Source organism: Rhinoderma darwinii, chromosome 1, assembly GCF_050947455.1.
Source record: "Rhinoderma darwinii isolate aRhiDar2 chromosome 1, aRhiDar2.hap1, whole genome shotgun sequence".
NCBI lineage: Eukaryota > Metazoa > Chordata > Amphibia > Anura > Rhinodermatidae > Rhinoderma > Rhinoderma darwinii.
In genome coordinates, this window is record NC_134687.1 from 643666797 (window position 1) to 643738885 (window position 72089).

General features: G+C 43.9%; 1 protein-coding gene across 1 annotated transcript; it reads right to left on the bottom strand.

Moving 5' to 3' along the window:
* Positions 1 to 13249: 13249 nt before the first annotated feature.
* Positions 13250 to 57283, bottom strand: LOC142677093 (uncharacterized). The gene is made up of 7 exons (XM_075847243.1): positions 57174 to 57283; positions 43227 to 43390; positions 42589 to 42762; positions 42381 to 42504; positions 41177 to 41274; positions 40896 to 41010; positions 13250 to 14917 (listed from the first exon to the last, which is right to left on the bottom strand). The coding sequence occupies exons 2-7, from the start codon at positions 43302 to 43304 to the stop codon at positions 13725 to 13727; spliced, it is 1782 nt and encodes a 593-aa protein (XP_075703358.1). The 5' UTR covers positions 43305 to 43390; positions 57174 to 57283; the 3' UTR covers positions 13250 to 13724.
* Between the last annotated feature and the right edge of the window lie 14806 nt (positions 57284 to 72089).

The window sequence follows — 72089 nt, forward strand, 5'->3', positions numbered from 1 at the left end:
AGCACCCCAAAACTTGTAAAGCTACTTCTCCCGATTACGCCAATACCCCATATGTGGTACTAAACTGCTGTTTGGACCCACCGCAGAGCTCAGAAGGGAAGGAGCGCCATTTGGATTTTGAAGCGCAGATTTTGCTGGATTGTTTTTCAGTGCCATGTCGCGTTTGCAACGCCCTGGAGTAAGCAAAACAGTGGAATCCCCCCAAACCTGACCCCATTTTGAAGACTACACCCCTCAAGGAATTGTTCTAGAGGTATAGTTAGCATTTTGACCCCACAGTTTTTTTGCTGAATTTAGTGGAATTAGGCCGTGAAAATGAAAATCTACTTTTTTCTGAAAAAACATAGAAATGTTTAATTTTTACAATGAATAAAGTAGAAAAATCACCCCAAAATTTGTAAAGCATTTTGTCCTGATTACAGCAATACACCATATGTAGTAATAAACTGCTGTTCGGACCCACGGCAGGACTTAGGAGGGAAGGAACAATATTTGGCTTTTGGAGCTCAAATTTAGCTGGAATGGTTTTCGGGTGTCATGTCGCATATGCAAAGTCCCTGAGGTACCAAAACAGTGGAAACCTCCCAAAAGTCCCTTTAGGGGACTGGAACGAGCGATCATTAGGTCACTGGTACAATACACTGCAATACTAATGTATTGCAGTATAATGTCATTTTACAGGCTCCTGTAACAGCGCGATCGCTGTTCCTGTCCATTAGTCCCGGGTGTCAGCTGTAATACACAGCGGACAACTGCAGAATATGGAGCGGGCGCAGCGCGTGAGCCCGCACTATATATAACCCCTCGCGCCACGACATGCTATTAAGTCGTGGTGTGCGAAGGCGTTAATGCGCAGCGGATGGTGCAAAGTGAAAATTAACATTTTCCACTGATATGCCATTTTAACGCACAATATGTTGTGCCCAGTTTGTGCCACTGAAGACAAATACCTCATACAATGTTGAGCGGGTTCTCCCGGATATAAAATATCATATATGTGGACGTAAGCTGGTGCTTGGACACGCTATGGGGCTCAGAAGGGAGGGAACGTCATTTGGCTTTTGGAGCGCAGATTTTGCTTGGTAACTGTTCTGTTTGGGGTTTTGCTGGTATTTCAGTTTATGATGTGGGGGTATGTGTAAACTGGGCAGAGTACATCAGGGCATAATAAGAGGGTATAATAACGGGGTACATAAATAATAATTCGCAGATATGTGGCCTGTGTCGCACTGATAAATGGCGCCCGATCTTATCCGCTTTTGGAACACTCTGCACATTTTGCATCGCCATATTCTGAGAGCCAGAACTTTTTTATTTTTTTCTCCAACGGAGCTGTCTGAGGGCTTATTTGTTGCGGGACAATCTGTACTTTTCATTAGTACCATTTTAGGGTACATGTGATTTTTTTTTAATCACTTTTTATTAGATATTTTTGGAAGCAAAATGACAAAGAAACATAAATTCTGACAATGTTTTTTGTATTTTTTTTTTTACAGTCTTCACCGTGCGGTATAAATGACATTTTACTTAATTCTGCGGGTCGGTACGATTACGGCGATACCATATGTATATAGGTTTTTTATGTTTTGTGGCGATTGTGCAATAAAACCACTTTTCGATAAAATTATTTATTTTTTGTGTCACCATATTCTGAGAGCCATAATTTTTTATTTTTCCGTCCAAAAAGCGGTGTAAGGGCTTGTTTTTTGCGGGACGGGTTGTAGTTTTTATTGGTACTGTTTTGGGGTACATGCGACTTTTTGATCACTTTTTATTCTATATTTTGGGAGGGTTGATGACCAAAAAATAGTGATTCTGACATTGTTTTTTAATTATTTTTTTTGCGGTGTTCACTGTGCGGGAAAAATAATATTATAGTTTTATAGCTTGGGTCGTTATGAACGCGATGATACCAAATATGTGTACTTTTTTTTTAACATTTTCATTTTTTTCCTATAATAAAAGACTTATTATAGGAAAAAAAGCATTTTTTGTTTTTGTAACTTTTATAACTTGTTTTTACACTTTTTTATAAAACTTTTTTAGTACTTTATTTTTTACTTTTTACTTGAACACTGGCAGCACTGATGGCTGCTATAATACATTACACTACCTAGGTAGTGTAACGTATTATAAACAGTCACACTGACAGGAAGCTTATGAGGACCAGACTCCGGCTGGTTCTCATAGGCTGCCGTGCATGGCAGACCCGGGGGCCGTTGTGTGGACCCCGGTTCTGCCTTATAACCGACTGCAGCACCAGCAATCGGTCCCCGGGAAATTTTGTTGTAGCAACAAACTTTCCAGTTTGTTATAGCAACAAACTTTCCAGTTCGTTGCTACAACACACTTTCCCTGTGATCACATGACCGGGACCTGAACTAATCAGGTCCCGATCATATCTCCGGGACCAGAGGCAGGTGATAACAGCGCGATCCGGGTGTCAGCGCTACTCTGAGACACCCGGATCGCGCTTTTAACACCCACCGTGAATTCACGTCGGCACTGCACAGAGCCCAGCAAGTGTCAACGTGAATATACAGTGGGCGGTCGGGAAGCGGTTAACACAGAATTCCATAGTAGGGATAAAATGTTTTGTTTTTTTAAACTGGACATCCCCTTTAAATTTGCATTTGTCATATGTAAATACAATGTATTATTTGCCAACCCAGCCTATATTAAAATAGTTTTCCAAACTTAAAAATGTGTGCAAATGGATTGACTGCAGTAGTAATAGTCACTAATGTACTGTCTGTAGCTAAAATGTCCTGTGCGATGTCCTTTTCATTGAAGATGGTAATATCTCCTCTCCCCGTCCCTGTAGTTCGGGATATTGTACATCACATTCCTTTTCCTGCTCTGCCCCTCCCTAGTGGGATCTTCTTTTTACATGTGTGGCAACATGTGTTTGTGAGAGGAGAGAGGAATCATAGGAACTGTAGTCCTTTACATAGTAATCCTGCGGAGGGCAAGCTTTAGCAAAATGAAAACATCAGTGCTGCACAGAGCTGCACTACATAATGAAAAATAACCAATTCTGAGCTACGGTGGAATCATATGGTGACCATTCAGACACATATACTATATGAACATACGTTTTGGGACACCCGACACATCCCATTGTAAATCGATAAGGCATTAATATGGAGTTCGTCCCTATTTTGTAACTAAAACAGCTTCCACTCTCCTGGGATGGCTTTCTACAAAATTTTGGAATTTGTGTTTGGTAATTACTGCCTATTCATTCAGAAGAGAATTTGTGAGGTCTGATACTGATGCTGGAGGAGAGGACCTGGCTTGCAATCTCTAATTTCTAATACATCCCGAAGGTCTTCGATGGGGTTAATGTCAGTTCTCTGTGCGGGCCACTCAAATTCTTCTATATCAATGCCTTTATGGACCTTGCGCACTGGGGCACAGTCATGCTTAAACAGAAAAGGGCCTACCCCAAACCGTTCCAACAAAGTTAGAAACATACAGTTGTTCAAAATGTCTTGGTGTGCTAAAGTTTTAAGATTTCCCTTGACTGGAACTAAGGGTCCTAAGCGGATCCCTGAAAAAACAATTCCATAGCTTTATCGCTCATCCACCAAACTTTACAGTTGTCACAATGCATTAAGGCACCTGGCATTTGCCAAACAAAGACAGAGAAGTGTGATTCGTCATTCCACAAAGCACATTTCCACTGCTCCAGAGTCCAATGCAGGATGTTGTAAACCACTCCATCCGATGCTTGGTAGTGTACTTAGTAATGTACGGCTTGCATACAGCTATGGAAACCCATGCCAATAAACTCAGGGGGCATAGTTTTTGTGCAGATGTTAATGTCAGAGGAGATAAGGAGCTCTGCAGTTATTAGGTCAGCAGAGCGTTGGCGAACTTCATGCACTATGTGCCTTAGCACTCAACAACTCCAGTCTGTAACGTTACATTGGTCTGCCACTTTATGGCTGAGTTGCTGTCGTTTCTAAACGCTTCTACTTTGCAATAACACCACTCACTGTTAATCGAGGAATATCTAGAAGGGAAAACAAATTCAGGAACTGACTTGTGGCAACGGTAACATAATATTACAGTACAATGCTTGAAATCAGCAATACATTACAATTAAAGACAAAGAGAGCCATCAAGATCCAGAACTCATCTGGGAAACGTAAGGTAACAGTTAGGCCAGATCCCAACCCGAAGCCAGAAAATACCCAAAGAGAGCGACATACAGCATATTTGCGGGGCACTTAAGTAGGGATTGCTCTAAGAGCCATAGATAATGCAGTGCTAGAGTAAGAGGTAAGATCAGAGCTACACCAACGATCCCACACCCGATGAAATTTATCAGGGCATCTTCTATTAATGTAAACAATCCGCTCATAGGGTATCATAGAATTAATCAGTTCTATCCACATAGATTTAGTAGTAGATCGAGGATTCATCCATTTAATAGCTATTGCCTTCCTAGCCATAAATAACGTCTCCCAAAGGCACGTGCGAGTAGGAGCAGAATAGATCCCGTCCTCCATTAACCCAAATAAGCAAACACCTGGATCCAGTCTAACTGGGACCTCTAACACCCGGGATAGCAGATCAGTAACTTCGGTCCAAAAACCTTGAAGCACAGGACATTCCCATATCTTGTGATGAAAATCTGCGGTTTCATAGAGACACCTGTGACAACTGGGATTAGATCGTCTACCCATTTTATAAAGACGGACCGGGGTAAGATAGCTCTGGTGTATGATGTAAAGCTGTATAAGCTTGTTGTTAATAGCAGGAGATACGAATCTATGCGACTCCAAAAGGCTCGATCTGGAGTCCTCATCTAGGGATGGGATCAAGGACTGCCACCTGTCCATTGCTGGGAAAGCTGCTTTATTTGCCTTCGCGTGGAGAAGGTAAGAGTAGATGGATGAAATCAGCCCTCCAGGACCCTGCAATCTAATAATGCCAATCAAGGGATAGGTAGAAATAAAGACATCCCTTCCCCTAAACTGAGTCTGCAGTGAATGACACAATTGCAAATATTTATAGAAGGCTCGTCTTGGAACCTGTTAATTCTCTTCAACCTGGGCAAAGGACAGCAACACATTGTTCACAAATAGCTCTCCCACAGTATCCACCCCAAGGTTCGACCAGAATCAATCATCCTGTGAGGAAGTTAACTGATCAAGTACCGCATTCTGCCATAGGGGTGTTTCAGCTATAATCTGGTCATTCCATGAAATCCCAAGTGCCGCCAGCCAGACATTACGAGCAACTTTATGTATCGGTAAGGATCTCCTACCAAGGGAAAGTAAAGGATCTAGAACAGGCCATAATTTAGGAAGGCCCAAATAACCTGCCAAACATTGTTCCAATCCCACTGGCACGTCAGGTGACACCCAGGCAGCCATATATTTGAGCTGACCCGCCAGGTAGTATAAATATAAGTCAGAAAGGGCCAACCCCCCTAAATCTCTAGGTCGTTGCAATTTTGCCAGTTGTAATTTAGATCTAGAAGATCCCCATATAAATTTTGTAAGTTGTGATTCCATATCTTGGAAGAATGACTTAGGGATATATACAAAAATATGCTACAAAACATATAGACATTTAGGCTGAACCACCATCTTGATAAGGTTAATACGACCTGCTACAGAAAGAGGCAGCCCCGACCAAATCCTAAATTTATCCCGAAACAACGGAATCAGAGGAGAAACATTTGCCTGCACCATGTCAGCATCCAATCTAGTGATATGAATTCCTAAATATTTAAAACTAGAAACCACTCTCAAGCCAGACACCAAGGATCCCACCATAACATTTCTGGGCGGGGAAAAGTACATCAGACACGACTTGTCCCAATTAATAGACAGGCCAGAAAATTCTCCAAACATGTTAATTATGGTCATTGCTGCATCCAAGGAGTCATCAGGAGAAGACATGAACAGCAACAGGTCATCAGCATATAAGGCCACTCGGTGGTCCACAGAGCTTAGAGGTATACCTCTATAAACCACATCAGATCTAAGTAAAATAGCCAGGGTTTCCACAGCAATAGCAAATAATAAAGGGGAGAGTGGACAACCCTGTCTGGTACCTCATGCTAAATTAAAGTATGGAGAGAGCTGTCCATTTAAAAACACAGCCGCTCTGGGATGTAAATACAATAAGGAAATCCATTGACAATACACAGGACCAAATCCAAACCCACGCAAAATATGAAGTAAGTATGGCCACTCAATGGAGTCAAAAGCCTTGGCCGCATCCAAAGATGCCAAGACCCAGTCCGCACCCTGTCGCGATGCAATCTGGGAGACAATTTGTACTCTGCGTAGGTTGTCTAATGTACTTCTCACTTGTATAAACCCAGCCTGGTCAGGGTGGATAATAGAAGGCATAATACCATTAAGCCTATTTGCCAATACCTTTGTCAATATTTTATAGTCCACGTTAAGTAATGCTATGGGTCTATAGGAAGAACAATCCAAGGGATCCTTATCCGGCTTAAGTATCACCACTACTGTGGCCTCATAAAATGAGTCGGGCAAGGACCCCGCTAACAAAGATTCATGGTAAGTATGAAGGAGTTCTGGGAGTAACTGTTCTTGGTATCTCAAATAAACCTCCAATGGTACGACATCAGGCCCTGAGGCCTTCCCCTTAGACATATCCTTCACTGCCTCAGTTAGCTCTTCTATAGTGATCATGCCATCAAGTAGGAGTTTCTGTTCATCAGTTATAGAGGGTCAAGTGATAGATTCACAATATACCCGTAACTCTTCTGCTGTCTTTGTAAACCTAGAGACATATAAGTCTTTGTAGAAATCATAGAATGCAGAATGTATATCCGATGTAGCGGTGAGAATAACACCATTAGGGCTTCTGATTTTCAAAATAGCTGGGGAGGAAGTATTCTGATGGACTAAGTGTGCTAACAAGCTGCTAGATTGGTTTCCTTGTTCAAAATATTTCTGATTAGCAAAGAACATTCTACGGAACTATTATATTTAGGGATGTGTGTCACATTTACAGTGTGTGTCACCGTGAGAATTTTATCTTCGTTTATAGGTGCAGAAATGTTTGAATAGTGAGAAGCTGAAGACATCTGAGCGGCAAACTGCAGAATTGGGCCGTGGCCGGGAGAAGTCATCATAGCGGTCTGGACCGGATGGAGAAGAAAAGAGAAAAAGAACAACTAGAATCTGAGATAGTCACCGGTGAGTCACTTAATGTAAATGTTAATTCTGCCTCTAATCAGCACTGTAGTAACTGTTTGATTTGCAGTGAGATGATGGGTGGTATGAATTTTTTTTTGTGAAACCGCAATTCCCAGCATATCCTTTCCATTGATCGGTCCATGCTGGGAGCTATAGTTTTATGCCGTACAAACCTATAAGGCAGGGGTTGCACTAAATTGATCTGTATATGTACTGAGCTTGGTTCTGGAATTACATATATGTACTGAGCTTGGTTTTGGTGCTGTATATATGTATGAGCTTGGTTCTTGATTCTGCTGTAATTATATAGAATATATTTATAATAACAAAATTACAGGGCAGATGGAATTGTTTTCAATTCATTGTATATTTAATGGGAACCTGTCTGGTAGTTTTAACTCCTTAAACCGCCACCATGCGGTAATACATGACCTGACAATATTTCCAAACATTCAACTGTATGTAGTTTTCAGATGCAGAAAAATCTATAACATCAACTTTTAAACCGGCGCACGCTATATGCTAATTAAAGGGTCATAGGGCGGTGCTGCTATCCTGAAGAGTCAGAGTCCTGCCTCCAAACCCACCTTTCCATGCTTGATTGACATCCCCTAGCTGTTGTACATCACGACCAGTCTCCTCCAACTTTCTTGGATACACCATTGCCTTGTAATACTTGGGCACACACCGTGCAGTGAGGTGTACTCCGTCTGGCTGCACCACACATGCCAGTACAAGGCAACAGCGCATCCACAAGAGTTGGAGGAGGCTGCTAGTGATGTAGAACAGCCAGGGGGATGTCAATCAAAATCTGGGGGCCGCCATTTAAATTTTTTCCTGAGGCAGCAGAAAAGCTAGAATCGGCCCTGTGGTCAGTGGTGAACACAACCACCAACATTACAATAACTGCTGCCTCCTGGTGTTTAAAACCACATCTTTCCGAGATTTATTGCTGTTTACTCTGCAATGATGGGGAGCAGCACTGCAGAAATGGAGTATAGTGCTTGTTGACCGAGCCACAGCAAATCCCCTCTAGACTTGTTTTCTGCACTGATGCCTCACACATCTCTGGCGCCGAAGAGGAAAAGGAGAATCAGTACCTGCCCTGTCTGCATGTACAAATCAAACCTAATGCTGGTTGGCTGGGCATCAGCCAATCAGTTATGGGCTTGCTCTTTCTACTGCCCCCTGAGCACAAATATGCATTTGTGTGAGTTTTGTGCCTTATTCTAATGTATTAGTGGCATTTGTATGCGTGTTGTTTTCAGTGTGAGTGGTATGTGTGATATAGGTCTAGTGTGTAAGTGTTATGTGAGGTATGTGTTTAGCATTTGTGTGGTGTGTGCGGTATGTGTCCAGTGTAAGTAGTGTGTGCGGTATGTGTCTAGTGTCTGTATGTGTCTAGTATGTGAGTAGTATGTGCAGTATCTGTGCTGTGTGTGAGTAGTGCGTGTTCAACATGTGTCCTTGGTGTGGGTAGACCACGTGCGGCATATGTCTTAGGTGTGAGTGTCGAGAGTGGAGGATGTATCCTAGTGAGTGGTACATGTGTGGCATATATCCTAGGTGTGAGTGGGGGATATGTTCTAGGTGTAAGAGTTGTGCATGCGGATGTATCCTTAGGTGTGCGTGCGTATGTGTCCTAGGTGTGAGTGGTGTGTGTGCGCATGTGCCCTAGATGTTAGTGATGTGTGTGCGCATGTGTCCTAGGTGTGTTGCACTAATGCAGCATGTGTCCAGATTCTGGGTTGCATCTGTGCGTCATGTGCCCAGCATTTGAGTGTGTGTGTATATGGCTGAAAATAAAATATAAATCATACTATTTAGTTACAGTATGGTGATATTTTAGCATTGTGTAATGGTATAATTTGCAATCTTTATACGTCCGTATTAGGCCATGATCACGCAATCAGGATTTGATTAGGACTAAGTCCCTGATTCCACACCTAAATCCCTTTCAAATCCACTAACATTCTGCAACCATTACAAGTGAATGGGCTATTTTATACCCCATTCTCATGCAGCAGAAAGAAGTCTGCTTGATTTTTTTTCCGCTCTGCAAAAAAATTCCTCTAGAATAATGAGCATGTTCATTATTCTCGTGGAAGTGCAGTGGATTTGTTGGAGTTATCAGGAATATTCCTCTTTCATTTACACCTGTTTTAATAAATCTCCCCATGCCTTGTATAGCTGAAAGGTGGTCCCGTGTACTCCAGCCCAACTGTCGACTGAGTATGGCCTGCGGTGGGCCTGTGTGCTTAAAAACGCCAGGGCTGATTTTAAGTCCCAGTCCGGCCCTGTCACAAGTGTTGGTAAAAGCAACTGCATGGCTAGGTTTTTAATTTTTACACCTGTGGCAAAGGGACTGAAGGAATTGCCTGAATTCAATGATTTAGGCTGGGTTCCCACATTTTGGTAAAAAAACACAAATTTTTGTCCGCGTCATGTGAACCCAACCTAAGAAGTGTGTCCCAATACCTTTGTCCATATAATGTTAGTGCGACCTGGCATTGTAATCCTGCCTATGATGATACTAAGATGTAAGTTGAGAAGTCATCTCTACAGAACAGGAAGGGTCAGTCTACTATGAATGGTAGGTTGTAAGGTTATGCAAATCGAGGAAGTAGCAGGTATTGGTAAGATTTGCAAATTATCAAATTTTCACGCACCTCCAGTGTCCCAGAAGCTGTTTTGCAATAAGACAATGCCAGGCCGTATGCTTCTCGTGCTACTGTGAGCAGCCTGCATGGCCCAAATGTACTACCATGGCCTGCAGTTTTTTCAGACTTGTCTCCTATCGAACACATCTGGGATGTCATTGGTCGGCAAATGCAAATGTAGCAGCTGCCAGCAGCAAATCTTGATTATTTGCATGTCCAAGTGCATTCAGCATGGCATAACATTCCTCAGACAACCATTAATAACCTCATTGATAGCATGCCAAGACGTGTGTATTTCTGCACGTGGCGCTCATACTCGACGCTGAATAATACAAGATATTTGGAATATTTTGTTTCCATTTTTTTTTATAATTTGCATAGAATTAGCACGTCTATTGATCCTGTGATTTCCACAATTCCGAAACTTTTCCTTCTTGGTGTTGCAATTTCAATGTTGAGGAGTGTATATATATATATATATATATATATATATATATATGTTTTACCTGTCGGTGTAATCCTGCCTGCTGAGAAGTGATCTCTACAGAACAGAAAGGATCAGTCTATTATAAATGGTGGATCCTGTATTATCTACATATAGATGTTACCTGTCAGTGTAATCCTGCCTGTGATGATGAGACGAGTGCTGAGAAATTATCTCTACAGAACAGGAAGAGTCAGTCTATTATGAATGGTGGATTCTTTGTTATCTATATGTAGGTGTTACCTGTCAGTTTAATCCTGCCTGTGATGATACTGAGATGACTGCTGAGACGTGATTTCTACAGAACAGAGAGGGTAAATCTATTATACATTGTGGATCCTGTATTATCTAGATGTAGGTGTTACCTGTCAGTGTAATCTTGCCTGTGATGATAATGAGATGTATGCTGAGAAAATTCTAACAACACAATGTTACACATAAGGTTTAGTGTGAGATGATGGAAGATCATTGTGCGGCTGTGTCAGGATAGGAACAGTAGTTCATGTAAAAACCTGCTCTCTGGATGGTAACACAACTATAATGTTTTTTTCATGTGTAAGGTAAAACACTAATGTTGTTCTAGTCTTATTCACAATCATTATCATACCCTTCAAAACTACACGTGTATGGACCCTGCAGTGTCTAAGTCGCCGACTACAGTCACGTAGGGACACCCCATGTCATATTTTTTTTTACATATGTTGATATGTGTATCAATATTTAATCTTTATTCTTACAGTATAAAAAGAAAAAAGGTGATAGAAAAAAAAATATGTAAATGTAATTTGCAATAATTTCTGAAACAAACAAAACCATCACAGATATGCCACTTCCTTCTAGGGCTCAAATACCTGGTCCTGCCCCTTTGGCAAAAACAACCTCCAGCAGGCATATATATTTTTTTTATAAGGCCTCATTTACACTTCTGTATTTTGGTTAGTAGTTTGCATCAATATTTGTAAGCCGAAACTGTGAGTGGAACACAAACAGAATAATATAATGGAATATGCATGTCTTCCATGTTTTGGACCTAAAATTCTGTCCAAAATATGCAAATGTGAATGAGGCTTTTCGGTCTGCTACTATATATGGGAGATGGGTTTACTGGTATTGCCTTGAAACAAAGTCTACTTTAAGCTGAACTTAAAGCTTTCTGTTAGACAATTTCACATTATGAAACAGCCTTAGGCCGGATTCACAGGAGCGTGTGTGTTTTGCGCGCGCAAAAAATGTGGCGTTTTGCGCGCGCAAAAGGCACTTGACAGCTCCGTGTGTCAGCATCATATGGTGCGCGGCTGCGTGCTTTTCGCGCAGCCGCCATCATTATGACACTGTTTGTAAACAGAAAAGCACGTGGTGCTTTTCTGTTTACATTCATACTTTGACTGCTGTTGCGCGAATCACGCTCGTCCCACGGAGGTGCCTCTGTGTGGCATGCGTCATTTTCACGCACCCATTGACTTAAATGGGTGAGTGATCCGCGAAATACGCACATAGAACGGACATGGCGTGAGTTTTACGCAGCGGACACACGCTGCGTAAAAATCACCGACTGTCTGCACTGCCCCATAGACTAATATAGGTCCGTGCGAGGCGCGTGAAAATCATGCGTGTTGCACGGACGTATATCACATTTGTCTGAATAAGCCCTTAGTAGAATTCATAGTGGATTCTAGGGTGAGGAGCTGCCCAGGTCCTGATGCAGTTTAGTAGTCCCAAACCACAACCTTTCCTCCACTGTGCTCTCAAGTCATTTACAGTTTTTTTTCTGGTGAAATGCGGTCTATAATTTATGGCAAACATGTCCTCTGGTACTGGGGACACATAACTTTTTTATTTTGCTTTCCAAAGCAGACTGTTCCAGAAGTCATGTGTTTTGCCTAGGTGTTCACGGGCACACTTTAGTCTTTCCCTGATTTTCTTCCGGATAGCGAAGATATTCTTTTGGCTTGCCCCATATTTATTTTTGCAATGGTGGACATCAAGAGTGGCAAAATCTTCAGTAGACCTTTAAAAAATTCTGGGGTACTCAGAAACTTCTCAGCATCTTGTGTTCTGTCCTCAGGCTGATCTTACTGAGACAGACTGGCCTGGACCAATTGTCAGTTGTCTGAAATCTCCACATGTAGATGGTTTTCTGGACAGTGGAATGATTGACATCTAATAGTTTAGCCATCTTCTCTTTCCTGAATCATAGACATCCATAACCTTTCTGAAGGCATCAAAGCGCTCTGGATCTTGGCATGGTGATACCACATATTTCAATAACAAAGGGTAAACGAAACGTCTGAGGTTTAAATACGACACGTTCCTCTCTAAGTCTGGAATCACACATGCAACTTTTTTAGTTTATTTTTTAGCAAATTGAAAATTAGTGTATTGAAAATAAATAGGAAATACGAATGAAAGACTTCTACTTTTCTTTCCGTCTGGATACACTTCTCGCTTAGAGGTGCAGTTGATTCCAGTTCACAAATAGCCATTTTATTTCAGAAATGTCTGCGGCTGTCCCATTCATCTGAATGATTTCAGAATCCATACGCATTCTGCAGAAACAACACACTCAGATGTATGGAATGATTTTGGATCATTTTGATTTTCAGAAATTTCTGCTACATTTCGGCCACAAGTGAATAGACCTTAAAGATAAGAACACACGAAGTGGCAGCCGCAACCATACCCACTTAGGTGACGTGTGGACACACGATTTAGCCGGAAAATACAGTGGTATTAGCGGAAAAATCTTGTGGTCATTCACCAATGCATATAGGTGTGATTTTGGGTGCCACTCCTGATTCTAATTCTAGATCTTTAGGGTAGTGATAAATAAACTCATGACCTTTCCTTTTATGAAAAAAAAGATCTGTACATTTTTATTTAATTGAATTATTTTAATTTTTTTTGTTGTTCAATTCCATTACCATTATCTGTTTATGCGGTTTTGATGAAAGTCAAATATAAACATGTCCATATTTGTTAAAACAAAAAAAGTCTACATTGTCCTTACGGTCACTCTGGATTCTCCTGCAGTGTGGGTAAACTTATGAAAACAGTAATAAGAAACGAGGTTCCGGTGACAATTCAGCTTCTCTGCTTTGTAAACCAGGGGATTTTCTTCCTTATATCCACAATACTTTTTCTTCATAGATCCCGGTCACGGTTGAGGTATATATAATTTGGGTGTTTGTTCATTTTTCGAGTGGAATTAGCCTGGATCTGCCAACCACACTGTTTGGCTGTTTGATGTCTGTGTATAACCTGATGTGTTTAAATATTTTTTTGCTCTTATAGCATTTCCCACATTCTAAACGAGAATATGGTTACTGTTCTGTGAATTCTCTGAGGAGACCCAAAATTTATTTTAATACAGCTTCCACCTATAGAACATCAACATGGCTTCTCCCCTGTGTGGTTTCTCTGATGAGCCCGAAGTTTGCCTTTAGTAGTAAAACATTTCCCACATTCTGAACATGAATATGGGCTCTCCCCTGTGTGAATTCGCTCATGTACAGCAAGGCCTGATTTTTGTGTAAAATATTTCCCACATTCTAAACATGAATACGGCTTCTCTCCTGTGTGACTTCTTTTGTGTTTAACAAGACTTGAGCTTTCTGTAAAACACTTTCCACATTCAGAACATGAATATGGCTTCTCTCCTGTGTGACTTCTCTTATGTATAGCAAGACGTGATTTGTCTGTAAAACATTTCCCACATTCTGAACATGAATACGGCTTCTCTCCTGTGTGACTTCTCTCATGTGTAACAAGAGTTGATTTATATGTAAAACATTTCCCACATTCTGAACAGGAGTATGGCTTCTCCCCTGTATGACTTCTCTCATGTCTAACAAGAGTTGATTTATCTGTAAAACATTTTCCACATTCTGAACATGAATATAGTTTGACTCCTGTGTGACATTTCTCATGTCTAACAAGAGTTGATTTATATGTAAAACATTTCCCACATTCTGAACATGAATATGGCTTCTCCCCTATGTGACTTCTCCCATGTCTAACAAGATGTGATTGATCTGTAAAACATTTCCCACATTCTGAACATGAATATGGCTTCTCTCCTGTGTGTATTCTCTCATGTGTAACAAGACTTGATTTATATGTAAAACACTTCCCACATTCTGAACATGAATATGGCTTCTCTCCTGTGTGTATTCTCTCGTGTCTAACAAGATGTGCTTTATGTGTAAAACATTTCCCACATTCCGAACAGGAATACAGCTTCTCTCCTGTGTGTATTCTCTCATGTCTAACAAGATGTGATTTATATGTAAAAAATTTCCCACATTCGGAACATGAATACGGCTTCTCTCCTGTGTGAATTATTCTGTTTTTAAAAAGACCTGAGATTTTTGTGAACTGTTTACCACTTGTGGTTGCAATCTTTGATTGGTCAGGAGAAGGTTCCTCATGATTAGGGTATTTATATGATAGATCTGTACCGTGAAGTCCTGGAGTTACAGTGAATAGTTTTTTTCCTTTAGACTGCTGCATAATATCTTCATCTTTTACTTCATAATTTATCGATAACATGACGTTTCCCTCAGAGTTCTTACTGTGATTTTCTGCTAGGATTAAAAAAGTTATTCGTTTCTAAACAAAAGTTGACATATTTATAACATTCATATTAGGCTGAAAACACACATGCAGTGTTTTGAGCCAAAGCCAGAAGTCGATCAAGCAGGAAGGAGAAATTTAAGCCTTGTCTCTTGAATCCACTCCTGGCTTCAGCTCAAAAACCTGCCTCAGAAACTGTGTGTGTGATTCCAATCTTATAATGCTTTGTATATCATTTTAAAATACATCCATGACAATGACAAAGTCCATGATTCTGGTGTATACCCAGTACTTCACTTTTATCACTGTCGTGTGAATATAGCCTTATAGCCTCCTTCACTCTCCCGTCACAGCGATCTAGGCTTACGGAGAGAGAAGACAACTAAATGTTTCAGAGCTGCAAAGATATATATATATATATATCTATTACATATAGGTATTAAAAAAAAACAAACCCAAAAAGTTTGTTTTTTTTCTTATTTTTAAGTGATGTCTGCTCATAATAAAAATTTAAAACATGGAATATAGTTTTAATTTAGTATTAATCATAAGTTTTGTAGAAAACAAAGTAAAAATAGTTATGATATTCAGGGCAGTAGCAAAGATATTATCGTTTAACCAAGAAGTTTTACCCCCCCCCCCCTTCCTGACCAGGCCCATTTTTAAGTTTTAGCCATGTGCCAATGTAAAAGCAAATTGTTGTTCTATTATTTTTCCAACCTACATGTATTTGGTCTTGTTTTTCAAAGAACATATTGGGCTACCATATTGTGTAAAAAAAAATAACAGATGTATATATATTTTTTTAAATGTGGAAGGAAAAATGTACAGTTTAAAAAAAAAAAATAAAATAATGTGAATATGTGATTTATTTTTACATCTAGTGCATGGCAGTGGGTAAACACACCTGAACACATATTTTGGAACTTCTGACGACTTCAACAATACCAATTATGTATGCGAATTTCTTACACGCTGGGCGCAAGGCAGAGCTTACAATGAATGGTGCGCAAACTGGCTTTTAGTGAGCAATTTTCCAAAGCTGGTTTGCTGAGACCATCTGACCATTACAGATGTTGTGACGTTTCCAGTCCAGAAAAATTGATGGCCTATCCTCAGGATGGGCTATCAATATCTGATCGGTCAGGGTCCAACTTCTGGCACCCCTGCCGATCAGCTGTTTTGAAGGGGGCATAGAACTCGTACGAGCAGGGACGGCCTTAGGGGTGTGCGACCTGTGCCACAGGGTGCATCCCTCCAGCAGGTAGAAAGGGGCACTGCGCTTGCTCCCTTTCACTTGCGCACGGGCCCGGAGACTCAGCAGCCGCCTTTCTGCCCGGGTGCTTTTTCACTCTGTGGCGTCGCTACCGGTGTGGCAGCCATAGCAGCTGCTAGCGGCGACATCGGGCATGAGGGCGCTCCCTGCTCTGCTATCAACTAGCGCCACTGTAGCTCCCTGGAGGAGCGGAATCCCCATGTGGCCAGGATTCTACTCCTGGAGCGCTCCGCTTGATGTTTCTGTTTATATATGGACACATTTTTTTTTTTAAATATCTCTCATTATTACAAAGTTTCCAAAGATTTTTATTTTCAAATTATTTTTTTTAAGATGTGTATTATCTTGGTACAGTAGTAGTTACAGCAGGCAATGTATTTGACGTTTCGGCCTATCCCAGGCCTTTGTCACAATCGCTTAACTGATGTACAAAAGAAAAAAATAAAGTATAAATATACAGTATAAACAATACATAAATAATAAAAGTACACACACTATAATCAGTCAGTAACAAATGGACATTTCGTATAGTATATAGACAATATAAACTGGAAAAATCGATATACTATACGAACTGTCCATTTGTTACTGACTGATTATCGTGTGTGTACTTTTTTATTTATGTATTGTTTATACTGTATGTTTATACTTTATTTTTATCTTTTGTGCACCAGTTAAGCGATTGTGACAAAGGCCTGGGATAGGCCGAAACTTCAAATACATCGCCTGATATAACTACTACTGTACCAAGATAATACAGATCTTAAAAAAAAAAAATGTAAAATCTTTGGAAAGTTTTTAATAACGAGAGGTTTTTTTTAAAAAAAATATTTGCATATTTGATTGCTTGGGTTATTTTCTTCTGCATAAATTGTGGGTTGATCCGACCCAAACCCTCACAGCACCTACATATCTCAGCAAGGAGTGCAATCCATCATCTTGTCTATATATGGACACAGACAGGGGCTATTCCTGGAGTGGAATCCCCAGTCACAGTGTCGGCAACGCTGTGGACGGGGATTCCGCTTCAGGAGTTGCCCGTGAGGTCACTACACATATGATACCGCCACGATCATAACAACCCGAACAATGAACATGTTACTTAAACCGCATGAACGCAAAAAGCCACAGCCAAATATATTTTTTTTAACTCGTTAATTAAAATCAGATAGTTAAATATATAATTTTATTTTTTGATTGTAGTTTTTTTTATTCTTTATAGAGGTTATTGTGCAGGGAGGGGGAGGAGGGGAGCTGTGTCCATCACCTATTGTCAGTTGTTATATATATATATATATATATATATATATATATATATATGTGTAACCTGTCAGTGTAATCCTGCCTGTGATGATAATGATATGTATGATGAGAAGTGATCTCCTCAGAACAGGAACGAGAAATCTATTATGAATGGTGAATCCTGTTATATATATATATATATATATATACATACATACACACAGACACAGACACACACACACACACACACACACACACACACGCACACACGCACACGTCCTTCTCAATTAATTAGAATACCATGAAAAAGTTAATTTATTTCAGTAATTCAATTCAAAATGTGAAACTCATATTATATAGATTCATTACACACAGAGTGATCTATTTCCAGCATTTTTTTTTCTTTTAATGTTGATGATTATGGCAAACAGTTAATGAAAACCCAAAATTTAGTGTCTCAGAAAATTAGATTATTATATAATCCCAATTTAAAAAATGATTTTTATTACCTTAATGTTGGCCTACTGAAAAGTATGTACAGTATATGCCCTCAATACTTGGTCGGGGCTCCTTTTGCATGAATTACTGCATCAATGCGGCGTGGCGTCCAGAGTCAGCGCAGTCGTCTACTAGGAAATTTTCGAGCACTTCATGCTTCCCTCTGCTGACAAGCTTTATGGAGATGCGGATTTCATTTTCCAGCAGGACTTGGCATCTGTCCACACTGCCAAAGTACCAATACCTGGTTTAATAACCACAGTATCACTGCACTTGATTGGCCAGCAAACCCGACCTAAACCCTGTAGAGAATCTATGGGGTATTGTCAATAGGAAGATGAGAGACCAGACCCAACAATGCAGATGAGCTGAAGGCCGCTATCAAAGCAACCTGGGCTTCCGTAACACCTCAGCAGTGCCACAGGCTGATCACCTCCATGCCATGCCGCATTGATGCAGTAATTCATGCAAAAGAAGCCCCGACCAAGTATTGAGGGCATATACTGTACATACTTTTCGGTAGGCCAACATTTCGGTATTAAAAATCATTTTTGAAATTGGGCTTATATAATATTCTAATTTTCTGAGATACAAAATTTGGGGTTTTCATTAACTGTTACCATAATCATCAACATTAAAAGAAAAAAATGCTGGAAATAGATCACTCTGTGTGTAATGAATGTATATAATATATGAGAGAAACTTTTTAATTAAATTACTAAAATAAATTAACTTTTTGACGATATTCTAATTCACTGAGAAGGACTAGTATGTGTTACCTATCAGTGTAATCCTTCCTGTAATGATAATGAGATGTTTGATGAGAAGTAATCTCTACAGAACAGGAAGGATCAGTCTACTATGAGACACAATGGCCGGAGGGAAAAATATATAGATATTGACATAGAAAATAAAAAAAACACATTACCCAAAAAAATCTTATAAAACTGTTTAACCCGTTAATGACCAAGCTGGTTTGGACCTTAACCCTTTCAGGACCCAGCCTGCTTTGGCCTTCAGGACACAGCCGATTTTTTTCAAAGCTGACGTGTTACTTTATGTGGGAATAACTTCGGAATGCTTTTACCTATCCAAGCGATTCTGAGATGGTTTTCTCGTGACATGTTGTACTTTATGTTAATGAAAAAATTCGGTCGATAATTTCAGCATTTATTTCTGAAAAACCCCAAAATTTAGAAAAAAAATTGCAAAAATTTGCATTTTTCTAAATTTAAACGTATCTGCTTGTAAAACAGATAGTAATACTACACAAAATAGTTACTAGTTAACATTTCCCATATGTCTACTTTATGTTTGCATCGTTTTTTGAACGTCCTTTGATTTTTCTAGGACGTTACAAGGCTTAGAACTTTAGCAGCAATTTCTCATATTTGAAAGAAAATTTCAAAAGGCTATTTTTTCATGGACCAGTTCAGTTCTGAAGTGGCTTTGAGGGCCTTATATATTAGAAAATCTGCATAAGTCACCCCATTTTGAAAACTTCACCCCTCAAGCTATTCAAATCAGCATTCACAAAGTGTTTTAACCCTTCAGGCGTTTCACAGGAATTAAAGCAAAGTAGAGGTGAAATTTACAAATATTTTTGCCGAAATTCATTTCTAATAAAAAAAAATTGTAACATAGAAGGCAATATTTTATTGCCCAGGTCCTGCAGTTTTTAGAAATATCAGACATGTGGCCCTAGTGTACTAATGGACTGACACACAGGCCTCAGAAGCAAAGGAGCACCCAGTGGATTTTGGGCCTCCTTTTTTTTTTAAATATATTTTAAGCACCTTGTCAGGTTTTAAGAGGTCTTGTGGTGCCAAAACAGTGGAAACACCCCAAAAGTTACCCCATTTTGGAAACTACACCCCTCAAGGAATTTATCTAGGGGTATAGTGAGAATTTTGACCACACAGGTTTTTCGCTAAATAAATTGGAATTAGTCTGTAAAAATGAAAAAACTTAAATTTTTTATATTTACAAGAGGAAAATGCCCTCCAACATTTGTAAAGCAATGTCTCCCGATTACAGCAATATCCCATATGTGGTAATAAACTGCTGATTGGACCCAGAGCAGGGCTCAGAAGGGAAGGAGTGCCATTTGGATTTTGGAGCACAAAATTTGCTGGATTGGTTTTCGGTGCCATGTCGCGTTTGCAACACCCTTGAGGGACCAAAAACAGTAGAAACCCCCCAAAAGTTACCCGATTTTGGAAACTACACCCCTTATGGAATTTTTCTAGGGGTAGTGAGCATGTAGACCCCACAGGTCTTGAATTTTCTCATTTCCACAAGGGATAAAGGAGAAAAAAACAACCATTTTTTGGAAAGCAATTTCTCCAGAGTATGGAAATACCCCACATGTGGTCATACATTTTTTTCATTAGAAATTAATTAACCCTTTTCAGGGCTGATCCATTTTTTGCTCTCTTGTTTTTGTTTTCCACTTCCCGCCTTCCAAGAGCCATAACTTTTTTCTTTTTCTGTCAATAGAGTGGTGTGAGGGCTTATTTCTTGTGGGAGGAATTGTAGTTTCTATTGACACCATTTAAAGTACCATAAAATGTACTGGGAAATGGAAAAATAAATTCTTTGTGGGCTGATATAGGAAAAAAATAGAATTCCATTTTTTGGGGTTTTCGTTTTTACAGCGTTCACCGTCCGGTAAAAACGAAAACTTTACTTTATTCTGCGGCTCAATACAATTACGGTGATACCAAATTCATATAGTTTATGCGATTTTGGCGGTTTAAATTATTTACGTTTTTACGGTGTTCACCATGAGAGTTAAATAATAGTATATTGTAATAGTTCGGTCTTTTACGGATGTAGCGATACCAATTTTGTTTATTTTTTTTACATTACTTTAGAAGAAAAATGGGAAAAGGTTTGTTTTTTTAACTTTAAAACTTTTTTCTCTCTCACTACTAATAACTTTAACCCCTTAATGACCAGCCTATTTTAAACCTTAATGAACAAGCCATTTTTTACGTTTTTCCATCGTCGCATTCCAAGAGCTATAACTTTTTTATTTTTGCGTCGACATAGCTGTAAAAGGTCTTGTTTTTTGCGGGACAAGTTGTTTTTTTTAACAGCACCATTTTGAGGTACATATTATTTATTAACTTTTAACTTTTTTTGGGAGGGGGGAATAGAAAAAAACCTGACATTTCGCCACGGTTTCTCGCGTCTTAAATCTACGCCGTTTACCGTCTGGTATAAATAACACAATAACTTTATTCAGCAGGTTGTTGCGATTGCAACGATAACAAATTTGTATAGTTTTCGTATGTTTTACTAAAAATACACAGTAAAAACGCTTGTTTTTCAAAAAAATTATTTGTTTTTGTGTCTCCATATTTGAAGAGCCATGATTTTTTTATTGTTCCGCTGATGCAGTTGTATAAGGTCTTTTTTTTGGCGGGAAGACTTGTAGTTTTTATTGGTACCATTTTGGAGTAGTTGCGACTTTTTGATCACTTTTTATAAAAAAAAAATTTAAGTCAGAATTCACAGAAAACAGCAATTTTTCCATAGTTTTTAAATTTTTTTACGGCGTTCACCGTGCGAGCCTCATTAGGCCTACAGAAAAATTGCGGCCTAGATTACAACAGGTGCGGCGGCCGCGCATCAGATACCCTCTCCCAACGCATTCACCGGAGTTTTCCTTCACCCTTCCTTCACGTCCCTCCATCCTCGTCCTGGTGTCGGTGAACAGAGAGGGCTGATCCGACACCTTTGGACTTGCGGCCTAACGTGACAGGATGAGCCGCAGCCTCAAATTTAGAGCTACCCGCTCACGGACGTGGATGCGGCCTTCCCAGCTACCGGACACCACGCTGGAGTCCTCACAGGGGGGAACCTGTGCACCTGTGGCCTTGCTGATGCCCTAGCCTGGTGGCATGGAGGGGAGAGGGGGACAGTGTCCAGCAGGCCATCACTTTACTTGCCTGCTAGCACCCTGCGCCTGGTGGGTGGGTGCCATTTGCTGTGACCCACACAGATTGGGTCCCTGATCCTTGGGCATAGGTTAGATCTGGAAACACCGGTGGCCGCCCACACACCTGCACTTTACTCCACCTATATAGCACCGGAATATCCCTGCAGTTTATCATCACAGTGCCATCTTGAACCATATCGCTACCATCACCATACTACTATATGAACGAGCCTGCCTCTAATTTTTGAGGAGGACCTATTTCCCACAGATTTGCATCTCTTGTGGTGTGGGACAAACCTCAGTACCTATGTCACATTAACTTTGTCACTCCGCTCGGATCGACATCCAAAAGCTTTGTCTTCAGCAATGTACTCTCCATAACTTTACGCTTGGTCTAACTACCTGATTCTGCTAACCCGCAGACCTAGCTGTTTGTATGATGGTTAAAATTGGGCAACAAAAAACAAGAGACGTTACTGTACAGCCTAAAGTCAATAGCCTGGATAACTTTGTTAAAAAGTCCCAACCCTCATGCGTCAGGGATCCCCTTTCTACTACTACTAGACACGAGAAAGAAATGTCTGCTAAGGCCCAGGCTGCGCCTGTAGCGGATGCTGACAGTGACATGGATGATACCACGTCTACCAGGGACTTGCCCGTTTCCAGATCCTTTATTAGCAGGGTTTTAAACAAGGCACTAGAACCAGTCGTCAAAGAGCTAAGTGACATCAAACAAGAAGTCCGCCATATTGGCAACAGAGTTGAGCAGCTGGAGTCTACTCAAACCCATCTCCTCAATTACATGGAGGCTTCTACATCCTCTTTTCTCGCCTGTCAGGCCCACCTGAACTCGGTCATAGACTGGTTGGAGGACAAAGATAACAGAGGGCGACGTAATAACTTACTCTTGAAGGGCGTTTCCGAATCGATACCTGACGAAACCTTGTATACCTCGATCAAGCAAATTTTCACTCAAATACTTGGAGATAACTACCGGGACGAAATCTGCATGGATAGGGTTCACAGGGCTCTGAGAGCCAAACCTAAGCCCCAAGAACCTCCACGTGACGTTATTTGCCGTCTTTTCAGCTCAAAGGTCCGGGATGACATTTTGAAACATGCGAGACTTTGTGATCCCCTCTTGTGGTAGGGATCGAGAGTTTTTGTCTACCAAGATTTGTCGAGAGCCACGTTATCCAAACGCCAAATTCTAAAACCCTTTACTGAGGCTCTCCGGCGCAACAATATTGCATACAGGTGGCTATTCCCCTTCGGCATCTTCTTCATGACTGAAGGCAAAAGATACATGATTCGCAAGCATGTGGACCTGGAGGGTGCACTGGTGGCCTTAGGAATCCCTGACTTGGAACTTCCGGACTGGGCTGCGGTTCAAAATCTGGCCGATTTACCATCATTACCTCCTCACACACCCTGGGAAACTGCCAATCCACACAAGATGGCCAAGAATCGCAAAAGATCTGGAAAATTGACGCCTAGCAGAGTCTCCATGGACGCTACTTGAACCACTGGACTTCAGCGGGTACCAGCTGCTCCACATATCCTTTTTTCGTATTAAGACTCGTTTCCTTGTATAAGCAGTTATGCTTCGCCACTTTTTTTTATAACCCCGTTATATGCACTCTGCGGGTTCACACCCTCTCCAGATTGCTTTACAATGTTAGACCATTACATAATTACCTTTACTGTAATTTTATATGTTACCATTGCATCGAATTTTCTAAAAAACTACTATTTTGGTTTGTCGATCTGAGATGTACTGTTAGTATGGTACATACTTTGCCTATATCCAGGCTTTTGTTTTGTTTTATTATATCATTTTGTTTTGTGATACCAGTTTTAATCCTGTGTCTTTCATTTTTCTAGATGTTTTTTTGTACCCGTTGAGATACTGAAGCCTCCACATAATAGTGTGATGTCTCTGCTTGCTGTCCTCCAGCTGTTTTCTTCTCACCCCTCTTCCATTAGGCCACCTGGTGGTCCTATTCCTCTTTCTTCACCACTTATACTTATCTATGACTAGTTCAGATATTTGTGTAACCTCACGCAACACCAAAGGCCTGAATGAGCCCAGGAAAAGGAGTCAAATTTTAGTGCTCCTGAAAAAGGAGAGGGCTGATGTCATTCTTTTGCAGGAAACTCACTTTAAATCACTAAGGCTACCCACTCTCTCACATTACCATTACACAACATGGTTTCATAGCACTCATCCTTCCTCCTCCTCTAAAGGGGTTAGCATAGCCTTTAAAAAGAACATACCCTACATCCACTCAGTGTCTAAATCTGACCAATACGGTAGATTCCTTTTCATTAAGGGAACTCTTGCTGGCTCACCTATCTCCTTTGCTAATTTATATGCTCCAAATCAGGGACAGCCTCAGCCTCAGTGGATAATCAAAACATTAAACTTATTTAAAGAATTTGCAGAGGGACTTTTAGTGGTGGGGGGGGATTTTAATGTTTCACTAGATCCCCTGCTAGATACGTCCTCCGCTAGACCGACTATTGCACATTCCTCCCTCAAAAGAATTAGGAGCTGCCTCCAACACCTAAACCTGATAGATGTCTGGCGACTTCATTTCCCACAACTAAAGATTATTCCTTTTATTCCCATGCCCATGGGACCCACCATAGGATTGATTATCTTTTTATTTCCAGTAGACATCTGTCCATGGCAACTGTCCCTCGAATAGGTTTGACAACCCTATGTGACCACGCCCCCATTTCTCTTAACCTCAATATGGAAAACCTGCCCCCCAAGGCGTGGACTTGGTCTTTGAATGAAACCCTCTTAGATGATCCCCGCAATGTAACTTCCCTATCTGCCCATCTTGTCGACTTCTTTCAGAGAAACGAAACTCCTGATATCTCAACGCCAATTGTGTGGGAAACACACAAAGCCTTCATCAGAGGTGAACTTATTGCACTTGGTGCTTATTGCAAAAAACAAAAGGGAGAAAGAGCTCAACTCCATATTCTCACAGATTTCTGCTCTTGAGAGTTGGTAAAAGCTCACAAGCGCTTGAGATACAGGGGGATTTGAGTGACTTGCGGAAAAAGTTGAAGGATTTGCTTAATATTAAGGCAGCTAAAATTTATCAGCGTAGCTCTTTCAAATTTTTTGCACCGGGGATAGAGGTTCCAAAGTCATGTCCAAACTCCTTAAAAAACGTGTAGAACAATCCTTTATCAAGGAGATCAAGACTTCCTCAGGTTCTCTATCTTCTGATATTGGAGATATAACAAAGGAGTTCTTGCAATACTTTACATCGCTATACAACTTACCCGAACCTTCGGACTTGCACACTCTCACTGATCAATTTCTACAACATATAAACCTCCCCTCTCTCACAGACACAGATAGAGATACTCTCATTCAACCTTTTACATTAGATGAATTGTCCAGAGTTCTCTAATCAATACCTAATGGTAAAAGTCCTGGACCTGATGGCTTCCCCATTAGCTACTATAATAAATGTAAACAGATGATATTATTACCCAAATTCCTTGCTGTATGCAATAGTCTTTTGGAGGGCTCTACTCTACCACCGCAAGCTTTGGAAGCACATATTACCCTGTTACTTAAAGAGGGTAAGGATAGTGCAGAATGTGGAAGCTATCGGCCCATCTTACTCCTTAACACGGATCTCAAATGGTGGGCAAAACTTCTGGCCAACAGACTTAACCCTCTCCTCTCCCGATCCCGAAAAAGTGGGGTTTGTACCCTCGAGAGAAGGCAAGCATAATACCACCAGACTTCTTAATATAATTCGTTATGCCACACAGAAGGGGATCCCTTTAGTCTTACTAGGGACCGACGCCGAGAAGGCTTTTGATAGGGTCAGGTGGTCCTTTATGCTTGCCACTCTACATAACTTTGGTTTTCCTGACAAGTTTATATCTGCAGTTTTCTCTCTATACACCACACCCAAGGCTAGCTTACGCATAAACGGCACAATCTCTGCCACTTTTGCCATAAATAATGGTACACGACAAGGTTGCCCCCTCTCCCCAGCCTTATTCATCCTCACCTTAGAAACACTTATTCAGAAACTTATACAGACTACTGATATCTCAGGCAGACAATTGGGGAACCACAACCACAAAACAGCTTCTTTTGCAGATGACCTTCTGCTGTTGATCACTAACCCTAAGCAAGCATTTCCCTTGATACTACAAGCTTCTAATTCCTTTGGTTATGTGTCAAACGTCAAAATTAATTATTCCAAATCAGAAGTCCTTAATGTTTCTGCGCCACTGGCGGATAAGCGCGATATACAACAGCTGGCCCCGTTCCAATGGCCACAACATAACATCAAATATTTGGGCGTCAAGCTAACTAAAAAATCCTCACAACTTTATGCTGCCCATTTCGTCCCCTTACTAAACAAGATTAAAACACAATTAAACTCCTTGCGGATTCCCTTTCTCTCCTGGGTGGGGAGGAACAATTACCTGAAGACTTACATTCTCCCTCAAATCTTATACATGCTTCAAACTATACCCATTCATCTGCCCAATACTTTCTTTAACTCTATCAAATCGCTATTCTCCAAATTTCTCTGGAACTCTAAAAAGTCACGACTAGCACACAGACACTTGATTCTCAAATCCAACTCCGGCGGTATGGGCCTCCCGGGCATTTTAACTTACTATAAAGCTATACACCTTAGCAGATGGGTTTCCTTCAATAGAATCAGGGATGAATCCCCGACCCTGGATGCGGAGAGAGCTCGGTTTCCTCCAGGTTTACAAGCTCGACTCTGGTGCCCTTCTCTAAAAACTGGCAACTTGCAAACTCCATAAGCCCTACGAATAAAGGCACCATTTTAGTATCTCAGAAATTTTTCTGCGGTTGCACCCCAATGCCAAAAATACTACCGCTTACACCTCTCCATTTGCTCCCGATACTCACAAATTGCACGGCTAACCCTGATGCTTTCTGGTCTTTAAAATATAATACTGTAGTTGACACTTTTAGAGATGGACAAATTTCCGCTTTACAATCCCTTTTACCTACAGATACACACTCGCCCATCCCTTTCTTACACTCCCTGGGTTTCAGAGAAACAAGAAACCTCTTCCTGAAGAGGTTTCCGGATATCTCAGAACCCTCCTGGTTGGAGACATATTTGTTATTACCTGCTCTTTTCCGAAGGGCCTAGTCTCTAAAATATATTCTGCCTTGATTTTAGATGGCTCTCCTGCCAAGCCTAGTTTTCTACTAGCCTGGGAGAAGGAACTAGAAGTCACCTTCAGTAGAGAAGATACGTCTTTTATTCTAAAGCTCATATTCGGCTTCTCTAGATGTGTTAAAATTCAGGAGAACTCCTTTAAGACCAAAACCAGGTGGTACAGAACTCCAGATTTTCTGTACAAAATTAATTTGATCCCATCCAACCAGTGTTGGAGATGTAAAGCGGACGTCGGTAACATATCCCATATCTGGTGGGACTGCCCCTTGATCAAACCCTTTTGGGATAAAGTGGCTGACACAATTCAGAGACTTACAAAACAAATCCTCCCCCTCGGGGCTCCTCTTGTCCTCCTCTGGGCTCCATCACAAGACTTCTGCCCGAAACATAATGATCTGATCACTCAAATGATTACCGTGGCCAAACTACTGATTCCACTCCAATGGAAATCGACCGCACCCCCAACTTTCCGTGAGTGGTTAGATAAGATGGACTCTATTGGCAGGATGGAGGAGCTCTTGAGCTGGGAGCTAAGAAAGCATAATGGCTATCTGAAGGTGTGGACACCGTGGTTGACTTTCCGCGCCTCTAATGCCTCCACATCCTGAGTTTCCCCTTACCCCTCTTGATCTTTGGGGGTGGCTGAAGTAGTTTACCTTAACATTGTACAGAATCCCTCCACATGTGAAGACCCTAACGCTACTCCTTTTCTCTCAAACTCTGTATGACATCAGGCTTCTCTCTTGTATCATCTTCTTAACTTAATTTTCTCATGTTATGAAACGGGTAACCGGTTTATAGTTACTAACGTTTCTACTTTGTTTCTCATCCTGCATTGTCATTATTGAAAAGAACTTCGGCCTGTGTGCCGTAATCTTTCTCTATGGTTCCCCATGATCTATGTACGGATGTTCTTTTGTTGTATATCTTGTTATAAATCTTCAATAAAACAAAGATTTGATAAAAAAGAAATAAACTAATGTATTGCAGTATATTGTTATTTTTACAGGCTTCTGTAAGTCTGTTCCTGTCCGTTAGCTGTGTATTACAGCTGACACCCAGGACTAACACCCGCACCGTATTGAGCGGGGTCATCACGTGAGCCCGCTCCATACATCAAACCCCGCACCATGACGTGCTATTAAGTCATAGTGCGCAAAGGGGTTAAGGCACAGTGGATGGTGTGAATATTGTAATTTTCCACTGATATGCCATTTTAGTGCATAATACGTTGTGCCCAGTTTGTGCAACTGAAGACAAATACCTCATAAAACGTTAAGCGGGTTCTCCCGGGTATGGCGATACCATATATGTGGGTGCAAACTGCTGTTTGGGCACACTGCAGGGCTCAGAAGGGAGGGAGCGCCATTTTGCTTTTGGAGAGCAGATTTTGCTTGGTACTACACCTTGTTCCAAATTATTATGCACATTGGATTTAAGTGACAAACATTTAAATTATTAGTTTTTCAATTAAACTCATGGGTGGTATTGTGTCTTAGGGCTCTTTGGATCATTGTAATCAATCTCAGACACCTGTGATAATTAGTTTGCCAGGTGTGCCCAATCAAAGGAAAACTACTTAAGAGGGATGTTCCACATTATTAAAGGCATTGTGTTGCCAGAAAAACATGTTTTTTTTTTTTTAATTCAACATTTAGTGTGTGGGTGATTAAACATTGTTCAAATTTTTTTTATTTTTTTCACGAGTCAGGAAATATTATAAATTATTTCTAATTTATAATACTACCCATTTTTGGTCACTAGATGGAGCTATTTACCAAAATTGCAGCATTGCAACATTGGGTTAAAAGCCCTCGCTCTAGTGAGCTCTCAGCATCCCCCCCTCCTTTATCCTGGCTAGTGCCGGGATAAACGAGGGGTTTGAACGGTGTAACCTCCTACACTGTGTGTCGCCATTTTTTGAGCTAACACACAGCGTAGTAGGTTTACATACAGTAGTAAACACACACAAACACGAACATACATTGCAATCTCTTACCTGCTCCTGCCGCCGCGGCTCCCTCCGGCCCGTCCTCTCCGTTTGCTGCCGCTGGTCCAAGTGCACAAATCCGGAAGCCGCGACCGGAAGTAGTAATATTACTGTCCGGCCGCGACTTCCGGTCCACAGGAAAATGGCGCCGGACGGCGCCAATTTCGAATTGGACTGTGTGGGAGCGGCGCATGCGCAGTTCCCACACAGACGCCGTACACGGAAGTCAATGGGACGGGAGCCGTTCGCAGTCCCTATGGGACTGTGGCTGCCGTATTCCATGTCTGTATGTGTCGTTAATCGACACAGACAGAAATGGAACAAAAAATGGCAGCCCCCATAGGGAAGAAAAAGTGTAAAAATAAGAAAAAGTAAAACACAAACACACAAATGAATATAAACGTTTTTAATAAAGCACTAACATCTTTAACATATAAAAAAATAATTTGTGATGACACTGTTCCTTTAAGCAGGCCACAGGTTTCAAGCAATATGGGAAAGAAAAAGGATCTCTCTGCTGCCGAAAAGCGTGAAATAGTGCAATACCTTGGACAAGATATGAAAACATTGCATATTTCAGGAAAACTTAAGCGTGATCATCGTACTGTCAAAAGATTTGTGGCTGATTCAGAGCACAGACGGGTTAGTTCAGATAAAGGCATAATGAAGGTTTCTGCCAGACAAATTAATAGGATTAGGAGAGCAGCTGCTAAAATGCCATTGCAAAGCAGCAAACAGGTATTTGAAGCCGCTGGTGCCTCTGGAGTCCCGCGAACCTCAAGGTGTAGGATCCTCCAGAGGTTTGCAAGTGTACATAAAGCTATTATTCGGCCACCCCTAAACAATGCTCACAAGCAGAAACGGTTGCAGTGGGCTCAGAAATACATGAAGACTAATTTTCAAACCGTGTTGTTTACTGATGAGTGTCGTGCAACCTTGGATGGTCCAGATGGATGGAGTAGTGGATGGTTGGTGAATGGCCACCATGTCAGCAAGGAGGTGGCGGGTCAAATTTTGGGCTGGAATCATGGGGAGAGAGCTGGTAGGCCCCTTTAGGGTCCCTGACGGTGTGAAAATGACCTCTGAAAAGTACATAGAGTTTATGACTGACCACTTTCTTCCGTCGTACAAAAAAAAGAACCGTGCCTTCCGTAGCAAAATTATGTTCATGCATGACAATGCACCATCTCATGCTGCAAAGAATACCTCTGTGTCATTCTCTGCTATGGGCATAAAAGGAGAGAAACTCATGGTGTGGCCCCCATGTTCCCCTGACCTCAACCCTATTGAGAACCTTTGGAGCATCCTCAAGCAAAATATCTATGAGGGTGGGAGGCAGTTCACATCAAAACAGAAGATCTGGGAGGTTATTCTGACATCCTGCAAAGATATTCAAGCAGAACCTGTCCAAATACTCACAAATTCAATGAATGCAAGAATTGTGAAGATGATATCAAAGAAGGGGTCCTATGTTAACATGTAACTTGGCCTGTTAAGCTTTTTTTGATTGAAAGAGCTTTTGATTTCTGTAAATAGGACCTCCTGATGCGGCAAATTCAACAAATGACCATTTTAGTTCTCTTTACAACATTTAAAATGTTTTGATCTCTGTTGTGTAGAATAATGTGAAACGGTGCATTTTGAGTTTTTTACTTCTAAAAAAAAAATCTTTTATCATTAGGAGATTTGTTCAATCAAATTCGCATTATACTCCAATGGTTGATGGGTGGAAGATTATACTGACTGGCATTTGCATCGACTATTTAGGAAAATCAGTGAAAAATAACATTTGCATAATAATTTGGAATGCAGCGTAGTTTGGGGTTTTACTGGTATTTCAGTTTATAATGAGGGGGCATATGTAAGCTGTGCGGAGTACATCAGGGCATAATAAGAGGCTATAATAATGCGGTAAATAACGAATAATTCATAGATGTGTGGCCGGAGTCGCACTGATAAATGGCGCCCGATGTTATCCGCTTTTGGAACACACTGCACCTTTTTCATCGTCATATTCTGAGAGCCAGAACTTTTTTATTTTTTCTCCACCGGAGCTGTGCGAGGGCTTATTTGTTGCGGGACAATCTGTACTTTTCATTGGTACCATTTTGGGGTACATGTGATATTTTTGATCACTTTCTATTCAATTGTTTTGCAAGGTGGGTGACCAAAAACCAAGCAATTCTCACAATGTTTTTTTTAGTTTATGTTTTGCGGCATTCACCGTGTGCTATAAATGAAAGTTTTACTTTATTCTGCGGGTCGATACAATTACGGCGATACCATATGTATAAAGGTTTTTTATGTTTTGCAGCGTTTGTGTAATAAAAATCACTTTTTTATAAAATAATTTTCAATAAAAATGCTTTTTTTCCCTATAATAACTTATAACTTTTATTTTTACAGTTTTTGAAAAATATTTTTATTGCTTTTTATTACTTTTTTTACTTGTCCCACTAGGGGACATTTAGACTTTCAGCTTTGATCGCTGCTAGAGTACATTACACTAGTGTAATGTATTCTGTCATTGTGACGTGACAGTCACCCTGACAGGAAGCCTATGAGGACCGGCCGGACGCTGCTCCTCTGAGGCTTCCGTACATGGCAACCCGACAAGCATCGGCAGCTCCCACAATCACTTCGTGGGGGCTGCCGATGTGCTTGAAACCCCTTAAATGCGGCGATCGCAATCTGTCGCTGCATTTATGGGGTTAATTGCCGAAATCAGCGGCAATGGTCCGCTGACCGTTAGGACAGTGTGCGCCGGGAACCGCTCCGGAACTGTACGTCCTGATGCGGGAAGCAAGCCCTCTGCAGGACGTATAGTTGCGGCACAGCGCGTGAAGAGGTTAATGACCAAGCCAGATTTCTCAAATCTGGCATGTCGGACTTTATCAGAGAATAACTCAGCGAAAGTTTTGAATATCCAAGTAATTCTGACACTGTTTTTTCGTCACATGTTGTACTTTATTTTAGTGGTAAAAGTAGACCGATACGATTTGCGTAAATTAATAAAAAAAAAGAAAAATTGAAGACATTTTGTAAAAAGATCTTTCTTTATTTTTAACTGCAATATGTCACATATGTACATACATACTGTACAATTTTTATTATTAAATGTATATTTCCATCTCTTTACTCTATTTTGGCAGCACTTTTGAAAAAAATGACATTTTTGAGCAATTTAGAAGATTTACAAATTTAATAATAATTTTCGAAATTTTGAAGTACATTTTGTTTTCCTGCACCAAGCCAGGTTTTCAGAGGCTCATGAGTGTCAGAATGATTAAAACCGCCACAAACCGCCATAAACTTTTTTCACAAATGTGTCATTTTAAACCCTTCACACAAAATCACGTAACTGTATGTGATGAGGATTTAGGGGAATTATGGAGGGAAATCACGGGCTGAGCACGCTCCATACACAGCGGGTGACGGCTGTTGTTACACGAAGCCGACACCTCCCTGTAATGAGCGGAATCAAAGTTCACTTTGATTCCGCCCGTTTAACACCTTAAATGCCACGATCAATCACGACCACGGCATTTAAAGTGTTAGAATGAGGGGGGCGCCCCTTCAAACACGCGATGGTGCCCCCCCCCCCGCGGCACGATCGGCCGGTTACAATGGCAGCCTGGGGGCCGAACAAAAGCACCCAAGTCCGCCATCTGTGTACTCCTTTGAAACTCTGCCTCCGGAAGGGCTTCAGAGGAGACTGTCAGAATCACGATATACTGCAATATATTAGTATTGCAGTATATCATGCAAGCGATCCAACGATCGCTGCTTCAAGTCTCCTAGGGGGACTAATAAAAAAAAAAGTAAAAAACAGTTAAATAAAGATTTTGGTTATGTTCCAAAAACAATAAAATATTAAAAGTAAAAAAAAAAAAACCCTTTTCAAATTTTTCCCCTAAATCAATGTTAAAAAAATAAACGTTAACATAACTGGTATCGCCACGTACGTAAACCTCCGAACTATCACAATATATCGTTGTTTAACCCACTCGGTGAATGCTATAAAAAAAATATATATATATAAAAACACGCCAATTGCTGTTTTTTGGTCACCTTAGCGCTCCAAAAAAATGAAATAGAAAATGATCAAAAAGTCGCATATACCCCAAAATGGTATCGGTGAAAACTAAAGCTCGCCCCGCAAAACGTAAGCCCTCACATCGCTAAATTGATGGAAAAATAAAAAAGTTATGGCTCTCAGAATACGGCGACACAAAAGATTTTTTTAATTCAGCAAATGGTTTTATTTTTTTAAAAGTGGTCAAACATAAAACAAAACATATAAATTTGGTATCGCCGTAATCGTATCAACCTGTAGAATAAGTTGAATATGTCGTTTTTACCAGCTGATGGATGCCGTAAAAACAAAAACCCCCCAAAATATGACGTAATCGCTGTTTTTGCCCATTTCACCCCACATATAATTTTTTTTCAGCTTCCCAGTATATTATGTAGTACAATAAATGGTGCCATGATAAACTACAACTTGTCCCGGAAAAAAACAAGCCCTCGTATAGCGATAGACGGAAAAAAAAAAAAATTATAGCTTTTGAAATGTGGGGAGGAAAAAAACCAAAAGTTAAAATAGGGCTGCATCCTGAAGGGGTTAAAGACAGATTTCTTTGTAAAGCGAACATGAGAATGAAGAAACACACCCCAAAATCTATCACCCTGTTTTCAAAAATACCCCCATTGTGGCCCTAATGCACTGCCTGGACATACGGATGGGCCCAAAAGGAACAGAGCACCTGGTAGCTTTCAGGACACCAATTTTGCTTGAAAATGTTTTAGGCCCCAATGTACATGTGGAGGGGATTTGAGCTGCCAGAACGGTAGAAACTCCCCATAAACTACCCCATTTCGAAAACTAGACCCCTTAAGCTATTTATCGAGGGGTGTAGTGAGTATTTTGACCCCAAAGATTTTTGCTAAATTTAATGCATAGCAGTTGAAAACATTTTTGTTTGAAGACCGATTTCTTTGTAAAGCGAACATGAGAATGAAGAAACATACCCCAAAATCCATCACCCTGTTTCTCCTGTTTTCAAAAATACCCCCATTGTGACCCTAATGTGCTGCATGGACACACGGCACGGCACAAAAGGAACAGAGCACCTAGTAGCTTTCAGGACACCAATTTTGCTTAAAAATATTTTAGGCCCCAATGCACATTTGGAGAGGCTTTGAACTGATAGAACGATATAAACTCCCCAAGAAATGACCTATTCTTAAAACTACACACCTTAAGCTATTCAGGAGTGCAGTGAGCATGCTGACCACTATGTTCTCATAAGGGAGGCATGTCCTGAAAAATGCATTTGCCTGTTTGACTATGTCTTGCTAACATAGCAGTTGTCCCACATATGTGTCATTCTGATGCCGTTGTGAACAGCATTCTAGTCTGATATATAATAAATTATAGTGGGAAAAATCAACTGTTCTGGAGTGAAAGGCAATATATTTTTTAAAAAAAGTGGAGGAAAATGTATCCAACTATGTGGCAAACTCGAGTTTGTTCACGAGATAAAAAACACCTGTAGGGCTATGATGACATATTTTTTATAGTGACTGGTCATACAACGTCTGTCACGAAGGGTGTGTGGACCCACTGGGCCGTACCGCCTTGGCGGTAAGGCAGCTGGCCAACAGGGCGCAGGTCAATGTCTATAGTTCTGTGGCAGCTCGGACAGCAGCAAGGCAGGCTCGGTTGAGATTAGGCAGCAGGTAGACGTCAGATACAGCACGACACGACTTTGACACAGCACAGTGCTCGACCAGGATAGTATGGAATGCAGGGAACAGGAAAACACTAGGAGGTCATCACATAGACAAACTTAGGAAACATCAACAAAACTCAGGCATAGAAGCAGGGGACTGGAGCCCTCTTATAGTCGAGGGTACTCACGAGTTCAAGTTCATCAGAAGTCTGGTGCGCGCGCTTCCCCTTTAAGAGCGGGCACGAGCGTCCTACGGGATCTGGCTGAGGTGAGTGGACGCGAGCGCTGGCGTCTCCTGAGGAGGAGGCTGTGGCCAGCGCTTGCCGACTCGTATCTGCGGCTGTCAGGAGGAGTTTGGAGCTGACGGCCCGCAGCCACGGACATTACAGTCTCTTTTTAGCCTCATCAATCCCTATATAAGGGACGAACATGCCAAGCGACGCGGTACACCATAACAGACCCCTGCCCGGCAAGGTAGGAACCGCTATGTGGACAAAACAACCAATCACCTACAGAATATATAAAGGGACAGTGTCCAAAACCATCTATAGCAGGGGTCTCAAGAACGCTGGCCACGGGCCGCATGCGGCCCCTGGGGCTGTCATCTGTGGCCCGCGGTACACAGAGCCGCTAGTACAGGCTCTGCTCCGAGACTCTGGAGTTCACTGACATCCCTGTCCACATATGAAAAGCGATGTCTGGGGCTTCCCCAAAGCCGGAGTCCCGTGCAGAACGCTAGTACAGGCTTTGCTCCGGGACTCTGTGGAATTCCCTGACATCGGTGTCCATGTTTGAACACATGATGTCTGGGGCTTCCACAGAGCCGGAGTCCCGGGCAGAGCGCTAGTATAGGCTCTGCTCCGGAACTCTGGAATTCCCCGACATCGCTGTCCACATATGAACAGCGATGTCTGGGGCTTTCCCAGAGCCGGAGTCCCGTGCAGAGCGCTAGTACAGGCTCTGCTCCGGGACACTGTGGAATTCCCTGACATCGCTGTCCATATATGGACAGTGTGTCAGGGTCTTCCCCAGAGCAGAGAACCGGGCAGAGCGCTAGTATCAGCTCTGCTTCAGGACTCTGTGGAATTCCCCGACATCGGTGTCCATGTATGGACACACGATGTCTGGGGCTTTCCCAGAGCCGGAGTCCCGTGCAGAGCTGACGGCCGCAACCACGGACATTACAGCATCCCCCCTCTTACTCCCCCTCTTCTTGGGACCAGAGCGAGAGAGAAACTTTTTCAGAAGAGTAGGGGCATTGAGGTTCTCCTCTGGCTCCCAGGACCTCTCTTCAGGACCAAACCCCCTCCAATCCAACAAATAAAGTTTTTCCTCTCACTTTCTTGGTGTCCAAGATCTCCTTAACCTCAAAGGTGTCGGAAGGGCCGCTGGAGGCAACCGCAGAGCTAGGAGTCTTAGTATAGCGGTTCAGAACCATCGGTTTCAGGAGGGAGGCATGGAAGGAGTTGGGGATCCTGAGGCTAGGAGGCAGCCGAAGCTTGTAGGCGACAGGGTTGATCTGCTGCAGAATCTCGAATGGTCCGAGAAACCTGGGAGCAAATTTGCACGACGGCACCCTTAGTAAGATATTCCTAGAAGACAGCTAGACCTTTATAACAGGAAGAAACTGAGGAGGTTCTCTTCTCCTTGTGTCAGCCTTCCGTTTCATGCGGTCGACTGCCATTAGGATGGAGGAACGAGTCTGCTGCCAGATCTGCAGGAAGTCTCTAAAAGCGGAGTCAGCCGCTGGTACCTCGGAAATATTGGGCACCGGGAGAGGAATTTGTGTGTGCTGGCCGTAGACAATGAAGAATGGTGTATTCCTTGTAGACTCGCTGGTGTGATTATTGTAGGAGAATTCAGACCATGGGAGCAACTGCACCGAGTCATCATGCTGCTTGGCGATGAAGTGGCATAGGTAGTTCTCCAAGATCTGATTGATCCTCTCGACCTGACCATTGGATTGAGGATGGTAGGCTGAGGAAAAGTCCAACTTCCCACCGAGGAGTCCGCAGAGGGCTCTCCAGAAATTCGATGTAAACTGAACCCCCCGATCAGACACAATATGCTGCGGCAATCTGTGCAGGCGGAAGATGTGTTGGATGAACAGCTTGGCCAGCTGAGGAGCAGAAGGAAAACCGGTCAGAGGAACGAAGTGGGCCATCTTCGAAAATCGGTCCACCACCACCCAGACAGTACTGCATCCAGCAGAGAGAGGCAGGTCTGTAATAAAGTCCATAGCTATATACTGCCAGGGAGCATTGGGCACAGGCAATGGCTGGAGCAGACCAGCAGGTCTGGAGTGAGCAGCCTTGTTGGCTGCACATACAGAACAGGAAGAAACAAAGTCCATAATGTCCTTGGGCAGCGTGGGCCACCAGAAATGACGAGCAATTAGATCCCGGGTCTTACGGACCCCCGCGTGACCTGCCAGTCTAGTGGAGTGTCCCCAGCGGAGGATTCTTCCACGATCAGCCAGGCGCACAAAAGTCCTCCCTGGAGGAATGTCCCCAACTTGCAGGGGATTGACAGAGATAATGCAAGATGGATCAATAATGTTCTGTGGAATCTCCATGGTGTCTTCCGTCTCGAAAGACCAGGACAAGGCATCGGTCCTCACATTCTTGTCGGCCGGGCTATAATGGAGCTCAAACTGGAACCTGGTAAAGAACAGTGACCACCTGGCCTGACGAGGGTTCAGCCGTTGGGCCGTCTGGAGGTAAATCAGATTCTTGTGGTGTGTAAAAATTAGGATTGGATGAGCTGTGCCCTCTAGTAGATGTCTCCACTCTTCCACATAGGGTTCGCCCATGCAAGAGCCTTGACAGTGAGGAGAGAGATGATGAAAGCGACCCTTGCGCCATCAGACGAAAATGTCCTATTATACAGGCTGAAGTGGATCTAGCACTGATTCAGAAATCCCAGACAGGTACTTGCTTCTCCATCATAGCGGTCAGGAAGTGGCAAAGAAACACGCGGGTCAACACTGCCAAGAGGTGTAGTAGGAGGAACGGCAGCTTATGCCTCCTGCCGAAGTACAAGAATGTTCAACTCCTGGAGGAGTTGGTCCTGTCGAGACCGGAGGTCTAGCATATCCGCCCGCATTTCTTGAGACGTCGTCATAGTCTTGAATCGACCAGCGGGGTCCATGGCCTGAGTGTACTGTCACGAAGGGTGTGTGGACCCACTGGGCCGTACCGCCTTGGCGGTAAGGCAGCTGGCCAACAGGGCGCAGGTCAATGTCTATAGTTCGTATAGGTACCTGTGGCAGCTCGGACAGCAGCAAGGCAGGCTCGGCTGGGACTAGGCAGCAGGTAGACGTCAGTCGAGGTGAAGCAGATCAGACGTGGGGTACAGCACGACACGACTTTGGCACAGCACAGTGCTCAACCAGGATAGTATGGAATGCAGGGAACAGGAAAACACTGGGAGGCCATCACATAGACAAACTTAGGAAACCTCAACAAAACTCAAGCATAGAAGCAGGGGACTGGAGCCCTCTTATAATCCAGGGTACTCACGAGTTCAAGTTCATCCGAAGCGCGCGCTGCCCCTTTAAGAGCGGGCACGAGTGTGCGCGCGCACCCTACGGGATCCGACTGAGGTGAATGGACGCGAGCGCTGGCATCTCTTGAGGAGGAGGCTGGGGCCAGCGCTTGCCGACTCGTGGCTGCGGCTGTCAGGAGGAGTTTGGAGCTGACGGCCCGCAGCCACGGACATTACAGTCTCTTTTTAGCCTCATCAATCCCTATATAAGGGACGAACGTGCCAAGCGACGCGGTACACCATAACAGACCCCTGCCCGGCAATGTAGCAACCGCTATGTGCACAAAACAACCAATCACCTACGGAATATATAAAGGGACAGTGTCCAAACCCATCTATAGCAGGGGTATCAAGAACGCGGCCCGTGGGCCGAATGCGGCACCTTGGGCTGTCATCTGCGGCCCGCGAGACACAGAGCCGCTAGTACAGGCTCTCCTCCGAGACTCTGGAATTCCCTGACATCGCTGTCCATATATGGACAGTGTGTCAGGGTCTTCCCCAGAGCGGAGAACCGGGCAGAGCGCTAGTATCGGCTCTGCTTCAGGACTCTGTGGAATTCCCTGACATCGGTGTCCATGTTTGGACACGATGTCTGGGGCTTTCCCAGAGCCGGAGTCCCGTGCAGAGCGCTAGTATAGGCTCTGCTCCGGGACTCTGTGGAATTCCCTGACATCACTGTGCATATATGGACAGTGTGTCAGGGTCTTCCCCAGAGCGGAGTCCCGGGCAGAGCGCTAGTATAGGCTCTGCTCTGGGACTCTGGGGAAGACTCTGACATCGCTGTCCATACGACAATGATGTCAGTGGCTTCCTCAGAGCAGGAGTCCCAGTGATGTCAGGAGCACAGCTGGAGTCCCAGGAAGAGCCTACTATTACTCTGCCCGGGACTCCAGCTCTGGGGTTGCCCCTGACATCTCTGTCCATATATGGACAGTGATGTCAGGAGCAGAGCTGGAATCCCAGGCAGAGTGCTAGAAGCGGCTCTGCTCCAGGACTCCAGCTCTGGGCAAGCCCCTGACATCACTGTGGCAGCACCCACAGAGGGCACAGCGGCAGCACCCAGAGGGCACAGCGGCAGCACCCACAGAGGGCACAGCGGCAGCACCCACAGAGGGCACAGCGGCAGCACCCAATATCTCAAATTTGAAACCCAACGCTATTATTATAATGTAGTATTATTATTATTATAATAATATAGTGTTATAGTAGTTCAAATAACTAATTGATTAACAATCATTTTGTATTATATCAAAATTGAAAGTAATGCGGCCCGTCAACTTCCCATTATTTCTATATGCGGCCCACTTACCCAGCCGAGTTTGAGACATCACTAGATGTGTCACTTGAAGACGACATCAAAAATGTCACCTTATCTCCAGTGTCAGACTCTGACTCTGCACAGAATAAGGTGTACGCCTCTTCAGCAGTGAACACCCGCTTGGTCATTGTGACTAGTAACGTAGTTTTTAACTCCCTGAACCTCTAACTCTAATTAGCCCTACCTAATACCCTGATGCTAAATTATTTTTAACTTGCCCTGACAGTACCTAACCTTACACCACGTACACTCTAACAAGCTAGTCTGATATGATCCCTAACTAATTTACTATTCCGGTCACTCACTAACAAACTTTTTTTTATAGGTTTTTTTTATTAGTTTTTTGAAAAAAATGTTTAGTTTTTTAACAAGAACAAAAAAACACCGAAAAACCAACCAAAAGGGGTTTCACACACATTCTGGCTGACCGAACTGATTCAGTGATGTCTGTCACTAGGCAACAGAGGATACTGATGGGGTGATGGGACACACTGGGGTGCTGATGGGGCACAGGGTGTGACTGGTCAGCACAGGGGGTATATTTACTTCATAAACTAATTTAGAATCAGTCTCTGATCTCCTCTCAAAACCAACAGAGGCGATCAGAGCCGGAGACTATAGAAAAACAGTCCTGTCTACGTCACTCCACTGTGATTGGTCTGTCTGCACTGACAGGCCAAGTACAGCGATCGGCAACAGGGGACCACTGTGATTGGTCCCGTCGGCTAGCTCTGTTGCTAAGCTATCTCGGACAGCAGTTTGCAGTGAACTGTCACCTCGTCTCGCGGCGCTGTGACAGTTTAACTGCATCACGTACATGCACGTGGGAATGCGCTAACCAGCCGCATTCCTCGACGTGCATGACGTGAAAATGCGGGAAGGGGTTAACATAAAAACTTGATTTAAACAATAGGTAATTTTCTGATGACACATATATGTTTTTAAAATTAGTTTTCTCACAGCTGTTAGTGCAGTTAATCGCAGCAGGTGCCCCCCCCCCCCCCCCAAGAAAAAAAATAAAAATAATAAATCTGATACTAAGCCTAGTGCATGGCCAGAATCATAGAACACCTTGTAGAGAACTTCTATGTGCAGTCACAGCTCCCTCAGGTCCTGCACTATGTATAACACATTGTCTGACGTGTTACTGTAATGTAGAACTAAGGAGGAACCCCACCTTACCAAACCTCCCAATTCACTTTCTAAATTCATTATTACTTACCTGTGGTAACACCTCCTGGAATTTCCTCCTCCACTTCACTCTTACACGGTTTATCGCCCCTCATCTGCTCTTCTTCTGCTTCATCCTCCACTTTAATATTAGTCAGATCTTCCCCCTGATTTCACATATGTAACAATTCAATACAATACAGCAGAGAGTGCGAAGAATCTAACAGATCAACATAAGAAACCACCAAAATCTATGACCACATCTATGACCGCAGGACCAAAAAGCTCCACGCCCCCCTATATAGATCTGGTATAGGGCTCAGCTTCATCTACCTGAGGATTCTCGGGGACATTGTGATTTTCCTCTGGACAGTCCTGGGAATACAGAGGACTGGGACATCTCTCTGGTGGATTTCTCCTACTGGATCCATCTGTAGGAAACACAGTGACTGATATATAGACTGAATACATGACTACTGTATTTATATATTGATTTTAGGTGATTAAACGCTTTTTTCTTTTAAATTGACTTTTATTAAACTTTTTTTTTGCATTTAACGATACAGCTGTTATGTCTCCTCTATACACAGTAGCGGGATCATTCTCTATCAGCAAAGTAAATTAGTGAAGTGACCTGACGACTCGGCTGAGAGCGGGTCCTGTGTCTCTAACACACAGGATCACAATAATATCGATCACATCTAAAGGACCCGCTCTTAGCCGAGTCATCAATGCCGGTATGTCATACACTTCTCATTGTTCCAGCCCATTGTAACAGCCCAGCTTCTTTCACTGCACAATCACACTGTGCTGTGGATCATGCTGGGCTGGAACAATGAGAAGTGCAGGACACTGATTGGTCACTGATTGGTCACCGATTGGTCAGCCTCTTACACTCCTCTGTACAACGCCCAGTTGGTAAAAAGTAAAAACACGCCCAGTTGTCCATTGAGAAAGTCATTAGCATAAATCTAAACTAGCTCATAACTTGCTCAAAAATGATCGTTTTCCAAATTAAAACCACTGCTGTTATCTACATTACAGCGCCAATCAGATTATGTAGGAGATTTATAATCTGGTGACAGAGCCTCTTTAAAGAGAACCTCCGGTTATTCTGACATTATATAGAAAACTATTATACTGCCGGAGTGTGACAATAATCGTCTTTCTACATGACTTGTATTACCATGTTTACTTCTAACTACAGCACAGACTGCCCATCGTCCACGCTGCCGGCTGCTCATAACTCTGCATTAGGAGACAGAGTGTCCTGCTCGTCTCCATGGCTCCTGTATCCAGAACGGCCGCCAGCGCTGTACAATGTAATGTGACCTGTAATGCAGAGTTATGGGCAGCCGGCAGCACGAAACACAGGGATCTAATGTGATGTAAAAGGAGCCGAAATTGTGGAGCTCCTACATTACATGTCACTGTACGCACGTGTATATGTACTGCACATGACGGTATTAAGACTTCAACATGGCGCCAGTACAGCCTGTACCCACAGTAATGCCAATATATATCTGTCTCTTCTTACCTGGTGATGTGCACGGCCGGTAGTTCTCCATCATGACCTCCTCGTACAGATCCTTGTGTCCTTCTAGATACTCCCACTCCTCCATGGAGAAATAGACAGTGACATCCTGACACCTTATAGGAACCTGACACACACAATGATACAGTCATCACCCAGACACCTCCAGTGCTGTTACTGTAGAATTTCCCAGCATTCCCAGCAGTGTCACCTCTCCAGTCAGCAGCTCAGTCATCTTGTAGATCAGTTCTAAGATCTTCTTCTCATGTATCCGGGAGTGAGGGGGAGGCTCTGTGATGGGGCTCTGACTACTGCTCCATCCTCCTGACTCATGGATGATGGGAGTCGTACAGTCACCCGATGTCTTCTTCACTATTGTGTACTCCTGTGTATGGAGAGAGACACTTAGAGAACTGAACACAGTATTCCCCCCGCAGTAGAAAGAGGGAGATTGTGACCCCGCAGTATAGAGCTCTAGTGACCCCACATCTGTAATACTGGAGACCTCACCTACAAAAAGACATTGAGAAAATAGAACGAGGCCAAAACTAAAAAGGATATAATATTGGGGGGACTAGATGGACCATGTGCTCTTCTCCTGCCGTCATCTTCTATGTTTCTATATAGATGTCATCCTGATCCTCCTGGTTCCTGGTCATTCTCATTGCTCTACAACATTACTATTGCTGCATTGGTGACATGACACAACTGACCATATTGGTGGCTGATCCTCAGCTTCTTGACGTCACTTGGAAGGTCTGGACGCTGTTATACAGGACACTGGATTCTTCCTATTACGTATCGTCCCTTCCCTATGTGTGACTTGTTCTATAATGTAGAAAAGTTTACCTCTCCGCTCAACAGGTAGAGGATCTCCAAGGTGAAGTCTAATATTCTTCTACTCATCTCATTCCTGTCCTTGTCCATCCTTGGTGGGTCATTCAGGAGAAGGAACGTTGTGGAGGAGAAGATGAGAAAACCGGAGGAACTGGAGGACCTAGTACTGCAGACGTCTTTATGAAGAAAGGAGAAGATGGAAATGATACAGGGGACAACATCATGTGTGACATACAGAACCTCACTTATTCATCATTGAGAGAAACATCTTCTCAGAGCCGTCACCACATGGAATAAAGGCGTATTCCCAACTAGGGTTGTCACGATACCGATACTTCGTGTAGTATTGCGATACTCGATACCAAAACGATACTTTACCAACAATAATAATAATAATTAAAAAAAAAGTTCTTCCGTTTTCTGATGTGAGGTGCGTGGTGTGATGAATTTTGAACCTCCACGTGTCTCACATAATGGACAACATTGGGTTAATGTGTGAGGTACATTATGGGGTTAATTACTATTAATGTGAGGTACATGGAGGTTTAAAATTCATAATACCTCGTGCCTCACATTAATAAGTTTTGTATTTTATAACAGCGTAAACATGAAGGACGCTATAAATGTGTTATTACGGTTGCGGCGATACCGAGTGTATATATTTTACGTAACGAGACTTATTTTAATTTTTATGGTAATGCGTGTGTGTCTGTTTTTTATTTAACATGACTTTATTTATTTATTTTACTTTTTATTTTTAAACTTTGATGTACTGGCATATATCTATATACTGTACACAGGCAGTTGTTAGGACATACCTCAGTATGCCCTAACAGGAAATCTGGTCAGACAGCCCTGGGGTCCTTCAATGGACCCTGGGCTGTCTGCCCATATATGTTATCTTCCTCGTGATTCCTGTGACGCGATCCAAGGGGCATCCCCCCCATCTCATTTACCACTGAATGCTGCAGTCAGCTTTGATCGCAGCATTCAGGGGAATAGCGGCGGAGATGAGAGGTTTCTATGATCTCCGCCGTTATAGAGCGGGGCTGCGGCTGTGTAATACAACCATTGCCCCACTCCGGACAACAAGTGCGCATGCGGTCAGCATGAGGTGATGCAGCCGGCACTGCACTAATGAGCGGCGGTTCAGGCACTGAGGACAGAACATGGGGGTGTTTTGCCGCGCGCCCACCATGTTATGTCTTCAGTGCCGGTGCTCATTAGTGCAGCGCTGGCCACATCACCTCATCCTTATGGCATGCACTTGTCAGGACACAGGAGCGGGGCAATGACTGTATTACACAGCCGCAGCCCTGCTCTCATACATTCATGCGTTACTATACTTAGCTGTGCGGCCGCACAGCTAAGTATCGAAATACATGAAATAACGGTATTGGACCGTTTGGGGATGCAGAGTATCGAAGTTTCGATGCATCGTGCATCCCTATTCCCAACACTGACATTTCTCCCCAGGATATGCCAGAAATGTCTGATAGATGCGGCTCCACCTCTGGGTGGCCTTGTTAGGCGGTTTCCGTAACTCCTATAGAAGTGAATGGAGAGACACAATCTGCTCAGGTCCTCCTGCTATATAATCTGCTGCCAACAGATCAGACTGGTGTTCAATGTGACAGTTTTTACAGATATTAGAAGTTACCTCAAAGATCCTGGATCTTCAGAGACATCTAAAATTCTTATTAATTACAGTATTCCCCTATTTCTTGTAGATTGTTTTACCGGATAGTAATTGTACTTCACTGTACCCTGTGACTAATACTTTGTTCACATCTGCAAGACAGAACAACCAAAAAACGAAGGGGACATAGCACCCAAAATATATACCTATGAATGTAGAACTGACACGGATCTAAATAAAATATAAAAATCTTTATTGGTACATAATAGATAACGATACGCGATAACAGAAATATTAACAATGGTAAAATAAGTCAGATTCCAAGAACAACATCAGTGGTATAGATGTAAAAATACCTGAGGGTGTACAGAGTAACCTATCTAGAAAGAATGATGCCAAATAACACATAGACACCATGTAATAAAGAGGACATGTGCAGCTGTAAAAAACAGCATGCATGCACAACCCAAGCAAAATGGTGACTATAGGTAAGTGTATAAATGTATATACAGCCCTAAACAGAAAGCTATCGAATAGGGAGAAGGCATATCACCAAAAAGAATAAAGCATACCTATAGACATGGTGCAAGGAGATGGACATCAACCTAGATATGGCACAGAAACAAAAAGCAAGTCGACGCGCGTTTCGCCTGGGACCGAAACGCGCGTCGAGGTGCTTTTTGTTTCTAGTGACTTATAGTCACCATTTTGCTTTGGCTGTGCATGCATGCTGTTTTTTACAGCTGCACATTTCCTCTTTATTACATGGTGTCTATGTGTTATTTGGCATCATTCTTTCTAGATAGGTTACTCTGTACACCCTCAGGTATTTTTACATCTATACCACTGATGTTGTTCTTGGAATCTTACTTATTTTACCATTGTTAATATTTCTGTTGTTATCACGTATCGTTATCTATTATGTACCAATAAAGATTTTTATATTTTATTTAGATACGTGTCAGTTCTACATTCATAGGTATATATTTTGGGTGCTATGTCCCCTTAGTTTTTTGGTTGTTCTGCATTTAGTGGGGACTCCCTGTTTCTTCTGTTTTGAGGTTTTTTTAGGTTTATTACACATCTGCAAGACAGACACCAACCACGGTTCATGGAGGGTACCGGCTGTCCCGTGTGAGGAAGCAACATGTATTGTGCTGGGTGTGCAGGATCTCTGAATTATCTTATCCCTTAGCAGTCACATCTTACACACCGACTTCTGTAAAGTGTGACCTGTCCTCCGCCTTCTACATTACTCTGTGCCTCTCCTTCTAGACCTGTCCTCCGCCTTCTACATTACTGTGCTCCTCCTTCTAGACCTGTCCTCTACCTTCTACATTAGTCTGTGCTTCTCCTTCTATGCATGTCCTCTCCTCCTTTTAGACCTGTCCACCACCTTTTACACCACGTTCCAAATTATTATGCAAATGTTATTTTTCGCTGATTTTCCTAAATAGTCGATGCAAATGACAGTCCGTATAATCTTCAAGCCATCAACCGTTGGAGTATAATGCGAATTTTATTGAACAAATCTCCTAAAAAAAAAAATCTGTTATCATTAGAAGTAAAAAACTCAAAATGCACTCTTTCACATTATTATGCACAATAGAGATCAAAATATTTTAAAGGTTGTAAAGAGAACTAAAATGGTAATTTGTTGAATTTTCCGCATCAGGAGGTCATATTTACAGAAATCAAAAGCTCTTTCAATCAAAGAAAACTTAACAGGCCAAGTTACATGTTAACATAGGACCCCTTCTTTGATATCACCTTCACAATTTTTGCATCCATTGAATTTGTAAGTATTTGGACAGTTTCTGCCTGAATATCTTTGCAGGATGTCAGAATAACCTCCCAGAGCTTCAGTTTTGATGTGAACTGCCTGCCACCCTCAGATATTTTGCTTGAGGATGCTCCAAAGGTTCTCAATAGGGTTGAGGTCAGGGGAACAAGGGGGCCACACCATGAGTTTCTCTCCTTTTATGCCCATAGCAGCAAATGACACAGAGGTATTCTTTGCAGCATGAGATGGTGCATTGTCATGCATGAAGATAATTTTGCTGCGGAAGGTACGGTTCTTCTTCATAAACCACGGAAGAAAGTGGTCAGTCATAAACTCTACGTACTTTGCAGAGGTCATTTTCACACAGTCAGGGACCCTAAAGGGGCCTACCAGCTCTCTCCCATGATCCCTGCCCAAAACATGACTCCGCCACCTTCTTGCCGACGTCGCAGCCTTGTTGGGACATGGTGGCCATTCACCAACCATCAACTACTCCATCCATCTGGACCATCCAGGGTTGCACGGCACTCATCAGTAAACCACACGGTTTGAAAATTAGTTTTCATGTATTTCTGAGCCCACTGCAACCGTTTCTGCTTGTGAGCATTGTTTAGGGGTGGCCGAATAATAGCTTTTCGAACACTTGAAAACCTCTGGAGGATCCTACACTTTGAGGTTCGCGGGACTCCAGAGGCACCAGCAGCTTCAAATACCGGTTTGCTGCTTTGCAATGGCATTTTAGCAGCTGCTCTCCTAATCCTATTAATTTGTCTGGCAGAAACCTTCCTCATTAAGCCTTTATCTGAACGAACACATCTGTGCTCTGTATCAGCCACAAATCTTTTCACAGTACGATGATCACGCTTAAGTTTTCTTGAAATATCCAATGTTTTCATACCTTGTCCAAGGTATTGCACTATTTCACGCTTTTCGGCAGCAGAGAGATCCTTTTTCTTTCCCATATTGCTTGAAACCTGTGGCCTGCTTAATAATGTGGAACGTCCTTCTTAAGTAGTTTTCATTTGATTGGGCACACCTGGCAAACTAATTATCACAGGTGTCTGAGATTGATTACAATGATCCAAAGAGCCCTAAGACACAATACCATCCATGAGTTTAATTGAAAAACGAATAATTAAATGTTTATGACACTTAAATCCAATGTGCATAATAATTTGGAACACGGTGTAGACCTGTTCTCTGCTTCAACATTTCTCTGTGCTCCTCCTTTTAGACCTGTCCTCTGCTTCTACATTACTCTATACGCCTCCTCCTAGACCTGTCCACCACCTTCTACACAGTAGACCACACCCTCCTGATACAAATTCTCTAGTACCTTGACATCACAATCAAAAACAATCATCTTTACCCCATTTCACCCAACACCCTTACAAGAACTATCAATCACAGTTAATGGCACACTTAGGCTGGGTTCACACGACCTATTTTCAGACGTAAACGAGGCGTATTATGCCTCGTTTTAAGTCTGAAAATAGGGCTACAATACGTCGGCAAACATCTGCCCATTCATTTGAATGGGCTTGCCGACGTAGTGTGCAGACAACCTGTTATTTACGAGTCGTCGTTTGACAGCTGTCAAACGACGACGCGTAAAAATACAGCCTCGTCAAAAGAAGTGCAGGACACTTCTTTGACGTAATTTGAGCCGTTCTTCATTGAACTCAATGAAGAGCAGCTCAAAATTTACGGCTGTCAGAGAAGCCTCGCAAAATTTCGGAGAGGAGCTTTTACGTCTGAAACGAGGCAGCTGTTTTCTCCTGAAAACAGTCTGTCTTTTCAGATGTAAATGCCTGCTATCGTGTGCACATACCCTTAGAGTGCAGTCTACGTGAACAGGGTCTCTCCTTCGCTTGTAGAGTATAGTCTACGCGGGCAGAGTCTCCCCTTCTCTTGTAGAGTGCAGTCTACGCGGGTAGGGTCTCTCCTTCTCTTGTAGAGTGCAGTCTACGCGGGCAGGGTCTCTCCTTCTCTTGTAGAGTGCAGCCTACGCGGGCAGAGTCTCTCTTTCTCTTGGAGAGTGCAGTCTACGAGGGCAGAGTCTCTCCTCTTGTAGAGAGCAGTCTACGTGGGCAGGGTCACTCTCCTTCTCTTGTAGAGTGTAGTCTACGCGGGCAGGGTCTCTCCTCTTGTAGAGTGCAGTCTATGCGGGCAGGGTTTCTCCTTCTCTTGTAGAGTGTAGTCTATGTGGGAAGGGTCTCTCTCATTCTGGACCAGTCTGTCATTCATTAATGTTTATTGTCTCTTCTTATGTACTTAACCCCTTGGTCACGCAGACAATTTTAATTTTCCCTCGCTCCTTCCAAAAGCTATGTTTTTTATTTTTCCGGTGATATAAGAACATGTTTTCTGTGGGACGTGATGTCGTTTTTAAAGGGGTTTTCCACGTTTGGACAACAGACGATCTCTACCAGATAGGTCATCAGTATATGATCGTGGGGGTCCGACACCAGGACCCCACACCGATTAGCTGCTCCGGCTGCCGGATGTTTTGAACGGTATGCAGTAATTGAAGCCAGAAGCAAATGGCTCTATACACTGCATAGTGGTCTTTCGTAGAACTGCAGCACTGCTCCTATTCACTTTAAAGAGGCTCTGTCACCAGATTATCAAATCCCTATCTCCTATTGCGTTCATTTTTGGCCAAGTTATGAGCAATTTTATATATATGCAAATGAGCCTTTCTAATGGACAACTGGGCGTGTTTTCTCTTATTTCCAACTGGGCGTGTATGGTGTTTGTAACATCTGGGCGTGTTTACTTGTTTTACTAGCTGGGCGTTGCGAATAGAAGTGTTTGTCAGAATCATATGTCAGCATCATCCACTTCTATTCACCACGCCCAGCTAGTAAAACAAGTAAACACGCCCAGCTGTCCATTAGAAAGGCTCATTTGCATAAATATAAAATTGCTCATAACTTGGCCAAAAATGATAGTTTTTCAAAAAACACAAAACGTTACTGTTCTCTACATTGCAGCGCCGATCACATGCAATAGGAGATAGGGATTTGATAATCTGGTGACAGAGCCTCTTTAACACTGCACCTCGACTGCTATTCTGTGACCGGAGAATCTGCTTTCAGCATGGACGTCTGGTGCCCGGAGGCAGCCGGAGCAGCTGATTGGTGCGGGGTCCGGGTGTCAGACCCTCACAGATCATATACTGATGACCTCTCCGACGGATATTATCAGTTGTCAGATCCTGGAAAACCCCTTTAATGTCCCCTATAATGTACTGGGAAAAGAGAAAAAAAAAAAATTATGGGGTGGAATAGAGGAAAAAGAAGTGAATCCTGTTGTTTTTAGGGTTTCGTTTTTGCGGCGTTCACCATGCGGTAAAAATGACTTGTTATCTTTATTCTCCGGGTCAATACGATTACGACGACACCAAATTTATATATTTATCTTCTACAAGGAAAGAACGATTTGTTAAAAATATAAAATAGTTTTGCATCGCCAAATTGTGAGACAGAAAGTTTTATATTTCCGGTGATTGCACGGTGGGGGGGGTTTATATTTCCGGTGATTGCGCGGTGTGAGGGGTTTTCTATTTCCGGTGATTGCGCGGTGTGAGGGGTTTTCTATTTCCGGTGACAGCGCGGTGTGAGGGGTTTTATATTTCCGGTGATCGCGCGGTGTGAGGGGTTTTATATTTCCGGTGATTGCGCGGTGTGAGGGGTTTATATTTCCGGTGATTGCGCGGTGTGAGGGGTTTTATATTTCCGGTGGTTGCGCGGTGTGAGGGGTTTTCTATTTCCGGTGACAGCGCGGTGTGAGGGGTTTTCTATTTCCGGTGACAGCGCGGTGTGAGGGGTTTTAGATTTCCGGTGACAGCGCGGTGTGAGGGGTTTATATTTCCGGTGATTGCGCGGTGTGAGGGGTTTATATTTCCGGTGATTGCGCGGTGTGAGGGGTTTTATATTTCCGGTGATTGCGCGTTGTGAGGGGTTATATTTCCGGTGATTGCGCGGTATGAGGGGTTTATATTTCCGGTGATTGCACGGTGTGGGGGGTTTATATTTCCGGTGATTGCGCGGTGTGAGGGGTTTTATATTTCCGGTGATTGCGCGGTGTGAGGGGTTTATATCTCCGGTGATTGCGCGGTGTGAGGGGTTTATATTTCCGGTGATTGCGCGGTGTGAGGGGTTTTATATTTCCGGTGATTGCGAGGTGTGAGGGGTTTTATATTTCCGGTGATTGCGCGGTGTGAGGGGTTTTATATTTCCGGTGATTGCGCGGTGTGGGGGGTTTTATATTTCCGGTGATTGCGCGGTGTGAGGGGTTTTATATTTCCGGTGATTGCGCGGTGTGAGGGGTTTTATATTTCCGGTGATTGCGCGGTGTGAGGGTTTGTATATTTCCGGTGATTGCGCGGTGTGAGGGGTTTATAGTTCCGGTGATTGCGCGGTGTGAGGGGTTTATATTTCCGGTGATTGCGCGGTGTGAGGGGTTTATATTTCCGGTGATTGTGCGGTGTGGGGGGGTTATATTTCAGGTAATTGCGCGGTGTGGGGGGGGTTTTATATTTCCGGTGATTGCGCGGTGTGAGGGGTTTATATTTCCGGCGATTGCGCGCAGTGAGGGGTTTATATTTCCGGCGATTGCGCGCTGTGAGGGGTTTATATTTCCAGCGATCGCGCGCTGTGAGGGGTTTTATAATTCCAGCGATTGCGCGGTGTGAGGGGGTTTATATTTCCGGTGATTGCGCGGTGTGGGGGGTTTTATATTTCCGGTGACTGCGCGGTGGGAGGGGGTTTATATTTCCGGTGATTGCGCGGTGTGAGGGGATTTATATTTCCGGTGATTGCGCGGTGTGAGGGGTTTATATTTCCGGTGATTGCGCGGTGTGAGGGGTTTATATTTCCGGTGATTGCGCGGTGTGAGGGGTTTTATATTTCCAGCGATTGTGCGGTGTGAAGGGTTTTATATTTCCAGCGATTGCGGGGTGTGAGGGGGTTTATATTTCCAGCGATTGTGCGGTGTGAAGGGTTTTATATTTCCGGTGATTGCGCGGTGTGAGGGGTTTTATATTTCCGGTGATTGCGCGGTGTGAGGGGTTTTATATTTCCGGTGATTGCGCGGTGTGAGGGGTTTTATATTTCCGGTGATTGCGCGGTGTGAGGGGTTTTATATTTCCGGTGATTGCGCGGTGTGAGGGTTTGTATATTTCCGGTGATTGCGCGGTGTGAGGGGTTTATAGTTCCGGTGATTGCGCGGTGTGAGGGGTTTATATTTCCGGTGATTGTGCGGTGTGGGGGGGTTATATTTCCGGTGATTGCGCGGTGTGAGGGGTTTATATTTCCGGTGATTGCGCGGTGTGAGGGGTTTATATTTCCGGTGATTGCACGGTGTGTTGTGTTTTATATTTCCGGTGATTGCGCGGTGTGAGGGGTTTATATTTCCGGTGATTGCGCGGTGTGAGGGGGTTTATATTTCCGGTGATTGCGCGGTGTGAGGGGTTTATATTTCCGGTGATTGCGCGGTGTGGGGGGTTTTATATTTCTGGTGATTGCGAGGTGTGAGGGGTTTTATATTTCCGGTGATTGCGCGGTGTGAGGGGTTTATATTTCCGGTGATTGCGCGGTGTGAGGGGTTTATATTTCCGGTGATTGCGCGGTGTGAGGGGTTTATATTTCCGGTGATTGCGCGGTGTGAGGGGTTTATATTTCCGGTGATTAAGCGGTGTGAGGGGTTTTATATTTCCGGTGATTGCGCGGTGTGAGGGGTTTTATATTTCCGGTGATTGCGCGGTGTGAGGGGTTTTATATTTCCAGTGATTGCGCGGTGTGGGGGGGTTATATTTCCGGTGATTGCGCGGTGTGAGGGGTTTATATTTCCGGTGATTGCGCGGTGTGAGGGGTTTTATATTTCCGGTGATTGCGCGGTGTGAGGGGTTTTATATTTCCGGTGATTGCGCGGTGTTATATTTCCGGTGATTGCGCGGTGTGAAGGGTTTATATTTACGGTGATTGCGCGGTGTGAGGGGTTTATATTTCCGGTGATTGCGCGGTGTGGGGGGTTTATATTTCCGGTGATTGCGCGGTGTGAGGGGTTTTTATATTTCCGGTGATTGCGTGGTGTGGGGGGGGTTATATTTCCGGTGATTGCGCGGTGTGAGGGGTTTATATTTCCGGTGATTGCGCGGTGTGGGGGGTTTGTATTTCCGGAGATTGCGCGGTGTGAGGGGTTTTATATTTCCGGTGATTGCGCGGTGTGGGGGGGGTTTTATATTTCCGGAGATTGCGCGGTGTGAGGGGTTTTATATTTCCGGTGATTGCGCGGTGTGAGGGGTTTTATATTTCCGGTGATTGCGCGGTGTGGGGGGGTTTATATTTCCGGTGATTGCGCGGTGTGAGGGGTTTTATATTTCCGGTGAATGAGCGGTGTGGGGGGGTTTATATTTCCGGTGATTGCGCGGTGTGAGGGGGTTTATATTTCCGGTGATTGCGCGGTGTGAGGGGTTTTATATTTCCGGTGATTGCGCGGTGTGAGGGGTTTTATATTTCCGGTGATTGCGTGGTGTGAGGGGTTTTATATTTCCGGTGATTGCGCGGTGTGAGGGGGTTTATATTTCCGGTGATTGCGGTGTGTGAGGGGTTTATATTTCCGGTGATTGCGCGGTGTGGGGGGTTTTATATTTCCGGTGATTGCGCGGTGTGGGGGGGTTTATATTTCCGGTGATTGCGCGGTGTGAGGGGTTTATATTTCCGGTGATTGCGCGGTGTGAGGGGTTTTATATTTCCGGTGATTGCGCAGTGTGAGGGGTTTTATATTTCCGGTGATTGCGCAGTGTGAGGGGTTTTATATTTCCGGTGATTGCGCAGTGTGAGGGGTTTTATATTTCCGGTGATTGCGCGGTGTGAGGGGTTTTATATTTCCGGTGATTGCGTGGTGTGGGGGTTTTATATTTCCGGTGATTGCGCGGTGTGAGGGGTTTTATATTTCCGGTGATTGCGCGGTGTGGGGGGTTTATATTTCCGGTGATTGCACGGTGTGAGGGGTTTTATATTTCCGGTGATTGCGCGGTGTGATGGGGTTTATATTTCCGGTGATTGCGCGGTGTGAGGGGTTTATATTTCCGGTGATTGCGCGGTGTGAGGGGTTTATATTTCCGGTGATTGCGCGGTGTGAGGGGGTTTTATATTTCCTGTGATTGCGCGGTGTGAGGGGTTTTATATTTCCGGTGATTGCGCGGTGTGGGGGGTTTTATATTTCCGGTGATTGCGCGGTGTGAGGGGTTTTATATTTCCGGTGATTGCGCGGTGTGAGGGGTTTTATATTTCCGGTGATTGCGCGGTGTGACGGGTTTTATATTTCCGGTAATTGCGAGGTGTGAGGGGTTTATATTTCCTGTGATTGCGCGGTGTGAGGGGTTTTATATTTCCGGTGATTGCGCGGTGTGAGGGGTTTATATTTCCGGTGATTGCGCTGTGTGATGGGGTTTATATTTCCGGTGATTGCGCGGTGTGAGGGGTTTATATTTCCGGTGATTGCGCGGTGTGAGGGGTTTATATTTCCGGTGATTGCGCGGTGTGAGGGGTTTATATTTCCGGTGATTGCGCGGTGTGAGGGGTTTATATTTCCTGTGATTGCGCGGTGTGAGGGGTTTTATATTTCCGGTGATTGCGCGGTGTGAGGGGTTTTATATTTCCGGTGATTGCGCGGTGTGGGGGGTTTTATATTTCCGGTGATTGCGCGGTGTGGGGGGTTTATATTTCCGGTGATTTCGCGGTGTGGGGGGTTTTATATTTCCGGTGATTGCGCGGTGTGGGGGGTTTTATATTTCCGGTGATTGCGCGGTGTGAGGGGTTATATTTCCGGTGATTGCGCGGTGTGAGGGGTTTATATTTCCGGTGATTTCGCGGTGTGGGGGGTTTTATATTTCCGGTGATTGCGCGGTGTGGGGGGTTTTATATTTCCGGTGATTGCGCGGTGTGAGGGGTTTTATATTTCCGGTGATTGCGCGGTGTGGGTGGTTTATATTTCCGGTGATTGCGCGGTGTGAGGAGTTTATATTTCCGGTGATTGCGCGGTGTGGGGGGTTTTATATTTCCGGTGATTGCTCGGTGTGAGGGGTTTATATTTCCGGTGATTGCGCGGTGTGGGTGGTTTATATTTCCGGTGATTGCGCGGTGTGAGGAGTTTATATTTCCGGTGATTGCGCGGTGTGAGGGGTTTTATATTTCCGGTGATTGCGCGGTGTGAAGGGTTTTATATTTCCGGTGATTGCGCGGTGTGGGGGGGGGTTATATTTCCGGTGATTGCGCGGTGTGAGGGGTTTATATTTCCGGTGATTGCGCGGTGTGGGGGAGGTTTATATTTCCGGTGATTGCGCGGTGTGGGGGGGGGGGTTATATTTCCGGTGATTGCGCGGTGTGAGGGGTTTATATTTCCGGTGATTGCGCGGTGTGAGGGGTTTTATATTTCCGGTGATTGCGCGGTGTGAGGGGTTTTATATTTCCGGTGATTGCGCGGTGTGAGGGGTTTATATTTCCGGTGATTGCGCGGTGTGAAGGGTTTTATATTTCCAGTGATTGCGCTGTGTGAGGGGTTTATATTTCCGGTGATTGCGCGGTGTGGGGGGGTTTATATTTCCAGTGATTGCGCTGTGTGAGGGGTTTATATTTCCGGTGATTGCTCGGTGTGAGGGGTTTATATTTCCGGTGATTGCTCGGTGTGAGGGGTTTATATTTCCGGTGATTGCGCGGTGTGGGGGGTTTTATATTTCTGGTGATTGCGCGGTGTGAGGGGTTTTATATTTCCGGTGATTGCGCGGTGTGAGGAGGTTTATATTTCCGGTGATTGCGCGGTGTGAGGGGTTTTCTATTTCCGGTGATTGCGCGGTGTGAGGGGTTTTATATTTCCGGTGATTGCGCGGTGTGAGGGGGTTTATATTTCCGGTGATTGCGCGGTGTGAGGGATTTATATTTCCGGTGATTGTGCGGTGTGAGGGGTTTATATTTCCGGTGATTGCACGGTGTGGGAGGTTTTATATTTCCGGTGATTGCGCGGTGTGAGGGGGTTTTATATTTCCGGTGATTGCGCGGTGTGAAGGGTTTATATTTCCGGTGATTGCGCGGTGTGAGGGGTTTTATATTTCCGGTGATTGCGCGGTGTGAGGGGTTTATATTTCCGGTGATTGCGCGGTGTGAGGGGTTTTATATTTCCGGTGATTTCACGGTGTGAGGGGTTTATATTTCCGGTGATTGCGCGGTGTGGGGGGGGTTATATTTCCGGTGATTGCGCGGTGTGGGGGGTTTATATTTCCGGTGATTGCGCGGTGTGAGGGGGTTTATATTTCCGGTGATTGCGCGGTGTGAGGGGGGGTTTATATTTCCGGTGATTGCGCGGTGTGGGGGGGGGTTTATATTTCCGGTGATTGCGCGGTGTGAGAGGTTTATATTTCCGGTGATTGCGCGGTGTGAGGGGTTTATATTTCCGGTGATTGCGCGGTGTGGGGGGTTTATATTTCCGGTGATTGCGGTGTGAGGGGGGTTTATATTTCCGGTGTGAGGGGTTTATATTTCCGGTGATTGCGCGGTGTGGGGGGTTTTATATTTCCGGTGATTGCGCGGTGTGAGGGGTTTTATATTTCCGGTGATTGCGCGGTGTGGAGGGTTTTATATTTCCGGTGATTGCGCGGTGTGGGGGTTTTATATTTCCGGTGATTGCGCGGTGTGAGGGGTTTATATTTCCGGTGATTGCGCGGTGTGAGGGGTTTTATATTTCCGGTGATTGCGCGGTGTGAGGGGTTTTATATTTCCGGTGATTGCGCGGTGTGAGGGGTTTTATATTTCCGGTGATTGCGCGGTGTGAGGGGTTTATATTTCCGGTGATTGCGCGGTGTGGGGGGTTTTATATTTCCGGTGATTGCGCGGTGTGAGGGGTTTATATTTCCGGTGATTGCGCGGTGTGGGGGTTTTATATTTCCGGTGATTACGCGGTGTGAGGGGTTTATATTTCCGGTGATTGCGCGGTGTGAGGGGTTTATATTTCCGGTGATTGCGCGGTGTGAGGGGTTTATATTTCCGGTGATTGCGCGTCGTTCACATGTGAATTATTTCTGCCGGTTATAACTTGATATTTTAATAATTTGGACATTAACGGATGCGGCGATTCCGTTACTTATTTTTAATGGTTAGATTGTTTTTTGTAAAAAACAAACAATGTATGACACTGGTAATCTGTCGGCATCGCAGTTTCTTCGGAGGACAGAGGATCTATAACTGATCAGATGCCGCGGTCGCTATTAATCACGAGGGGTTAAGCGGCCGGGATTGCGCTGTCTCTGATCTTGGCGGTTGCCGGCGGCTGTTAGTAGTCGTGTACGGTGCAGGCTCCGCTCCTTCTAGTGTGACGGCGCACGTACAACATAATACTATAGATCTGATGTCACCAAGGGGTTAAACCCTCCTGTATTTCATATTTACAGCGCTAATAATAAATAATAATAATCACCAACACTGTGCCAGACAAAAACGCACCAAAACCGGACAGAAATGACCTTATGTAAACTTACCTTACTACTGCATCATGGGAAATCTCCTGACTGATAACAGAGAGAAGAATAAACAACAGCGGTGACCAGAAGTCATGTACACCCGCCCAGCGATGCTCTCTACCTCATACACGGAAACAGCTGAAGGACCTGTGATGACGTCACCCAGGTGACTGGGGTAGGCGGAGTCAGAACTCCGTCCCTCATGTCACGTGATCATCATTTTACTCAGCATAGGAGCTCGCCCCCTCACAGAGCCCCGCCTTCTCAAGTCACGTGATCATCAGCATTTTACGCCGCATAGGAACTCCGCTCCTCATGTCACGTGATCAACATCACATGTCCTTCTTCCGCTTCTCTCCACTGATAGGCCCCGCCCTCTTGCTCCGGTCACATGGTGGTGACGTCATCACAGGTCCTTCAGCTATTGCTGTGTAAGGGTGCAGCGCTGGTCGGGTGTTCTCTCTGTTATCAGTCACCCCTGTATGAGTGTATGTAGAGAGAGCTGTCAATCATTGAGTGACCCCGCCCACTGAACTCCTAGCCGGGATTTAACCCTCCAGTGCCGGCCTCTTTGGGGTAAGTGGTTATTTCTGGTCTTTGTAGTGGTCGGATGGTTTGTGGGACGAGTCGTGTTTTGTAATGACATAATATTCGGGACTTACAACTTATTCACTGACTTTTATACGTTTCTTGTTAATGTCGTTCACCGTGCGGTTTAAGGGAATGTTCACACGTAGCGAATACGACCCACAACACGCAAGGAAATCACCCCGAATATTCACCCCAAATGGTGGACGTATAATCCTCCCGAATATCTACTACAGAAATACAACAAGGCCGATCCCCACCTCTCCGAGCGTTACCATAGCAACACGTCCCTGCTCTTCCGGCGGTGTCCAGGTGACCCCTATAATGACACGTGACCTCTCCAGCCTGTGATTGGCTGCAGGGGTCACATGACGCCTTCTGTTTTATATATGTGTAACCTGCAGCGTTGCTGTGAACACGCGGTGGAGCCGCAGAGGATTCTGGGAACAATGGCGTTTGTTGCGGAACTTGACTTTCCATTGAACTTAAAGAGGCTCTGTCACCAGATTTTGCAGCCCCTATCTGCTATTGCAGCAGATAGGCGCTGCAATGTAGATTACAGTAACGTTTTTATTTTTTAAAAAACGAGCATTTTTGGCCAAGTTATGACCATTTTCGTATTTATGCAAATGAGGCTTGCAAAAGTACAACTGGGCGTCTTGAAAAGTAAAAGTACAACTGGGCGTGTATTATGTGCGTACATCGGGGCGTTTTTACTACTTTTACTAGCTGGGCGTTCTGATGAGAAGTATCATCCACTTCTCTTCACAACGCCCAGCTTCTGGCAGTGCAGACACAGCGTGTTCTCCAGAGATCACGCTGTGACGTCACTCACAGGTCCTGCATCGTGTCGGCACCAGAGGCTACAGATGATTCTGCAGCAGCATCGGCGTTTGTAGGTAAGTAACTACATCGACTTACCTGCAAATGCTGATGCTGCTGCAGAATCAACTGTAGCCTCTGGTGCCAACACGATGCAGGACCTGTGAGTGACGTCACAGATCTGCACTGCCAGAAGCTGGGCGTTGTGAAGAGAAGTGGATGATAATTCTCGTCAGAACGCCCAGCTAGTAAAAGTAGTAAACACGCCCCGATGTACGCACATAATACACGCCCAGTTGTACTTTTACTTTTCAACACGCCCACTTGGACTTTTGCAAGCCTCATTTGCATAAATACGAAAATGGTCATAACTTGGCCAAAAATGCTCGTTTTTTAAAAAATAAAAACGTTACTGTAATCTACATTGCAGCGCCGATCACATGCAATAGCAGATAGGGGTTGCAAAATCTGGTGACAGAGCCTCTTTAAGTTTAACCCCTTAGTGACCAGCCTATTTTAGGCCCTAATGACCAAGCAATTTTTTTTTCATTTTTCTATAGTCGCATTCAAAGAGCTATAAGTTTTTTATTTTTCCAGTCGACAGAGCTGTATGAGGACGTGTTTTTTGCGGGATTAGTTGTACTTTTTAATGCCACCATTTTGGGGTACATATAATTTTTTGATTAACTTTTTTTGGGGGGAATAGAAAAAAACCCTGAAATTCCGCGATTGTTCTATGTGTTTTAAATTCACCCTGTTCACTGTGCGGTGTAAATAACACGTTACCTTTATTATATGGGTCGGTACGATTACGGCGATACCACATATGTCGAGGTTTTTTATGTTTTACGACTTTTGCACAATAAAAACACTTTTGAACTAAACTTATTTGTTTTTGCATCGTCGCTTTCTAAAAGCCATATTTTTTTTTCTCTTTCTGTCAATGTAGTGATATGAGGGCTTGTTTTTTGCGGGACAAGACGTAGATTTCATTGATACTGAAAATTAACTATTTAAAAAAAATCATATTACTCCCATGGGGGACGTGAACTAGTGATTATTAGATCGCTGGTACAATACACTGGAATACTAATGTATCGCAGTATATCGTGATTAAGCTTAAGGGCAGAAAGATGTCAGATCTTCATTACCCCCCCAGGCTGCCATGACAACCATCTGATCGTGAGGGGCCGATGAGCTGTCAGACAGGACCAGTCTTTCTGAAAGCTAAGATTCTGCAGTCACTATTGACCACGGCATCTAAATTGTTAAATGTCCAGGATCGGTGTTCTCTCTGTTTCTGGCTGTTAGCGCGAGGTGTCAGCTGTAATACACCCGCAGCGTGTGGAGCGGGCTCAGTCTGTAAACCCGCTCCACAGTTCTTTTCCCGCACCATGACGTTCAGTGTTGTCATTGGATGGCCGCGCTTGGACATGACTGATGGATTACTGGCGTCTTTCTTGGTACGGTCTAGAAGAGGTTTATGTATTCGCACCATTAATGTTGTACAACCGACATATTGACCCTGACATTGTAGAGAGCGGATGAGATAAATGACGTGATGTGTTATAATCTATATCTGTCTTACTAGTGACCCCGTTATCTGTACAAGACGAAGAACTATTTGTAGCTTTGTTGTAATTCCAGGATCGTCTTTTTATGGCCACGGTGGAAATAACCTTCAGTGGTGAGACAAGTCTGACTCCGTATTTCACCCTCACATAAACTCGGGGGAGACGTTGTCCTCGTGTTGGGGTCTATTTTAACTCTTACACCATCCCGAATAATGTCATCCGGTCCCCTATTATTACCTCAGCGGCGGTTGAGGATGTCGGACATACACATTACTTGTATGCGTTTTCTGTAGGGATGCACCTCAATACGACTGACAGGCAAGTCCGTCCCCCCCCCGCCATTGGTAGTTGCTGTGGTGGTGGAGCATTCAGACTTTGTCAGCAGGCTTTGCGACATTATAGATATATTCTGAGATGTTGTGTCCTTACTAATGAGGTCTCTAACACATTATCTTCTGCTTACTACTACAAGTCGCGGCGTTCCGCCATTGATTTCGGGCCCCGCCTTTGGTTCTCTGCTAGGTTGCAATCTGGCCATGCCCCTCGTGCTCCCACCTGCTCTCCTCCCCGCCCCACTGTGTTCCTGCGCCGTTTTACCGTTCTGTTGAGTCACATGCCTGCCCTGTCCAATTAGCACAGCACAGGTTTTGGCTGGAGGAGGGGGGTAATTCTGTTCTCGTCAGACAATACTCACCAGTAGTGAACGCCATAGTACCGTGAGCGGTGTACAGAAGTCATACGGCGCTGTAAACATTCCTGCTGCACAGCACTTACGGGATCTGGTAGGATAGCCATTGGCTATTGTGTTTTTTTGTAAAAGGATCATAATATGTCATCAAAGGGTAAAGCTCCTAAGACCCCCAACCCCCCCGCTATTGTAACGCAAGTTTCCATGCGGGTAGGCTAACCCAGTCTGTGTTCAATGCACTCCGCATAAACCATCACAGGACTTCCCAGCTCGCATGGTTAGTGAGCATATTGCCCCCCAATGGACGGCTTCCCTCACCCAGGCGGTACATCATCTCGCCCGTCTCCCTCAGGCCATGGCAGATGCCTTACAATGCCTACCTCAGCAGTCAGCGTCTCAATTGTCTGATCCCTCTCAGGCACCACAGTTCATTCAGGCCCCCAGACATTCTTCCCTGGATTGCACTCGTTCTAGTTCTCCCAGTGCATTCTTCCTCTGATTCCTCTTTGGACAAAAATGATGCAGGAGTCCCTTTTAGACTTTTTATTCAAGAGATATATCTGAACCAGCTTCTTCAGTGATTTATTGCAGCGCCACAGATGACCCCATCTGGTCTTTCCACATCGCAAGGGTTTTGACAAATAGTTTTCTGATGCATGGAAACACCCAAGAGTGTGGACTGTATGTTTCCTTTCTCTGATGAGTGTATTGCCAAATGGACAGCTCACGCCAAGGTAGATGCTACAATGGCCTGGCTTTATGAAAATACTACCTTTCTGTTTGCAGAAGGTTCCTGTTGATGCAAAAGTGGTGTCTATGGCAAAAGCCACTTTCAGCGTGGCCGCAGCCTCAGTCAGACCATCTTTTGCAGCATATTGGGTTAACATGGCTAGTATTGAACAAGCTACTTACCTACAGGACGCAATTGGTTCAGGGGATTCAAGTGGATAAAACCCTGCTAGCTGCAGAGCTTTTGCTGATGTCTAAATGTATCTATGATGTCTCCGTCCATGCTGCCCAAAGGTCGGCTAAGGCCATTGCTAATGCGGTAGCTGTCCGCCGGGCCATTTAGACTAGGATTTGGGATAATGACAGTGCCACTAGGAAGAAGGTTTTCGCCCTTTCATTTGCCTATGATCTCCTTTATAGACCTGGCCTAGTCCAACTCATTTCTGCGGCTACGGAGGAAGGAGCACTTTAATTCAACAATGTCATTAAAGACGACGCCCCGTTCCCTCAGTCAGAAGACAAAGATGATTTTGTTAATTTCGGAATTCGGGCCGACGTCACAGGCAGAACTCACGTGACCCCCTTCCGAGCACAGAGACCTTTTTTCCAGTCTAGAAATTCCTGGCAGCCCCGCAACAGACCTGCTCCGGCACCACAGCCTAGAAATTTGCCCTCATATGAGCTGCTTCCTCTTGTGGGAGGACGGCTTCTCTCCTTCCAGGACACATGGCTCTAAAACATCGAAGACGCCTGTGTGTGGGAGGTTGTCTAAATAGGCTAAAAAATTTAGTTTTCTTCTCGTCTTGCTGGGCGATTTTTATTTTATTTTTTCCTGTCAACGTTCCCTTGGTGCCCCTCCAAGCTTTTTCTCAAACGATTCAAACCTTTTATTTAAATCGATATTTGAAGATTCAAAGGTTTTGCTTGGAGTCTCTGCGATTGGTGGTCGCTTTCTTGGAGGTTGACGAGTTCCCCTCCTCAATAGACATCAAGGATACTTATCTTCATTTTCCATTGCTCAAGTACATCAGCGTTTCCTTCTGTCACATTCCTTGTTCTCCGAACTGGTCAGAGGTAGACGAGGGTTAAAATCTTTAATGCTTTGCTTAGCTGTCAATCTCAATCATCAATTTAGCCTCCTATATAACACCCATGGTGCTAGACCTTCTTTCTAGAGATTGACTTTACTTGTTGTGGCTCATTTGCTCTTGGGCTTCTGTGAGATCTGTTTGTTGTTACCTGGTTGTCTGATCCCGGCTTTCCTGACAATTCTCTTGTCTTCCGATTTTGTACTGCATTTGATATACAGTGTTTAGACCTCGGACTGCATGACTTATCTTGTGTTTCACTCCATTTTTCTATGTTACCGCTCTGTTTGTAGCTCGGCTTGTCTGACTACACTACCTGTCTACTCTATCTGTCCGCTCCACCTTCCAGCAGCTGCCAGGCAAAAGCAAGTTTCCCTTTCACCAGCAGGATCACTCAGGGTCTGTCAGCAGGTTCCAGTTAGCGGAATATCTGCCACCTAGGTTTCTATAGTTAAGAGAATCAGCTGTCTGTTACACCGAACACTTTGTAGTCCTGTGATTGGTGGACAGGGTTGCTAGGTCACCGTCTGTTGATTCCGCCAGCCCCCTGCCGCAGTCGCAGCGATTCAGTTAGGGCTTTAGCCAGGAACAAAAGATGGCAACCGCGCCTGCGCTACTGACATTCTCTATTCGTTGGCGCATGCGCAGAAGCATATCGGGAACGCCGAAACAGATGGGCGTTATGAGGTTTCGCAGCGACATCCTACAGCATGAATTATGTAAGTATACAATGTTCTGCACTTATTTGATGCTTGTTATGCAGTAGTGTTTACACGTGTTTTGAAGGAGTGTTTGCAACATCTCCTCTGGATTGGATGAATTCACATTTTGCCACATTAATTTTATACTTGATAAAACGTAGCTGTTTATATTTGGGATGTGTTAATAAAACACTTTTAAACCTTTGCCATATGAATACTGTCCTCAAGTTTTTGTACCAAGTGCCCGGACTATGTCACCGAAACAAAGGATCCCAGGGCCATAGGAGCCGACTCGCTGGTTCTAACCTGGTTGTCCTTAAACCTCCTTTATCTTTTTCCTCTCCTTCCACTCATGCCTCGAGTGCTGAAAAGGCGCAAGGACGCAGGAATCCAAGCCATTATGGTGGCCCCAGACTAGCCTCTCAGGGCTTGGTACACGGATCTTATGCTCCTGTTAGCAGACGCCCCACGGCCACTTCCTCTGCGGCACAACCTCCTTTTCCCAAGGTCCAATGTTCCACTCTGCTTTACCTCGGCTTCTTTTGACGGTTTGGCTGTTGAAACTAGGGATGCACGATGCATCGAAACTTCGATACTGTTTCGATACTCTGCATCCCCAAACGGTTCGATACCGTTATTTCATGTATTTCGATACTTAGCTGTGACGCCGCACAGCTAAGTATAGTATTACATGAATGTATGAGAGCGGGGCAGCGGCTGTGTAATACAGCCACTGCCCCGCTCCTGAGTCCGGACATGTGCGCGCCGTCAGGATGATGCGATGCGACCGGCGCTGCACTAATGAGCGGCGGCACCGAAGACAGAACATGGCGGGCACACTACAAAACACCCCCATGTTCTGTCTTAAGTGCCTGCGCAGCCGCTCATTAGTGCAGCGCCGGCCGCACGCACTTAATGTCAGGAGCGGGGCAATGGCTGTATTACACAGCTGCAGCCCCGCTCTATAACGAGGAGATCAGAGATACCTCATCTCTGCCGCTATTCTCCTGAATGCTGCGATCAAAGCTGACTGCAGCATTGAAGAGGAAGTGAGAAGGGGGATGCCCCTTGGATTGCGTCACAGGAATCCCCTGTGACACGATTGAGGGACATACCATATATGGGCAGACAGCCCAGGGTCCATTGAAGGACTCCAGGGCTGTCTTACCATATTTCCTGTTGTTAGGGCATACTTAGGTATGTCCTAACAACTTAACCGAAAAGGCAGCATGAATCAATATGGCCCAAACATATAAAGTACAAAAAGTAGAAGTATTACAATCTATAATGGCCGATTCAAGGGTGTATACCCAAAAGCATCAAGACTAAATATATATATAACCTATAAGAAATAGATGCTCACAAAACTTAAAAGATAATGAAAATAGAAAAATATTTTTATTGAAACACATAAGAAACAATATACAATAGATTAAAATGAGGAATCCATAAACCACAGTTAAAAACGGGACAAAAGACTGTAACTACTGAATGGATACAGAGCACAAGTTTGTACCTAGAGCAGACCTACAAAAAAGTGCAAGTGCAAATACAGCCCTAAAGAGGGCATACAGGTAATATAATGACCCTATATAAATGCAGCAAAGTAATGCATAAACATAATGAGTATATACACTGCTTTCCAAATTATTATTCAAATGTTATTTTTCACTGATTTTCCTAAATAGTCGATGCAAATGCCAGTCAGTATAATCTTCCACCATCAACCATTGGAGTATAATGCGAATTTGATTGAACAAATCTCTTAATGATAAAAGATTTTTTTTTAGAAGTAAAAAACTCAAAATGCACCGTTTCACATTATTCTGCACAACAGAGATCAAAACATTTTAAAGGTTGTAAAGAGAACTAAAATGGTAATTTGTTGAATTTGCAGCATCAGGAGGTCATATTTACAGAAATCAAAAGCTCTTTCAATAAAAAAAAGCTTAACAAGCCAAGTTACATGTTAACATAGGACCCCTTCTCTGATATCACCTTCACAATTCTTGCATCCATTAAATTTGTGAGTATTTGGACAGTTTCTGCTTGAATATCTTTGCAGGATGTCAGAATAACCTCCCAGAGCTTCTGTTTTGATGTGAACTGCCTCCCACCCTCATATATATTTTGCTTGAGGATGCTCCAAAGGTTCTCAATAGGGTTAAGGTCAGGGGAACATGGGGGCCACACCATGAGTTTCTCTCCTTTTATGCCCATAGCAGCCAATGACACAGAGGTATTCTTTGCAGCATGAGATGGTGCATTGTCATACATGAAGATCATTTTGCTACGGAAGGCACGGTTCTTCTTTTTATACCACGGAAGAAAATGGTCAGTCATAAACTCTACGTACTTTGCAGAGGTTATTTTCACACCGTCAGGGACCCTAAAGGGGCCTACCAGCTCTCTCTCCATGATTCCAGCCCAAAACATGACTCCGTCACCTCCTTGCTGATGTCGCAGCCTTGTTGGGACATGGTGGCCATTCACCAACCATCCACTACTCCATCCATCTGGACCATCCAGGGTTGCACAGCACTCATCAGTAAACAACACGGTTTGAAAATTAGTCTTCATGTATTTCTGAACCCTACAACCGTTTCTGCTTGTGAGCATTGTTTAGGGGTGGCCGAATAATAGTTTAATGCACACTTGCAAACCTCTGGAGGATCCTACACCTTGAGGTTCGCGAGACTCCAGAGGCACCAGCTGCTTCAAATACCTGTTTGCTGCTTTGCAATGGCATTTTAGCAGCTGCTCTCCTAATCCTATTAATTTGTCTTCCAGAAACCTTCCTCATTATGCCTTTATCTGAACGAACCCTTCTGTGCTCTGAATCAGCCACAAATCTTTTCACAGTACGATGATCACGCTTACGTTTTCCTCAAATATCCAATGTTTTCATACCTTGTCCAAGGTATTGCACTATTTCACGCTTTTCGGCAGCAGAGAGATCCTCTTTCTTTCCCATATTGATTGAAACCTGTGGCCTGCTTAATAATGTGGAACGTCCTTCTTAAGTAGTTTTTCTTTGATTGGGCACACCTGGCAAACTAATTATCACAGGTGTCTGAGATTGTTTACAATGATCCAAAGAGCCCTAAGACACAAGACCATCCATGAGTTTAATTGAAAAACTAATAATTAAATGTTTATGAAAATCCAATGTGCATAATAATTTGGAACACGGTGTATACTACTATTAGTAAGCCATGCAAAACGTTTGAGTCCTGACTGTGTGCCTTGCCGTATCCACCATGGGTATGATATATCCTGCTTGATATGTTGCGTTAACTTTGCAGACAATTGTTCTTTTCCTTCAGCCTTTACTGCTCATATATTTGACCATATACTTGCTTAAACCTATGTCAAACGTTTTGCATGGCTTACTAATAGTATATATACTCATTATGTTTATGCAGCACTTTGCTGCATTTATATTGGGTCATTATATTACCTGTATGCCCTCTTTAGGGCTGTATTTGCACTTGCACTTTTTTGAAGGTCTTCTCTAGGTGCAAACTTGTGCTCTGTATCCATTCAGTAGTTACAGTCTTTTGTCCCGTTTTTAACTGTGGTTTATGGATTCCTCATTTTAATCTATTGTCTATTGTTTCCTATGTGTTTAAAGGGAACCTGTCACCAGCATTTTAGCTATAAAGCCAGCAATACCTGGTGAAAGTGGGTGAAAAATCATTGTCATCTAAGCTATAAATATGTTCTAAGTAAGCTCTGTACCTTTAGTATTCCGTTTTTCAGTGGTCCCACACCGTATGCAAATGAGCTGAAAAGAGTCAAATCTTCATCTGAAAAGAGTCAGGTTTTCATTCCTCCAGCATCTCAGAGTGGACTCCACCTCCTTCTTTTTGATTGACAGCTCCTTAGCCAGTCAGGGCCGGACAGGTGGTGGCAGTGGGCGTGGTTAAGAAGCTGCATCCCAGAGGGAAAAATAATTACCATAAAATGCGGGAAAAGTTTAAACGACTATATTTACTGACAGAGGAGGACTTCAGGAAAGAAGAGAACAGGAACGAACTCTGGACAGCTGCGGCCATTGAGGGGTCAGGTGAGTTTAACAGGTAAGATGTTGATGACAGGGGGGGCGTGGCCAACTGCCGACGGGACCGGTCGCATGATTTAGGAGCTCCGCTTTCGGCCCCGATTTCCCTACATTTATCCTGCTGACATACCGCTACAATTCCTCACAGAGCCAGAAGACAACCTCGCCGACATAAAGAGGGTAACATGAACCGTACACGGCATTCCATGGCTGCAGAGAAGTTGAAGGAGTTTGCCCGCGCTGCTCCTCAAGATGGCGCCGACGCCTCTTCCTCCTTGCCGCCTCCTCCACCAGAGAACACACAGCCAGAGGCTCAGCCTGCTCCTGAGCCAGAACTAACGCTGGCGCAGGTATCAGCCAAGCTCCTGGACGCTATACAGCTCTCCACCTCTTCCCTGACAGGAAAGATTGCTGAAGTAAAGTCGGATGTGGGACTCCTCAGACAGGACCTGCAGAACTTAAGGGACCGGGTGAGGGAGACGGAGGACCGCATTTCTGGGCTAGAAGATAAAGTGGCGCCACAGACAGGAAAGCTGGCACAGCTGGATAGAGTGGCTACTCAATGGCTACAGCGAGCAGACGACCTGGAAAATCGCCTGAGACGCAATAATATACGGATCCTTGGGCTCCCTGAGCGCTGTGAAGGCAGAGACCCCAGTTCCTTTATTGAAGCCTGGTTTAAAGAAATTCTACCAAATGCTGTATTATCGTCATCTTATACCATTGAAAGGGCGCATCGTGTACCTGGCAGACCACCGCCGCCGGGCGCCCCACCGAGACCTCTGCTAGCACGCTTCCTCAGCAGTCGGGACCGGGACGCTATCCTGCAAGCTGCCCGTACGCATGGAGAAATCCGATTCCAGAATACCACTATCCTGCTCTTTCCGGATTTTTCTGCGGCATTACAGAAAACGAGGGCTTCATTTGTACCAGTCAAGAAACGGTTGCGAGATCATCAAATTATTTATTCAATGGCGTTTCCAGCGCGATTGCGGGTTATACACCAAGACAAGACGGTTTTCTTCAACACACCGTTGGAGGCGGATGAATGGCTGTCTTCACTGGGACGCTCTCCTCGAAGATAGAACTGGAGACTGCAACAACATATGGAACTGTTCACTGTGAACACTTGTTACACCTGCCTTCCTGCACGGGATCTCGTTTTGGATGTCCAGATGAGTATTAATCTATCTTATCCTGGAACGATGTTCTCATGCAAGTTCTGCCTTATATTATTCTCGTAATTTCTTATATGCAAAGTTCTGAGAGAAGAATTGCGAAACATGTAGTAATACCGTTGTTTATTATTATATTGATGTAATGGGCGCCGTAAAGCAGATGACTATAAAGGGTATTACTCTCTGTATACATGACCTCTCAAGTTAAGTTGATAATTTGCATAATGGGCGGGTGGAAACTGGCTTATCTTTTCTAAGAAAAACAATATGTAATGTTTGTAGTTAGCGGACAATTACCCGCGAAATTGGGAATCACAACGCCGGTTCCTTTTACCTCAATTGTGCTTCCTTCCTTTTTTTCTTTGTTCCTGCTCACCTGTATTAGTCATCTGATATATAGGTGATCCCCCGTTTTGCCTCAATTATCACTTTTGTGATAATAAAAAAGCGTAGCAATCAGTGCATAGCATTGGTTGTTCTATATTTGTTATTGCTGATAACCTGACTGTTTTACTGCATATCTCAACTGAAAGCATTTAGCATTGTTCTCTTATTGGTATATTCTTAGCAATTGAAGTATTATGACATTATCTATTCTTTCTGTGAATGTGAGGGGTCTGGGAGACTCCCATAAGAGGAACCTGACTTTTTCATTTATCCGGCAGCAAGGTCCACAGATAATATGCCTTCAAGAAACACATCTTATACAATCTACTGTCAGCTGCTTAAATAGAACATGGATTCAGTGGTCGGCCCATTCTACGCACAGTACATATTCTAGAGGGGTTTCCATTTTGATACATAGATCGCTCAGATGGGAACCGGGTGCACTGCAGACAGACAAGGAGGGCAGGTCAATTTTTGTGCATGCATGGATTGAAGGTCAGCAGTTCGTACTGATTGGGCTTTATCTTCCTCCTCCGGCCTCCATGACTGTGTTATATGAGGCGGCCAAATTTGCATCCCAATTTCCAGCAGCTGGGGTGATATGTATGGGAGACTTCAACCTTCTTCTAGATCCTTCCACAGACAAGTTTTATCCAGGTCCGGTCCCTGGGCATCTGCCCGGGTCTACTCCACTGGCGGGCTTTTTGGGGGAGATGGGTTGGATAGATATGTGGAGACAGCGCCATCCCAATGGTCGCGAATACACATGCTTCACACCTGGGAGAAACTCACTATCCAGGATTGATTATGTGTGTAGTAACGCCAGAGCTTACGGCATGTTGGAAAGTATCTCTCACTTAACTAGAGCAATGTCAGATCACTCTCCTATAATAGTAAAGCTCAATTTACGACCCCATCACCTATATAGAGGGCCTAGGAAAGTTCACCCATTCTGGCTTAAAGTATTTGGGGATCAGGACCGCATCCCGGATCAATTGACCGTGTTCTTTGCAGAAAACCTTCCCTTTGACAACCACTCAGCCTTATGGGACGCATTGAAGGCATACCTGCGTGGGTGTTTGCAGTCCTCGATCTCCTACCACAAAAGGCAGGCCTCTGAGGTGGAACAACTGCTGGCAGCTGAATGTACAACTTTAGAGGCCGCATTCATAGAAGATCCCACCCCATTGAACCAACAGACGTGGCTACAGAGAGGCAGGGAATATGTTCATCTCCTGCAGGAAAAAACGAAGCGTCGCATATTCTTCTCCAACCAGAAATACTTTGAACTGGGTAATCAATCCAGCAGCTTGCTGGCACACATGATTCATAGTAATTCGTCCTCGCCAGCAATATTGCGTATTCACTCCGCGGCAGGGGTAGTGGTACACGACAATGAGCGGATTATGTCTCGCTTCACTGAATTCTACAAAGAACTCTACGAATCTAAAATACAGGTGTCTCCACAGAACATCAGGGATTACCTACTGGACATGGAGATTCCACAACTAACGGAGTCACAGAGGGAGTTTATGGAAGCCCCTATCACGCTACCTGAACTATCGGAAGCATTGACCACCATGGCAAAGGGCAAGGCATCGGGCCCTGATGGACTTCCCCTGGAGGTATACACTAAATATCAGGAGCAACTCCTACCACAACTACTGGAAATATTGAATGCCTCCTTTGGAAAAGGAACTCTGCCGGCCTCAATGTATGATGCGACTATAATTGTACTTCTGAAGCCGGATAAAACTCCAATGGATTGCGGATCTTACAGGCCCATCTCTTTACTCAACACAGATTACAAACTGCTGACTAAAGTACTGGCTCTTAGATTAAATTCCGTCATCTCTGACATTATTCACCCGGATCAATCGGGGTTCATCCCTGGGAGGAGTACGTCTGATAATCTGAGGAGAGTCCAGACGGTGGCGCAGATAGGCGAGCGTAACAAAAACAACTGGGCCCTGGCCTCCTTGGATGCGGCTAAGGCTTTCGACTCTGTGGAATGGACCTACTTAGCTAGTGTTCTGTCTAGTTTTGGATTCGGCCCTGCATTTGTGTCATGGATACAGATAATTTACAAGCATCCCAGGGCTAATATAGCGCTGAATGGCCTCACATCTACCTCCTTTGACCTAGGTAGGGGAACTAGGCAGGGCTGCCCCCTGTCACCCCTACTATTTGCACTGGCAATGGAACCATTGGCAATACTCATCAGATCAGATCCGGAAGTAAAAGGGGTCCCACACAAGACGGGTGAGGACCGTATTGCACTGTACGCAGATGATATTATGTTATTTGTTTCGCAGATACAGTCTTCCCTACCGAGAATGATGCATCTTATAAACACCTTTGGAGATTACTCTGGACTGCGCATTAACTGGTCCAAATCGACCATCTTGTTTTTACAGCCTGGGGAAACACAGTCGGCGGGCTCCACGAGAGAAGGACTTGCTGTAGTTGACCAATTTAAATACCTGGGTATACTCATTACCAGAAAGGCGGCAATCTCCCTACAACTCAATGTGTATCCTCTATTATCCATTGCCAGAGAAAAGTTTAAGATATGGGCGGCCCTCCCATTGTCGGTCATGGGACGAATTAATCTGATTAAAATGGTGATACTTCCTAAGAGTCTTTATATTTTACAACATATATTCACTCCCATACCAAAGTCCTTCTTCCGGAAACTGGAGTCCCTCATCATTTCCTTTATATGGGGAAGGTCTAGGTCAAAACTGGCCTTACAGAAGCTACAAAGACCAAAGGAGATGGCTGGTATTGCTCTCCCGGACATTTATTTATACTATCTGGCCGGCCAACTCAAATACCTAAGCACCTGGACGCAAACCAAACGGCCCCCGGGCCTTGAGGGTATGTTAATGGACTATTCTGCACATAAGTCATTGTGGCCGGTGTTGTTTCATCAGGACGTGCCAAGATCCTCTTTACTGCCTGTCTGTCGAGTGGCAAGGGAAGTCTGGAAAGTGGCTATGACTATATCGAGTTCTTCAGACATCCCCGCAGAAACTCCTCTGTGGCATAACACGGTGTTGGAATCCTTGGTAAAGTTCCCAGATGCCGCATACTGGATTGATGTGGGTGTCACA

Excerpts from the sequence above, each read along its gene's own strand:
- LOC142677093 (XM_075847243.1), bottom strand. The coding sequence starts at position 43,304 with ATGGACAAGGACAGGAATGAGATGAGTAGAAGAATATTAGACTTCACC. Across the intron at positions 41,275-42,380 it reads CCGGCCGTGCACATCACCAG|ATGGATCCAGTAGGAGAAAT; the intron begins GTAAGAAGAGAC and ends TGTTTCCTACAG. Across the intron at positions 41,011-41,176 it reads ATGTCCCCGAGAATCCTCAG|GGGGAAGATCTGACTAATAT; the intron begins GTAGATGAAGCT and ends ATGTGAAATCAG.